The 72089-nt window shown below is 43.2% G+C and overlaps 1 protein-coding gene across 1 annotated transcript; it reads right to left on the bottom strand.

Annotated features, from left to right (window-relative positions):
• Window positions 1–17532: 17532 nt before the first annotated feature.
• Window positions 17533–59651, bottom strand: LOC311045833 (BMP/retinoic acid-inducible neural-specific protein 3-like; the record flags this gene model as incomplete). The annotated part of the gene is made up of 9 exons (XM_084057887.1): window positions 59518–59651; window positions 58820–59165; window positions 45929–46131; window positions 41158–41378; window positions 33885–33990; window positions 30384–30620; window positions 22237–22459; window positions 18550–19045; window positions 17533–18198 (listed from the first exon to the last, which is right to left on the bottom strand). The coding sequence occupies exons 2-9, from the start codon at window positions 59113–59115 to the stop codon at window positions 17533–17535; spliced, it is 2448 nt and encodes an 815-aa protein (XP_083914013.1). The 5' UTR covers window positions 59116–59165; window positions 59518–59651.
• Between the last annotated feature and the right edge of the window lie 12438 nt (window positions 59652–72089).

The raw sequence follows: 72089 nt of genomic DNA on the forward strand, positions 1-72089 counted from the left end.
AGAGGTTTTCTCCAGCTCTCGCATACAAACGGGAGGGGCGAGGAACTTCTGGGCCAGAGCCCTGGTATTTGTGGGCGGGATGTAACTTACGCTCAAAATCTGAGCGGACACGCCTCTTAGCGGTCTGAGAGCTGTGCAACTCGTCTAAACAGTCAGACGAGAGGCAAACAGCAGTACACAACAATGGCGGCCGCAATTTCTCAAGGAGAAAATTGCTTCCCGTCTCTCCAATTTAAATGCAACACCCACCAGGGACGTGCACAGACTCTAGGTGGTGCTAGAGCTCCTGCCCTTTGCCCTCTTGACCAGAAGTGCCCTTTTTTCAGTTTACAGCAGGGGTCTTCAACAGGGGGTCCGGGACCCCTAGGGGGTCCTCAGAGTTACTACAGGGGGTCCGCCAAATCTTTATGTGATATGATTTTTCTTCTTACCATAACCACTCGAAACCTAGCGTCCCTTTTCTGAGGAGAACTTTGGCCAAAAATAGCAGATCTACAAGCTCACAACGCCTCGCGATGCGAGGCGTTGTGGGCTTGTAGATCGGCTATTTTTGGCAAAGAGGTATAGGTGTAGAGGGAAAAAAAGAGCAGACCAAGTAAACAAAAAAAAGTATAATTTACTTGAGCACCTGCCCCTCAAAATGTCTGTGCACGCCACTGACACCCACTGCATGTGGATTCCGCCCCCTTTTCTTCATTGGCTGTTGATTTGAATCAGAACGCAGTGGCCGCGCCCCCCGCTGTACAGGTTTCGAGGCAAAGCCTCCCAGACTACCGATCGACAAGCTTTGCTTGCAGGATAAAGCAGGACACAGTGATGATGATGCATGGGGTATGGCTGTGACTAGATGTTCTCTTCTGTGATATATTATGGTGAATATATTACATTAATATGACCCCATGTTGTTTATTGATTACGTGTATGTACCGTCCGCATGAACATGATGATATTTGGTTGTTGTGCTGTCTTTGTGCATAAGAATGAGAGGAAATACAAACTTTAATCATAAAATCTATAATGGTGAACAGTGGTGGAAAAAGTGCTCAAATGATTTACTTAAAAGTATCAATACTACAATATAGAAATACTCTGTTAAAAGTAAAAGTCCAGAATTCAAAATTTACTTGGGTACAAGTACAAAAGTATTGGCATCAAAATGTACGTAAAGTACCAGAGGTATAAGTACTAAACTGTTTGAAAATAGCTGATCTACAAGCTCACAACGCGTCGCATCGCGACGCGTTGTGAGCTTGTAGATCGGCTATTTTCAAATAGCCTAGGTATAAAATAGGGCTGAAGTGGTTAATATTATGTTTCATAATGTCATCATTCATATCTGAAAAGTAATTAGTAAGTCAAGTTTTCAAATAATTGTAGTGGAGTAAAAGTACAACATTTGCCTCTTGGAAATTGGAAATACTCAAGTAAAGAAAAAATACCTCAAAAGTACAGTACTTAGTTACTTTCCACCACTGATGGTGAATAATAACAGTCACACCCACGCACGGGGAACAGAATCAGGGTGTGCAGCCTGGTGGTCATTGTGTATTCCAAAAAACCCCTGCATTCTTCACAGCGGCAGCCAGCGGCCCTGTGAATCTGTGACGGTACAAATGAAGAGTGAGCGCCCGGTATAAGTGATTTATGATGTCTTGCTGTGGAGCAAGGGCGTCAGGGGGTTGGGGATGCGCTCGGCGCGGCGGGGGTAACGGTAAACGCTCGCAACAGCACGACGTTTGACAGTCTTGCATGACGGGAAGCACATTTCATTGGCCTCACATCTGTTGGTCTTGACACAGGAGGGCGAACCGTGATCCGGGTGTCAGAGCCAGAAGTGACACGTGTGTGTGCGCGACTGCGCGTATCCGTCTGTCCGTCCGTCCGTAACCAAATTTCCCCACAAGTATAGTAGAATTTGGTCAATATAATTGTGAGGACTATTTTCCTTGTACTCACAAGAGAAATGATTCTATGGTTAAAAAGGACTTTTAGAGTTAGGCTTAAGAGGTAGGCCTAGATACAGTACAGTAAGTGATTTATACTTAGTTAATGCCACACACCGGACAAGCAAGCTTACTGCAAAAGGTAGTTGCTCTGAATGTTTGTCTATTTTCGCTGAAAGTTTTGCCTATTTTTAACTTAAGGAACATGTTCACTAGCCCATTAAGACCTGGAACACATCTGTGTAAATCACCGGAGCTGATTTACAAGCCAGCCTGGTCGCCGGAAAAAACGTTGTCACAGTACGTTTTGCAGAAACGTATACAGTGATAACATTTTGTATCCCAAAAACGTTGCATGTGAACATGGTCGACAGATGAGAACCATGTAGAGTCAATGGTCAATTTGACGTTGCATACTAACAGAACCTAACCTTAAGCCTAACCCTAACCTCACAAAAAACAATGCCTAAACCTAGCCTTAACCTAAGCCTAACCTCACAAAAAACAACGCCTAAACCTAACCTTAACCTAAGCCTAACCTCACAAAAAACAATGCCTAAACCTAACCGTAACCCTAACCTTAACCCCTAAACCTAACCATAAACCAAAACATTGAAATGCAACGTACCTAAAACGTTACATCTTTGTGGTCCAGAAACGTTGTCATTGAACGTTTCTGGAGAAATGTACAGTGATAATGTTTCCTCATGGCGATCATATAAATCGCCATTCATGCACAGTATACATACATTGCTGCTATGCTCAGGCACCTTAGTTTGTCTCTTATCTCAGGTACTTTGTAAATATGTAGATACAGTGTAACTTGTTTTTGGCCTTCTATTGTTCTCTTGTTGATCTCCTTCCCACTTGCCCCCTACCCCTCTTCTTTCTTCTCTCTCCCCACTCTTCTTTCTACGGAATTTAACGTTGCGATGGGAGTGATGTACAAAAACGAATTTCACCCACTTTTTTACCTTGTAAACCTGTGATGTGACAATAAACCTGATTCTGATTCTGATTCTGATTGGGTTGCACAAGCTCACAATGCACCATAGCGGGACAGGTTGTGAGCTTGTAGATCAAAAAAAACATTCATAAACAACAATTCACAAGTACTGTATAGTACAAACGTGTGTGTGTGTGTGTGTGTGTGTGTGTGTGTGTGTGTGTGTGTGTGTGTGTGTGTGTGTGTGTGTGTGTGTGTGTGTGTGTGTGTGTGTGTGTGTGTGTGTGTGTGTGTGTGTGTGTGTGTGTGTGTGTGTGTGTGTGTGTGTGTGTGTGTGCGCACGTGTCATTCTGTACTGCTATAGACTGCTTCACTGAAGACCAGTGGCCTCGCTCAGTCGACAAAGCAAAAAAATATATGACTGGATTAGTAGTGACCCATTTAAAAAGCTGCTTTAACAATACTTTGTACAAACCTGCTTAGCGCTTTGCTAAATACCTACTTCATTGAGGAGACAGCTTGGTGAAAAGAAGAGAAGGGAGGTTGTTTTCAACCATTAACCAGCTGTTAAATCCTGCCCCTTATCCACTGACTTTCTCACACAATGTGAGGAGTTTGCTAAACTATTCGAGGATAAAATCACATCCTTTAGGGGGAGGCGGGAATGAAACTGGCGATCCTTAAAATAAAATGCGTAATAAGCAGGTGAAAATGGGTGAATTCACGAGCACTTCTGCAGCACTTTACGAGAGAGAAACTCGCCCCACCTCGCTCGCGTCTCGACCCCCGTCCCCCACGATTCCTTTGACATTTCTGATGTGTTTTTGATAGGGACGAAAGGAGAGAGAGACGGCGAAGGTGTGAGACATAGAGCAGTGGTTTTCCGCCTTTTTCATGCCTAAGGACCCCCAAATTGATATACATTTGGCCGCGGACCCCCATCTGAAAATGTTTTGTGCCAGGGACCCCCCCGAGAAGCAAAGATCTGAGATTTAAAAAAATGCTCGCTTTAAAATATATATATATATGCAAAGATATTCCCACGTTTTCAAGATTGTTAAAAAAATAGCAGATCTACAAGCTCATATAGCGCGGCACTCGGTGCCGCGTTATATGAGCTTGTAGATCTGCTATTTTTGAATAGCCAAAGCTAAGTGGTTAAAATCGTGGTGAACACATTTTGCTGGGGACCCCCTGGTACCCCCCCCCCCTCCCCCCCAAGGACCACTGGTGGTCCCCTGACCGCTGGTTGAGAACCACTGACATGTAGGGCAAAGAGGCTCGAGTTTTTTGCTGATGTTTTACTTAGTTTTTGTTCATTTTCAATCTGTTCCTTTCTTTTGTACCGTCTTCTGCAGCACTTTGAGCACCTTGGCTTTCTTATATAAGGAAAAATGCTATACAAATAGGCCAGCATTTGGGACAGCCAATTGTCACCTGCAGGTGAATATAGTCTTCTTTTTCACCCACCGGACCACCATTGTGCCAACGTAAATTGAGCTTTAGATTGGAATTAGAACAGGTAATCATTACTCGAACCAGTGGACAACCTAATCTAATTTACTGTGAATTGCAACGTGGTGTACTTGTGCATGCAGAGGTGGCGGCGGGGTCTTTAGCGAGACAAATGGCTTGTGATTTCGAGGACATAATTGCTGTACATCCAAGTGAGGGTTCAGAGCTGTCCAGAGATGAGCCTATTTCCTCTCAATAATTGGGGGCTCCCAGAATCTCAAGGCTGTGAGATTACTTGCTTCCACAGTTATGGCAGCTTTTTCCAATCCAACAGTCTCTAAAGACCAAAAAGAGCTGATTCCAAGTACTTTTTTTCCCCACCTCTTTTTTTTTGCAGAAGAACTTATTCTCTCTAATTCACAAAACGGTCTCTAGATGCCCAGTTTTCTGTGCGAGTCAGCCGCGGTTTGATTAATGTGATGGCGGAGGCAAAACTCCCTGAGGCTATATTGCCCGGGCTCCGAGGTGTCACCATAAACGGCTGAATAAATGAATCGAACTAATTGTTTGTTTATGATCTTAAATATTAATAAGGCAAAAATGTATGAAGGCTTCAGCCGGAGTCACCTTTGGGGGGGGGGGGGTGGCTATACACGCCATGGAAGATGTGGTTTCCATTAACAACGACAATAATTTGCTGTCTCGGTGTTAATAACAACAAGGCTTTGCTGCCTTTGCTGGCATAGGACACAAAATGCAAGTAGGACACAAAATGCTAATTTCACAAACGCTGTTCCCGGATTAGTCAGATCGTGTTGTCGTGCAATTATCTGGCGCTTTCGCTTCAAATAATTGCAGAGGATAGCAGCCGCCGCGATGGCGGTAGTTGATAATGCCGCGGCGTGCAGTCACTGCTGCTGTGCGTGCGGGGTGGCAGATGACGCAAGACTCCAAAACAACTTGCTACACATTGCATACGCAGCCGCCATATACCTTTGTGTACTGTACGGCAATTTACTTTTGAAACATAACTGTTGTAATAATCGCCATGGAGGCACAGCAGGTAAATGGAAGCAACGATTATGATTATTTGAGTAATGGCACGTCGAGGCACGATTCCATTCATCCCAACAACATCCTCCCGCTTTCAAGTCTATGATTAAAGGGTTACCATACATTGTGTTCAGCTGTGGAACCGCTTAAAGCGTGGGGGGGGGGGGGTGTCCGGGGGGGGAGGGGGGCGTTCCACAGGCTATGGAGTAATGAGGATGAGAGACTCCTAGCATGAAGGCCCTAGATGTATGAAAAAAAAAAACACGTCGCGTTGTTCAAACATTTGTGGCACATAATATGTGTCTCATCAGGCGTCCTTTCTTCAGCCCTCCATAGGGGGAGGGGGGGGTAAGCTAAACCCAAACTCCCCTGGCGGTGCAAACCCAAGGCAAAAGGGGTCTGTTTATGCCGTGCGTTATCCGTGAATCCTTTTTTTTTTTTTTTTGCAGCTCCCTCCCGCTTTCATCTCTTCCGCAACACACTGCCGTGGTCCTTGTTGCTGCGTCATTTAAGCTCGGTGGCAATAATGAGACACTGGGATAAGGAGCTGAATTGGGTCCCTTTGTTGCTTTCTTGGCGCGGCGGTTGGGAATTGAACGCCGCTCAACACCGCTTTTATGTACAGCCCAGAAGCGCCTGTTTTGTTATGACGTTTTTTTTTCTTTTTTGTGTGTGTGTGAGAGAAGGCAAAGTGATACGCAACATTATCTTGGTTTGCCGAGTGCAGCAATCTATTCAAAATGAATAAGTGGATCAGGTCGATCACAGGAGCCCTGGTTTACCCGGAGGCGGCTTAGCAGTCTGTTCATTTTTTTTTTTTTGCTCCTTTGTAAATGAATGCCTCACATTTTAACCCATTAAGACCTGGAACGCATCTGTGTCATTTTTGGATTTGAGCTAAAAAAAAGCATGATTTTACACTTTTGGCTATTGAAAAATAGCAGATATACAAGCTCATAGCGCGGCACCGAGTGCCGCGCTATGAGCTTGTAGATCTGCTATTTTTGAAAAATCGTGAAAATATTGTGCAAATCTTTGAATATATATATTTTTAAAGCGAACATTTGTAACTCAAATCTTTGCTTCTGGGGAATTCTATAAAATGTCTTCTGAATCCCGACAGTTTAAAAAAAAAAAAAAACTATGTTGCTATATCAGTGGTTCGCACACCTTTTCATCTCAAGGACCCCCGAAATGTATTTTCCCGCGGACCCCCATCTCAAAATATTTTGTTCCAGGGACCCCCAGAAAAAAATAGCCCAAAGAAATCTTAAAAAATGACGCGCAGGTGCGTTCCCGGTCTTTAATGGATTAATGTAAGCCAGTGGAATAAAAGTAGGCTCAGGGCTAGAACACTGGTTAGAGGCCCCCCTGTTGCCATGCGGTGCCTTGAGTGATCGTGTAATTATTTTTTCCATTAGTTGTGATCATGGCTGCCTGCGTTATACTCGCTTTGTTCTCGAATGTCTTGAGACTTCACAAACAACATTCCTGCCAGTCCAGTGGTTCTCAACGTCGGGTGCATATAGGGACCCTCAAGGTTCCTTGAGCGGGTTCAAAGTGGACTGTCACCCTGATAATGTACACATGGAACCAAATGGACCCTTATTTGGTTCCATCTTGTACACTATGGGGCACTGGGGAAGTACCTGTACTGGTACCCAAGTACTGTACTTATGTACAATTTTGAGGTATTGTTTTACTTTACTGGAGTATTTCCAATTGTCAGTACTTTTACTACTCCCCTACATCTCAGAGGCAAATATTGTACTTTTACTCCACTGCAATTATTTGAAAACACTAGTTACTTTGCAATTATTAATTATTATATTATAAGACATACATTAACCACTTTAGCCCTATTTTATACAGGCTATTTGAAAATAGCCGGTCTACAGTACAAGCTCGCGACGCGTTGTGAGCTTGTAGATCTGCTATTTTCAAACATTTTGGTACTTTTACTTTTGGTACATTACTGTAAGTACATTTTGATACCAATACTTTTTTTACTTATACTCAAGTAAATGTAGAATTCCGGACTTTCCCTTGTAACAGTATTCTATATTGAAGTATCGATACTTTTATTTAAGTCAAATATCGGAGTACTTTTTCCACCACCGCTATGGGGTGCCTTGAAATTAAAAACGCTTGAGAACCGCTGTGCTTTGGGATTGGATCTCATTGGGAATGCAAGTGGAGCGATCCCTGGAGTGGCATTTAATTACGTGGTATCCTTATCATCATCCCAATCTACTGTGTTCCTCGTGTTATGGAGGGCAGAACAGATCTCCACTCTTAATTGTCTAAATCATCGCGCTAATCAAATGGGGGTTTTAATAGCTCTCTGCAGACTACATTTGGACGGAAAGGCAAAGGAAGAAGAACTACCCTCATTCCCGTTTCTAGCCCTAACGTCTCCTAGACCCAAGTATGGCCACTTACATGTTAAACTAGAAAAAGTGCTCCTCGGAGCACAGGTCTCCGCCAGGTCAGGTAGGTTATTGTGGGCCAGCAATGTTCGGAATTCGCCAATCAAGGAACCATCTTGATCACTTGACTATAGATATAATGCGTACCGATTTGCATTATGTTTGGACAACATTTGTAGGAGTAATATAAAAAAGAAAAGTCGGCCTCCTGGTGGCGCTATATTAGGGAAATGTGAAAAGGGTGGCATTTTCCTCAACGTGGTGCGAATGTGTGTGCAAAGTTTCACCACAATCGGACGCTGCGTTCATGATTTGCGGCATTTTGTTCAAAACTGGACACTCCTGAAAACTTTTGTTGTCAGTCTTAGCCAATCAAGATGGAATATGACAAATCTAACAGATCCGTGTTGATCACATGACTATAGAGATACTGTGTACTGATTTGCGTGATGTTTGGATAAAATCTGTAGGAGTAATATACAAAAATGGGTTTTGCACAAATCGGCCTCCTGGTGGCGCTATAACAGGCCCATGTAAACAATTTGGCATCCAGGGAGTGTGTGTGCACAGTTTCGCAGCGACCGGGCCAACGGTGCCGGAGAATAGCACACGGACAGACAGGGTGAAAAACATACTCTCTCGCCATGCCTTTCGGCCTGGCGGAGACAATGACACCTATATGGCCATCCAGTTATGTCAAACAAAATGACACCTTTGTTGCTGAAAATCAGAACTTGGCTATTTAAAACCCTAATACGACACATGATCATCAATGGCACTAGCCTCTCTCATTGCCCTTGTCCAACGAGCCTCCTGTTTGTCGTAAAACAGTGAACCCGCGCGCCACAATTACTACACAAACGCTAACGAGCGTGTGCGCGGGACGGCTTCCCTCTCTTGGCTTTTAAAGCAAGCTGTCCGGGGTCGTTCTGACGGACTGTCAGCCATTACTCGTGATGCTTCCCACGGGAAAGCTTCTCTCCATAAACTCCCCCCCCCCCCCCCCCCCCCTTCGCTGAGCCCCAGCTTCCCCCCACCCGCCAGCATGCTTGTAAAACAGACACACACATTAGTCTAACTCGTGTTTCCTTCGAGGCCCACTAGCCTGCCAACCCAAAGCCCCTGCTAATCATTCAGCCTTTGCCTTTCCGTGTGTGTGTGTGTGTGTGTGTGTGTGTGTGTGTGTGTGTGTGTGTGTGTGTGTGTGTGTGTGTGTGTGTGTGTGTGTGTGTGTGTGTGTGTGTGTGTGTGTGTGTGTGTGTGTGTGTGTGTGTGTGTGTGTGTGTGTGTGTGTGTGTGCGCGCGCGCGCGTGCGCATGCCTGCTTGTACACAGTTTGTCCTTCTGCGCTGCCTCTGTGCAAAACGCTCGAATGATGTGTATTTTTTGTGGGGGGGTCGCTTATTCGCTTGGTACGTTTGTGTTTCGCAGTGTGCAAAATGATATATGACCCAGAATCGACTAGATGACGAATACCCCTCCTCTCATTTGAATAATGATAGAACAAAAGCATCCCGCTGGAAATCACACATCTTGTCACGTCACGTTCCTTCCTCGGTAAAAGTATTTGATATTAACAGGAGACGGGCAGGACTCACATTTCCACACGGACGACACATACAGTGACACAGGCCTGATCGCTGACAATGACACGCCGGCCTGCGGGAGAGAGAGGTCAAGGACCCGACGCAGTGGTGTCGAGAGAACGACCTCACTCTCAAGGAGCTGATCGTGGTCTACAGCTTTAGACTTTCAGGTTCTGAAACATTGTCATGTCATGGACCAAATTAATATACTTATGTATACAAAAATATACAAATGTTTTCAATTTTTTTTCTAGATTCTTTTGAAAATAGCAAATCTACAAGCTCACACAACGCATTGTAAGCTTGTAGATTTTTTTGAAAAACAGTGAAAGTGAAAATGGCGGGTTTATTGAACCAACCAATAACCACACTGATCCATCCATAGTGTGCGGTTTATATTGTATTGTATTTATCAGTATTACTATTGTTACTAATTTTTTTTCTTCTATTTTGTCATGTTGCTGCAATGGCAAGGAGCCCCAATAATAGTGCTCTCCTATAGCTGTGTATAGACGTACTCTTGAATTTCCAACAATGTCAATATCTCTCAATTTCAGTGTTGCTAGGAGGCATTCCAGCTATAAAGCTTTGGCCACCAGGACTTTAAAGGGATTTAACGGGATTTAAAGGACATTTGCTTTGAATTCAAGTGTTGTAAAATATTTTCCAGAGGTGGCTCAAAAATAAAAACAAGTCACCGTGTTAGAGTGTGAAATCCAACAGACAATAAAAAGCCTGAATGGGAGGGTGCTTTAGATTGAAACATCAATGCATCCAATTAAATCTACAATCCGGCAAACAAGGATATTGAACATGAGACTTGACTGAGCACACACAGCATCCTGTTGCCTCCGCTGAAAAAAAAAAAAAAAACGTAAATGAAAATTAAGCCAAAACAAGCACGTAGCCTCCCAGGAAATGCAAGTACTACAGGGTATCCCACTGCTATTAGCGTTCAAATAAACACATCTCTGAACTCAGCCCGTAATTGAAGTTGAAAGCAAACTAGGCTGCCAACTAAACCTAATCCCGTTCTCGGTGTAGCCATGGTTCCTTCCACGCGGCCGTTCATTGACTTGTTCTGCGTCACTGACCGTTCCCCGCAATCATAGCCACAGCTTGGAACATCAAAGGGTTCCATTACTAACTGTTGCCGCTATCTGCTTTTGGCTAGCCACTGCTGCCTTTAACCGGTTAAGACCGGTAACGCATCTGTGTAATTTTAAGATTCATTTGGGCTATTAAAAAATAGCAGATATACAAGCTCATAGCGCGGCACCGAGTGCCGCGCTATGAGCTTGTAGATCTGCTATTTTTTTTAAATCGTGAACATTTTTGCAAATCTTTCAATATATATATTTTAAAGCAAACATGTTTTAACTCAAATCTTTGCTTCTGGGGGATTCTATACAAATGTCTTCTAAATCCTAACAGCTTTTTGAAAAAAACGTATGTTGCTATATCAGTGGTCCTCAAACGTTTTTCATGTCAAGGACCACCCAAAATGATTATGTATTAGGCCGCGGACCATCATCTCAAAATATGTTGTTCCAGGAACCCCCCCGAAGTAGCAAAGATTTGAGTTACAAATGTTCACTTTAAAAATATATAGTCAAAGATTTGCACACATTTTCACGATTTCTCAAAAATAGCAGATCTACAAGCTCGTAGCGCGGCACTCGGTGCCGCGCTATGAGCTTGTATATCTGCTATTTTTGAATAGCCCAAAGTGTAAAATAATGCTTTTTTAGGTCAAATCTAAAAATGACACAGATGCTTCTCCCGGTCTTAAAGGGTTAAAAAGCATTTTGTCTGTGTCGACATTTTTTGTCATTAATATTTTCTATTCCATTGCAGCTGTCAAAAGGGATTTGTGAAATAGCTCCCAAGGGGAAAAAAAGTACATTAGATACACCAACTTATCAAAGCATTATTTTTCTTTTCTTTTTTTAACATGGTGGGAGATGCTGTCCTTTGAAAGAAAAAAGAAAAAAAAAACATTGAATACTAAAACCTCATGAATTAATTAAGCCTTCTGATCACAAAAAAAAAAACATAGTTTCTCATCTATGCTTACAAGAAGCCATCTGGAACTGTGTGCAACGCGAATTGATCCGAGTCAAAACCTCTATTTTATAATTATCACAAATTGCTGTCGTTATTAGTAATAATCCCAAACACCTGCCATATTGTCACTGTCGGGTGGAATCCGTGTATATCCATATTTAAACTTTTATGTTGTTTTCCCCCGTAAATTAAAGCCCTACTTTGTCGTACAAGTGTCAGGTAAAAGTTTCAGCACCTAGAGTAGAGTAGAGTTGCCAATGAACGGTTGTTACACATGGGTGACAGTGCAAATTTTGTTTACACAGTCTTGTTTTAGTTTTAATTGTTTTCTATTGAAATGCAGAGAGCGACACCTTTTCCAGTCAATCAAAGCGAACCCACCACTCTGATAGTGCCCGGTCAATTAACTTGCCCAGGCGAATTCAATTTAGGTCTACGCCTACTGAATAAAACATGCAACGAACCGCAAAATAAAACACTTTCTCAAAATGATCTCGAGGAGATGGGCCGCACGCCCAATTTAAAACAACTTCCAAACTGCAAATTGGCCGTGCACAACAAACCAACTTTGTGTTTCTCGCGTGCTCCAGTGATCCAATCAAGGCCCCAGATGATGATTATGTAAATGATTAAAAATGCTTTTTATGAACTTAATACACCTCTGTCATTCTTTGGCTATTTAAAAATAGCAGACATACAAGCTCATAGCGCGGCACCGACTGCCGCGCTATGAGCTATGAGATCTGCTATTTTTTTTTTAATCGTGAAAAGTTGTGAAAATCTTTGAGTATATAGGCTATATATATTTTTCAAAGGGAACATTAAAACAAATCTTTGCTTCTGGGCGTTCCTGGAACAAAATATTTCACAAATGTTCGCTTTGAATAATGTATATGAAAGATTTGCACACATTTTCACGTTTAAAAAAAAATTGCAGATCTTCAAGCTCATAGCGCGGCACTCGCTATGAGCTTGTATATCTGTTAGTTTTGAATAGCCAAAGAAATCTAAAATGACAGACATGCGTTCCCGGATTCAATGGGTTAACCCATGAGATGAAACCTTTTCTATGACCCGTTCCATTATAGTCCTCACTCACTAGCATTTCATAACCGTCAGGGTTAGATTTTGACCCATGCCTCTGCATGTATGTGTGATGATATCACAATTTTACAATTTAATAAACAATGTATGCCAACCACATTCACCCCACGTCCTTATTTTGGGCAGTTTTGTCAGAAAGTGTCAAGATTAAATCTTGTCAAAAAAACAAAAACAAAAAAAAGTGAAATATTTTGGCAAATTATGCCAAAATCTCTCAAAAATGTTGTATTTTTTTTTAAATAAATAGCAAAAATAGCTTATCTGTAGGCTCACAGGGCATGATGAGACAATTTGTGGGTAAGAAAATGCCTCCTCAGTTTTTAGCGGCGCTAGCGGATCCTGCTCTATACCTGACTTTGTCCGTGTTCACCGTCAACGTTCTGATTGGTCAGACCCGTCAACAAAGTGATTGGTCAAGCTTCACGTGACACATGGCTATCAACACATTATAAACACATATCGATGACAAAATGTATCAAAGGCGCCGCTACCTTCACACAGGGTGTGATTTTTTCTTTACAAATGGAACCCTGCGTACTACAGTCTATAGAACTCTACTTGACAGGGCAGGTTGGTGAGTAAGCATTTTAGTTACAGACCCGTAAGTGTCCATTTGGACCATTAGTAGTCCTCGGACCAGATGTTGAGAAACACCGGTAGGTTCATAGTCACTACCACATGGGACTCTTAGTCCCGCTCACAACCTGTCTAAAGACGTCCACATTCTCTCCAACCCTCTTTAGCCTCAGTTAGACTTATAGTTGCGTGCCCGGTGTCACACGCTGAAAATAGCCAGTCTATAAGCTGACAATGCGCTGTGTCCACATCGGCTATTTTTGCTGCAAGGCGCGACGGATTATAAACACAGGCTTTTCTCAACTCTGTCAGTAGGCCTATAGAAGAAATGCCTTAAATCTAATAAATAGTGTGGGCACCGGTGGTCTGGTGGTTGTGGCGCGTATACCACACAATATAGGCTCTAATGCGAGTCACAGGTTTGATTCCTGAGCCCGACGGCCTTTGCTGCGTGCCTCTCCCTGTCTCTCTCTCCTGTTTCCTGTCTATCCCAACTGTACTATCCAAATAAAGACAGAAAAGCCCCCCCCCCCAAAAAAAAAAACAACAACAACTAATAAATAAAAAATACACAGTAGGCTACAATGTGGTGGTTCTGCTGCTGCTTCTACTGACATTATCACTGTTCAAATGCAGTGAAAAACAGATTAATTTTGCATGCCATTTTGCTTAATTTCTTCAGCTTTGTATCTAGACTCGCTCCAGCCTGTTTCAGCCGGTTTCTAAGCTGGCAAAACTTGGTGGGGGTGGTGGCGGTCGTCTAGCCTCGCTGTTTAAAACGTGTCAACAAGTCCCATCTTTTAGCATTCATTTTGAGCCGCGGCATATGCAAGGAGGAGGAGTGAGTGCAAAAGCACTTCTCACTTAAAACCTCAGGAGAGAAAATGTCTGGTGAATCTTGATGAGGCTTCAGACTGCGCAATAACAAGCTCCATTAGACGCTAGGTCAAATCAAATCAAGTGGACGAGGGGGCTCTCTGGAGGACTTTACGCCTCTCGCCTTCCTCCGGACGGACGGAGAGACGCGATGCCGAAGCCTCTTTACACTGAGCCTCCAGCGCCGCCGCGCCTGAGGTGTGGGGGGCAGTGGAGGAAAGTAACTAAATACATTTACTCGAGTACTGTGCTGTAAAGTGCAACGTTGAGGTATACGCTTCGTTGCGTATTTTAACTTTTCGTGTCGTAAATTAGCGCCCTACTTGATCATACTGATACAGCGTGACACGAAAGCATCAAAAGCACTAGATCTACAAGCTCGAAGCGCGTTTTGAGCTTGTAGATCTGCTGCTGTGGCTATTTTTTGAATTTGAATCCCGAAAAGCAGCAGTTTTGGACATAATGAGGTTTCCACCCGACAGAGACGATTTACTTTACTCGAGTATTTCCATTTTCTGATACTTAATATTTCTACTCCACTACATGTCATATTTTGCACTTGTCAGATTTAGTCACAAAGTCACTTTGTGGATTTTGATCATTATTACAAAACATATACCACTTATAAGCTCCATTTTATAATTCGGCTCGTCGACAATGGCCGATCAACAAGCTCACATTCTAGCTGTGAGCTTGCAGATCAGCTATTTTCGAAAAGGTTTTGTCAGAGCGTTACCATGGTACCGCCAGTATATTTTGATGCCAATGCATTTGTACTTTTACTCAAAGTCAAATTCTGAATACCCCGGACTTTTAAAAGGGTATTTTTTATACAGTGGTAATGCTGTGTTAGTGGAAAAACCTGATTACTTCTCCCAGCACTGTGGTGTCGGGGGAGAGAGAACTCTCTGCTTGTCACCGGTACCTCCAGTCTCCTGCTGTGTGATGCTGGACATGTCTCCACACGCCTCCCGGGCTCATCCATCACAGTAAGACTGAATGGCAGGGCCAGGGCAGTCACACGGGAGAGAGCAACAGAGGAAGCAGCAGTGGTGGAAAGTAACTAAGTACATGTACTTAAGTACAATGTTGAGGTATTTGTACTTTACTGGAGTATTTCTACATCTCAGAGGCATATATTGTGCTTCTACTCCACTACAATTATTTGAAAACTTCCGTTACTAGTTACTTTGGAGATATAAATGATTACATTATAAAACATACATTAACCACTTCAGCCATATTTTATACCTAGTTCTATTTGAAAATAGCCGATCTCCAAGCTCACAACGCGTCGCGATGCGTTGTGAGCTTGGAGATCGGCTATTTTCAAATATTTTAGTACTTTTACTTTTGGTACTTTAAGCACATTTGTATGCCAATACTTTTGTACTTTTACTCGAGTAACATTGTGAACACAGGCCTTTTACTTAGTAACTGAGTATTTTAATATTGTAGTATTACTACTTTTACTTAAGTAAAATATCCGAGTACTTCTTCCACCACTGACAACAGAGGAAGGCTGCCCCCCCCCCTCTCTCTCTCAGGACCGACTTGGCAATCACCGCCAATGCCTTCTCCTCCTCTCAGCGGAGAATGGAGACCTTGTTGTTCAGCACCCTCCAGATGCTGGGCAAACACAACGCAACTCTTATCTTCCCGGGGGGGCGTAGTAAATTATTTACCGAAGAACGTTGACCCGCACGAGCCCTACAGCGTCTCTATTCCTGGGTGGGGGGGGGGGGGGGGCATCCATCTACAAGCTCATAGAAGCTTTTGGTGTAGAGGGAAAAAAGGATTGCAACAAGCCCTTGTTCTGTTATCCTTTTAGCTTAGCTTGTTAAATTGTAACTGTTTGCAGCGTGTTAGGAAAGTATTCAATCAATCAAAAGCCTAGCATCGACCCCACGGGGGACTCCAGTCAACTAAGTGTACCGTAGCTGTATAGCAACAACTGCAACAAAGACGGTGTGATATATCTTATCCAAGATAGTGATTTTGGAGCAATGACTCCACAATTATGTGATATTGTAATATTTGCAGGCCTGTCCCCGACTAAGGATTTATGATTAGACTGAGATTGGCAGTGGAATCAGTCAAATCATGCAAAAAAAAAAAAAAAATGTTATGCAACAGAGGAACATTCCATTTGGGCTGTAGGGGTGCTTATTGTCTGATTTAACATAATACTTGCTTGGTTTCTCCCAATAAATCAAGATTTATATCCTATTTTTTGCAAACTATTAGTTAAAGGTAGGGTAAGTGATATTTTTGGGTTAAAACAGAAAGTATTTTGTTAAAAGGTTAAAGCACTATATTCTGATAGTAATCATTGCTATAGAGTGTTTGTTCAGTAACAGGAGTCTCCCCGTCTCTCCAGCTCTTTAATAAACAGAAAATCCATTTTTTGGTAGGTGTCAAAATCTCAGCCAATCAGGAGAAAGTACTCATTTTTAAGCTTCATTTGTATAGTGTTCCAGTTCCAATTTTGCCTGCTCATTCCAATTTCACTTGTTTAATCTATATCCTGATTGAATTCTCTATCCTGATTGGATAAAATTGGAAATGAAACGAAAATGCATTTTCTGTTTTATAAAGAGCTGGAGAGACAAGGAGACTCCTTTTACTGAACAAACACTCCTTAGCATTGAGTACTATCAGAATATAGACCCATTTTGCAATTATTTGAATAATTGCAAATCACTGACCCTACCTTTAATTAATATAACAAACTAGGCCAATCCCTCAGTCGAATAATTACAAATAATAATAATTCGACTAAGAGATTGGCAGTCGACTCAGACACCCCTCGACTGATTAGTCGACTATTCGAATAATCGAGGGCAGGCCTAAATATTTGCAATGGCAAAAAATAACATACCACAAAAAGCAGTATGAATCTGCGAATCTGAGAGATAAAAACATCAAATTTAATTGCATGTTATGTACAACAAAGCGGGAACGATACACAAATCGACACAAATAGTTCCAGCCGGCAAAAGATATAGGCTATATGAGGCAGACATGGTCAAAGTAGCAAGGTAAACGGTACAAAACATGAAACAAAGGGGGCGGGGGGGGCACGCCACGCCCGCCCCATTAACCCATTAAGACCTGGAACTGTGTCATTTTTAGATTTGAGCTAAAAAGCTTTATTTTACACTTTGGCTATTCAAAAATAGCAGATATACAAGCTCATAGCGCGGCACCGAGTGCCGCGCTATGAGCTTGTAGATCTGCTATTTTTGAAAAATCTTGAAAATGTGTGCAAATCTTTGAATATATATATTTTTAAAGCGAATATTTTTAACTCAAATCTTTGCTTCCGGGGGGTCCCTGGAACAAAATATTTTGATGGGGGTCCGCGGCCAAATACATATCATTTTGGGGGTCCTTGACATAAAAAAAGTTTGAGCACCACTGATATAGAAACACACGTTTTTCAGCAAACCGTTGGGATTCAGGAGACATGTAGAATCGGCTTCAGGTCTCAATGGGTTAACTACAGAGTTTGGTCGCCTCGTATTCCACAGAGTTGGGCTGAGTTCTGGCGCCGAACGCCTGGAGGGCGGCGAGTATCCGCGCCACGTCGGCGCCGGACAGCTTGAGCCGGTGCCGGAGCAGACAGGCGAACAGGTCCACGGGCGGGGCGCCCGGCGGCGAGAGGCGGTTGACCCGGTAGCGCAGCTCCACCAGCTGCAGCAGGGCCGAGTCCTGCGATCCCTGAGTGTACGGGTAGTCCAGCTGCAGGATCAGGTCCTGGATGGCCTCGGGGTCGAAGTGCATGCTGTACCCAAACAACTGCATGCTGTTGACCTTCATGTAGCCCATGTTGGGCTCTGCCGCTGCCTCCGGGGCCTCCGCGGTGCCGTTTCCAGGTACCCGGGCGACGTTTGGCCCCGTCGTCGCCGCCGCCGCCGCCCCGGGGTCCCTCGTGCGGCCCCTCAGGTAGAAGTGAACCGTCTCGAAAAAGCTCTTCCACCTGTTGCCCAGGGTCAGCGTCCAGTTGTAGCAGTGCAGCGGGACGTCCAGCTTGGTCCTCTCCCAGTCGGGGTAGCCGTGCTGCCCGATGGGCATCACCCAGCTCTCCGAGTGGCTCCCGCCGAACGGGTTGACGAACACCGACAGCGCCGGCTCCAGCGTGCTGTTCTTGGTGAGGCACACCTGTAAGTAAATAAAAAAAACGCACCTGGGGTGACAGGGCATTTTCAGTTGCGGCCCCCACCCTTTGGAATCCACTCCCACCCGACATCAAAGCTGCCCCCACTCTTGCCGTATTCAAAGCCTCCCTCAAAACCCACCTCTTTAGACTCGCTTTCCCTGCCCAGACCTAACCAAACCTCACTTTCGTCCTCTAAGACAAGTCTTAGCCTTTTGTTTTACCTTTTAATGTTTTCTTTTTCTTTGTTTTCTTTTCTCCTAATAAAATAGTCTTTAAGCTGTTTTGTAAAGCGACATTGGGTACTAGAAAAGCGATATATAAGTCTGATGTATTATTATTATTATTATTATTACCTGCAGCGCCACGCCCAGGAGCATGTGCAGGCGCTGGTTGCCGGACTTGACCCGGTTGCTCTTGAGCGCCAGGAGCATCCGCTTGCGCCACGCCGGGTCGAACCAGGCGCCGAGGCGCACGTCGTTGCTGACGAACACGGCGTGCAGGGCGAGGCGGGGGTCGCGCCGCGCCAGCAGGAAGCGCAGCTCGAGGTCCTGGAGGTCGCGGTCGCTCTCCAGGCCCAGGTAGGGGTCGGTGGGGTCGGGCACGGCCGGGCGGCAGGCGCCCTGCGCCAGCGCGAACCCGGGGTTGCAGGCCGAGCAGCGCGTGCGGTTCTCGGCCGAGCAGGAGGCGCAGCGGGGGCCGTCGCCGACGCCGCAGGGGACGACGCCCTGGCACGGCGGGTAGTGGTACGGGCAGGAGCAGCTCCGTGTCTCCGCGCTGTACGCGCCGATCTGGTTGTTTTCGCTGCAGTACAGGATGGACAGGATGTAGTTCAGCCAGAAGCGCAGGCGCCTGTGTGTGTGTGTGTGTGGGGGGGCAAACAAAAAAAAGACAAGTCTGTTACTTTCCTTTCACCTCGGGGGGTTTTGACTTCCTGCCATATTGGGAGAGAAGAGACGCGCAATTTACTGCTGGGTTTAACCCGTTAAGACCTGAGGTTCCTATTCCTACAACATGTCATCTAAATCCTAATGCAGTTTTCTGACAAAAACCTACGTCGCTATAATATCAGTGGTTCTCAAACTTTTTCATGTCAAGGACCCCCCCCCAAATTATATGTATTTGGCAGCGGACCCTCAATCTCAAAATATGTAGTTCCAGGGACCCCCGCAGACGCAAAGATTTGAGTTACAAATGTTCACTTTAAAAATGTATATATTCAAAGATTTGCACACATGTTCACGTTTTACCCAAAATAGCAGATCTACAAGCTCGTAGCGCGGCACTCGGTGCCGCGCTACGAGCTTGTGGATCTGATATTTTTGAATAGCCCAAAGAAATCTAAAACGACACAGAAGCGTCCCCCGGTCTCAATGGGTTAATTTTTTGCTCCCTCATTATGTTTTCATGAATGTACAGTGGGAATGAATTAATGCTTTTGCCAAATCAGCTCGCTGCTGCGTGTATACTCCAGAATGAACGCAGTCCTTTCAAGCAGAGAGACTAAATTGCTCCTGCATTGTTTGCCAACCTGAGCTCAGAGAGGCTCAGCTGTCGTTAGCGGCGCCAAATCAGATGAAAATAAACTTTTTTAATCTCACCAAATCCCGTCGAGTGGGCAGATGGGTTACAATGGGTGAATGAGAGCCGCGCACGCACACACACACACACACACACACACACACACACACACACACACACACACACACACACACACACACACACACACACACACACACACACACAATATTTATCTCTCCCTATACCCCATCTTTTCCATGTCTTGCATCACAATCTTCTCCATTCCTTCTCCTCCATATAATATGGCACAGTAACAACAACCCAATAAAGACGCGATCGCAGCGAGAACACCCCCCCCCCCCCCCCCCCCTCCACTCCCACAAAAAAAATAAACATTTGAACTTCTCAATATTGTTCCAAGGGAACACGGGAGAGGGGTAAAGGTTGGTCTTATCTAATAATTCTAAAGCGCCATCAAGTTGCCTTTTTATGAGCGGGTAGAGGTGTGATAAAGAAATGTAATTGGATTGCGGACGGGGGGGGCATGCAGGGCCTGCCTTTGACTGCGGGGCTGATGGATCGCGTCATTTACTTAACCCTTTTAGACCGGGAACGCATCTGTGTAACCACTTTAACCATTATTTTGGCTATTCAAAAATAGCAGATCTACAAGCTCATAGTGCTGCACCGAGTGCCGCGCTACGAGCGGGCAGATCTGCTGTTTTTGAAGAATCGTGGAAGTTTGAGCAAATATTTATGAATATATATTTTCTAAAGCTAACATTTTTGACTCTCTTACAACTTCTGGGGGTCCCTGGAACAACATATTTTGAGATGGGGGTCCGCGGCCAAATACATATAATTTTGGGGGTCCTTGACATGAAAAACGTTTGAGAACCACTGATATTATAGCAACATAAGTTTTTTCAACTGAAGACTTTTGTAGAATCCCCCAGAAGCAACAATTTGAGTTAAAAATGTTCCCTTTAAAAATATATATATTCAAAAACGTGCACACATTTTAACGATTTTTCAAAAGAAATAGCAGATCTACAAGCTCATAGCTCATAGCTCATCTATGAGCTTGTATATCTGCTATTTTTGAATAGCCCAAAGAAATCTTAAAATGACACACAGATGCGTTCCCGCCGGTCTTAATGGGTTAATTTCCTCCTAGAAATAAGCTATCAAAATGGAGTTGTTCCGGGGAGAGGGATGAATCAGAAGGAAGTTATGATCAAACTGACCTCTGATAGGCTATAGGAAACCGAGAATCCAGGTATAGGTATAGTGGCGCTGAAACAGCTGCCGTAAACAGTAAGGAAAGAACTGCTGTTTATTCATGTATTCAGCAGAGCAGCGATTGCATTCGTACACTCTCTGAGTTACAGGCCTGCAAGGGTCCGTTTGGTTCCATTTGTACACTCGAGTTACAGACCCTTCGGGCCCCATTTGGTTCCTAACTATCAATTATTTAGCTGGGGACCCTCTGGAAACCCCCTCAAGGACTAATGGCGCTGGGTCCCCGGAGGTCCCACGTTGAGAAACCAGCACATTAGAGAATCGTGTAGCGCCGCAGGTCACAAACCTGGATGTGGATTCATGCGGGAAATAAAACTATACCTGCGAAACTGTGAAAGTTGACTTGTTAACCCTTTAAGACCGGGAGAGCATCGTTTGTCATCTACAAGCTCATAGCGGCGGAGCTTGTAGATCTGTTATTTTTTGAAAAATCGTGAAAATGTCTGCAAATCTTTGAATATAATTTTTTTAAGCAATTTGTTTTTACCCAAATCTTTGCTTCTGGGGGGTCCCTGGAACAAAATATTTTGTGGCGGCCAAATACATTCCATTTTGGGGGTCCTTGATATGAAAAAAGTTTGAGAACCACTGATATAGCAACATAAGTTTTTTTCAAAAAAACTATTAGGATTTAGAAGATATTTGTAGAATCCCCAGAAGTAAAGATTTGAGTTTAAAATGTTTGCTTTAAAAAGATATACTATATTCAAAGGTTTGCAGATCTGCAGTGCCACGCTATGAGTCTTGTAGATCTGCAATTTGTTTAATTAGCCAAAGAAATCTATAAAATAACACAGACACGTTCCTGGTCTCAATGGGTTAAGACAAGCTATTTTAGACGCGACATTAACTGTAATGCGTTTGGCACCCGCGGGTGCTGCCGTATCAGTGAAAATGCCGGCGTGTCGCGTTGGGGTCCGACAACGTTTGTCTTTCCCCCTGTGGAATGCAAAAAAAACAAAAAAAAAACACCTCCCTCCTGTCAGCACTTCTCACCTCACACCCCCCTCCCTCCCCCCCAAAAAACGAGCTCTTCTCCAATTTTCGCAAAAAAGTGCCTTCCTTCCCGCTCCGCTGCCTTTCTTGCAAGTGCCTGCCGCATAAATCATCTTCACAATTATAAAGTTTTTCGGGGGGAGCACCTTGGGTTAACTGCTACCTCTGCCCTCCATAAACACTCCCCCCCCCCCCTTTTCCCCCTCCCTCCCTCGCTTTCTCACCTCTCCCTCTGCAGGACTATTTTGGGCTGCGTGCGGCATCTCCTGCTCAGGCTGAAGAGCTTGTTAGCCGAGCGGCGTGCCTTGGCGAATAGCTGGCTGCTGGCGGTCTCCAGCTGTCTGTAGCGCTGGAGCAGGTAGCTGTCCGTTCGCCACAAGTGCTCGACGACGGATGTGTTTACGGCGTAATGGGTTGGCAGCCTCCCCACGAAGCTTTGGAACTCAACTAGGTGTGAGAAAGAAAGCACATGGATATAAAGTCAAACTTGGCTGTTGGCTAGGGGAGCTGTGTGGTACCCCACACACACACACGCGCACGTGCATGCGCACACGCACACGCACACGCACACACACACATCCCCAAATATGCGACTATATTTCAAGGTTGTTTTCTTTTCTTTTCCCTGAGAAAAGCAAACGGAGACGAACTAACAGCCACAACATGTCGAGAAAGTGGGTAAGCGTTTCAAAAAAAGGTGTTATTGTTTATGTTTCCTTATCACGACATTTCCTATCGGTGCATTATTTCTTATCGGCATCTTCTAGGACAAACATTTTGTCAGCTCTAACAAGCGATGATTTGTTGCCGTCTGGCAGAAACCTGCTATCTCCATGTTTCATCTTCAAAGACTTTTTCTTTTTCATCAACCAAGGCCTTATTTTATACTTTGTCGCTTGACAGTGTCGAAAACAGCCGATCTCATAAGCCCCACAACACATGGCGATGAGACGCATTGTGAGCTTGTGTGGATCTGCTATTTTTTAACTTAAATTTTCGCCATGTGGCTTGTAACTAAATAATAACTATTGTTGCTTCTATGTCCAAAACCATTCCTTTTTTATTATTATTTAAAAAACATTTTAAAATAGTGAAAATAGCTGATCTACAAGCTCACAACGCGTTGCAATGTGAAGCGTTGTGAGCTTCTCTTTTTTTTGTGCGACACTCTTGTATGATTAAGTAGGGCATTCATTTACACAAAAACATAAAAAAATATATAATATAAATATATAATATGGAGATAAAAGGTTTCCACCCGACAGCAACGCTGTATTAGATCCACTGGCGCACAGGTTAATTATTCCCATTTCCTGAAAAGTAACATATCTGGACATACAAGGTTTCAGATCGACAGAGATTTTCTCATCAGCATCTCATACTGTAGAACAAACATTTTCTCAGCTCCATCAAAAGAGATGATTTTCTTTCCCCAGACACATAATGTACCACCAAATGTGTTATACTGTAATTTATACAGATGAAAACCTCTGATTGAGAGCAAACAGTGGCGCGGGAAGGGGGGGGCTACGGGGGCTGCAGTCCCCCTGGTTATTGGAAGGGATTTAAAAAAATGTTTTTTTATTACATTTAAATTTAATTAAAATAATGAAATAACGTAACCCTAACCCTAAAACCGAAATAAAGTAAAGGAAATAAAGTGCCAAAACCCACCCAAAACCGCAAATTTTTCGACCCGAACCCGCAAAAAAATCGCGCGCGGACGGGACACATGCACGCGCGCTGCGCACGCGTGCATGTGTCAAGCGGATTCCCCCGACGCTCAGCCCCCCTGGCTATTAAGTACTTCCCGCGCGCCTGAGAGCAAGAAAGGAAATGATGTGACGTTCCTATGTTGTTATTATCATTGTGAAAGTAAGTTGGGTTGCCATAGTAGCCAAGAAACACTCAAGAGTCAAGAAGGAAGAACTGCAGACTCACTCCCAATTTTCCACCGTAATCTGAAGACTCACCTCTTCAGACTCCACTTCAGCCCTTAGAACTTGACCTAGATACCACGGCCACGCAGACATATCTTGGTTCTCATGTTTTTGCTACTTAGGCTTGTTATTTCTTCGCTACAATATTAGAAATGTAATTTAGATAGCGCGCTATTGAGGTTCTTGGTTTACCTGTGACCCTTGCTTACTGAGGCACTGACTAAACTGTCTCTCTGCATTTAATGTATGTGTTTATTTTGCTTATTGTACAGTCACTCTGGATAACAGAACCTGCTAAATGCCTAAAATGTAAGGTTTATTAGTCACTACTCATACAGGTACAAGCAGCAGAAATGTAATTGTGGTAAGGCCCGGATTGTCATGGTCATTCTCTTATAGTGCCCTCCCGGATTGCCCTGAGTGAACTCACCTGTGGTTGCCAGCTGAGCCTGGTCTGGCTGATGAGCCTAGAGACTATAAAGACTGTGCTCAAATAACATTGCTGGCTAATTTGTGACATAGAACCAGTGTCGTTCTATGTTGTGGCTGTGAGTGTCATGTTCGCATTGTTCTCCTTGCAATAGACCAATTATTTGTTTATAAACATTGAGACTGGAGGTGACTGTTTCATGTAATCAATTCCCAACAGATCCCCAAACCTGCTGTTTTGGGGTGCGCTGGTTTCAGTTCATTCAACCTCCTCTTGTGTGTTGGCTAGTGGGGTGTGCCCTAGCGAGACATATATACTTCATCGCGCAACAGTATTGTGTGCCGAGAACAGCTGACATACAAGCTCACAACCGCGTCGCAGATGCGACTGCTGTGAGCTTGGAGGTCTGCTATTCTCGGCCGTTCTCTGCGCGCGATGGCGGGATGGAGCATAAATTAGGCTTGACCGGCTGCAGCTGTGCGAGTCAAGCAGGTTCTGGTGCCATGATCATAGAGCGCTCCCTCTGTTCTTATGACAGCCACTGGAGGTGGGGTTTAGGGGACAACGGCTTTGAATTGTTATTATTGTTTACACACAACAGAAACCAAGGATTATATATTTCAAGAGCGAGAGATCACAATAAAAATCCTAAGCATTCTTCCTCCATACTGGGAGAAAAACAGCATCTGAAAGTTTGGCGGGATGAATTTTTACGCGTGAGGCTGTGACCACTTTAACATTGCATCTTGCGAGCGGTGGGGTTATTTTGCTGCCAACCTGCGCGCGCATACTGGTTCTTATCAGTGTGACGTTGTCTGTTAAGGCGTCCATGTTTATCTAGTGCTACGTTTTATCAAGTTAAGTCTTTGTCTAGTGTTATTCAAGTCCGAACAAAAAGATAACAATATGTCCAATAAGGAGGACGAGTTAAAATAATCCTTGTCAGAGGTGAAAATGATCAGCCTATATAGATATGCCTCATTTATACAGTATATGTTGCACGCTGGTGTTTCACCGTGAAAATGCAGAAGGCAAAAATGCTTCTTGTGCAGGAGGGAAACATATCCAGCAGATATCAATACTCGCAGGGTATAAAATCACAGATTTGTGTGCGTGGTTAAAGTGGGATGCTTGGAGAAAAACAGAGCAATTTAAAAGCAGCGGGTACTGAGTCACCATCTCTTGTTCATGATATCATCGTAACCAGTGATGATGTCGAACTGTTTGATGGAATCAGTCCAGGCGCCCACAGCTAGTCATTCAAATGGGTCCCAGGGAAAACGACTGCGTAAGGGGAAAAGGTCTTGTTGCTTTTTGTTTTGTTTTGTCTTCGAACTCTAATTATGTTACATTCATCCATGTATTTACCTGTGTAAATGTTTAACCCATTAAGACCGGGAACGCATCTGTGTAACCACTTTAACCATTATCTTACTTTGGCTATTCAAAAATAGCAGATCTACAAGCTCATAGCGCGGCACCGAGTCCCGCGCTATGAGCTTGTATATCTGCTATTTTTGAATAGCCAAAGAAATCTAAAAATGACACAGATGCGCTCCCGGTCTTAATGGGTTAAAATGTGTCAATTTGAAAATAAAATGACATCATACCGTAGCATATGCATTGTATGTATTTCTAATGCAGAAAATACAAGATATGTAGGTATCTTTACAAATGACATAAAATTGGACAAGAATACCTAAAAATTCACATGTTGTATAAATTATACATGTATGGACATGGTTGGGAAGTAATGTACAGTAACCGTAATCAGTTACAATTAGAACAACAAATCTGGAAAGTCAATTACAAAATGTTGGTGATTATAAAAGGGTTTACGCGTTATATTTCAACAGTAAAAAGCACCATAATTGTAAAATCAATAACAATATTTCCATGCCTCAGGCCAGGGGGTGGGCTTCCATGTCTCTGCGTTCGATCAGTCGATCCCGAGGGTCTTTTCGGTCGATTGTGGGCAATTTGGAAACCCAGACAAAAACATCAATTCATATCGACCGCTCCAATCACGCTCAGGTTTACTGGTTTGATCGTGAACCCCAGCTAATCATATCAGGGAGGGCGGGACCGTGTGAATGAACTTAGCAGGTACCCTAGCACCAAGGACCCCCAAATCAATATGTATTTTACCCCGTGGACCCACATATGGCTTTGTCCAGAACCCGGTACACATTATCTCTGGGGTCATGTGATACATTTTTCAGATCTGCCTTCCAAAGTTTGCGGTAGGCAACCCGGCCTGCGGAGCCCTATTCTAGTTCACTTTAAGGCCTGAGGTTCGGATTCTACAAAATGTCTTCTAAATCCTAATAGTTTTTTGAAAAAACTTGCGTTGCTGTGTCAGTGGTTCTCAAACTTTTTCATGTCAAGGACCCCAACATGATATGTATTTGGCCGCAGACCCCCATCTCAAAATGTTTTGTTCCAGGGACCCCGAGAAGCAAATATTTGAGTTACAAATGTTACAAACGCTTAACAAATATATATATTCAAAGATTTGCACACATTTTCTAGATTTTTCAAAAATAGCAGATCTACAAGCTCGTAGCACGGCACTCGGTGCCGCGCTATGAGCTTGTAGATCTGCTATTTTTGAATAGCCAAAGTGTAAAATAATGCTTTTTAGCTAAAGTCTAAAAATGACACATATGCGTTCCAGATCTCAATGGGTTAGATAGCAGATCTACAAGCTCAGATCGGCTATTTTCAACAATGTATACAGGGTGAAAGTGGTTAAACCTGTGGTTAAAATTTGGATGGGGATAGTTCACCCCCAAAATTACTTCATGGAGGTTTCTTTTTTTTTTCCAGCTAACACGACGAGACAGAATTGAGAATGAGTTTTGGGAGGAGACAAAAGAGATAGAACGTCAATGCCCTACAAATGAATGTTTTCTACACTTTGCAGATTCATCAGTGGACCCAACTTTGTCCAGATCGATACGGCTACTTCAAGCAGCTCCTAACTCAAATTCGAGGCTGAAAGATCATGCTGTCTGCACGCTGCCATTATTGGTCCGTGTAAAACATTTTAGGGAGCAAATTAGCAACGGAACTGTCGGAACATAATGGGTACAATTTTGCAACTGCGTCGCAGCCAGAACACAACGTAACCATGTTTCTTTCACGAAGGACACAACAAAAACAAACGTGGGCCAAAGAAACCCGACTATAATTGCAACCTTTCATTGACTGGTCACGCAAACATAATCGACGCAAGGAATTAACAATCACACTTAACACGGACCACTGGGCGACACAAATGTGTTCAGAATTGCACGCGGGATCTGCTGACATCGGAGCTGGGAGGGATCTGCACACAATCGTAAGATTTGTCTCCATACAGCCTGTCACTGTTCTTGTTGCACAGTAATGATGTAATGACAGCCCACAGTGGTTCTCAACTTTTTCAGGCCGTGACCCCCCGAAATAATATTTCAACTGGGGACGCCCCACCCTGACGAGAACTTGGAATTGTAGGAGCAGAGGCATTATGTTTAGTTTGACTCGGTTCCACAGATAAATATTGTGAAAATAGCCGATCTACAAGCCCACAACGCCTCGCAACGCAATTGTTTCCTCCTTCTTATATTATTTGAGAATTTGGCCAATGTTTGACCAGTTTTTATGGTATAGTTTGTTGATTACTTTTGATGCAGTAATGGTCTTTTTTTTCTCTTTTCATTCTTTCATTTTGTTGGTATTAACACTCTACCCGCCGGGCCCGTAGCCTACGGGCCGATAAATCCAACTGTAAAGCGCCGATCCCGTAGCCTACGGGCCGTGGTGCTTTTTCCTTTTTTTCAATTTTTTTTTTTTTTCTTCAATTTTCTACACGTACTATTTCATTGTAACACCACCGGAAAGCCCTTATTTGGGATTCCGGTTTTGCCGATGCGGTCAGCCCTTATTCTAATGACGAAACTGAAACTCATTTTTCTCCTTGTTGTTTTCTTCTCCTCGTCGATCACTGTTTAACATAAACCGTTCTAACTACAACATGGAGGCACCGTTTGACATGCGTTCTTCAGTGGTAGAAGCAGGCAGATGTCTGCGATGTTTACAGTGCACGGCTCAATTTTAAGGATTTTAACAAAGTCTATGGCGACGTGAAAAAAACAAAAAACAACAATAAAACGTTGGCACTGGTGAGTACATTATGAGATTAACCTATGGCGGTCAATGTGTTAAACATGGTCTTAAAAGTCCTTCCAGGGTGTCCCCCAGCAAAATTAGTTAATATGGCATCATTGTCAGGATCACAGCCTCTGTACGTGGACAGTGTTCACCTCTTGTGTCCCTGATGTGACTGTTTGCCACTATAAGGCCATGTTCAGACTGGCAGCCCAAAATCCAGGCCAAATCTGATTTGCGGCCTATCCAGATTGGAGTAATGGAGTCGCATTGTTTTTTTTAATGGAGCCTGAACAGCAACCCAAAAAAAAAAACACATTGAATCAGATTTTTGCAAATCAGATTTGAATCCCATTCCGCCTGAATATCAGACTTCCTTAGCCGTGTTCAGATTGCATCAAATCAATCCGCCTCCGATCTGGAATTTCTGGATAGGAAATCAAATTTGAGCTGCCAGCATGCCTGGGCTTTAGTGTGCCTCTGCCTCTGCTCCTATGTCCCCTCAGACTCCTCTCCCTTCTCCCTGGGGCAAAGAGTCTGATTGACCTCATAGTGCCGTCATCTGTGGGGACCAGCTGAGCCTGGTTGGGTGACGAAGCTCCAGAGACTATATAAAGACACTGTTTTTCGGTTTAGTGCTGGTCCATAAATTGTTCCTTGTTGCTGGTGTCAAGTGTTATGTTTGAGTTCAGTTGTTGTTAATCTGCATTGTCCATAGCAGTCAAGTTAATGTGATCCTCATCTCCTGCATCGGTTTTGAGTTCCTGCACTTGGATTCTAACGCCTGCTCCTGACAATCAAAAATAAACTACTTCAACCATAAATCAGCTGTCTGAAAAAAGCCAATCTACAAGCTAACTGAGCTTGTAGATCTGAAAAAACAAAGATTTAAATGTTAACACAAATCTTGTCCCATATATGACACATTTCAGATGGGGTTCTGCAGCCAAATACATTTGGAGGTCTTTGACATAATAAAGGTTCGAGAACCCTATGTCCTATTGTACTATATCTATAGTACTATAATTTTAAAGCGCCTCGACACAGTGTACCATTCTGCCCTAAGATGGGTCACTGGTGACACCTATGGTACCCATCACTGTACACTATGGGAACGCAGGCTTATGCTCTCTATCTGAGAGGCGTGATAAGCACAGGAATGCTCCCCCCGTATGTTTGTTCTATGTTGGATCAGAACCCTATTACATACCACACCCGCTCGAGTGATCTCCTGTCGCTCAAGGTTCCTTTTGCACACACTGAGTTAGGCAAGACAGCATTTTCTGTCAGTGCTCCATCTGCCTGGAATGAGCTCCAGAGGGCCTTGAGAATCAAATCGCTTCCATCCTTTAGGTAATTTCAGGGAAATGATTCCCGGCAAACACAGAGTATGGAGCGCACACCTGTGTTGATGAGGTGCTGGCCACGGCAGGTAATAATGTTGATAAGGATGAGGCCGCACAACTCTTAGCCACGATGCAGAAAGTTTAATGAAATGAAACCAACGTTTCGACAAATATAGTCTGGGAAATGATTCCCAACATTTTTGTTCAGGATTGTAACTGCTTTATTTAATTATTTAATGTTGGTAGATCTGTTCTAGTTCTTTGAGTATTTTAGTTTTTTGAGTTCTTTCTGTATTCTGATTCATGTATTTTTTATGTTGCTGTATGTGAATGTCTATTCCTGTTAGATTACTGTGTTCTGTATCTCGGCTACATTGAAAATGAGGGCCTGCCCCTCAACTGTACTCCGAGCTGAAATAAAGGTTATGATGATGATGATGATCTCTCCACCCAAGGCTGTTGGTCTGTGTGTGTGTGTGTGTGCGTGGTTCAGAACCACTCACCAGATTCCTGAAACTCCCGGTTGGTCTGTGTCAAGGCCTCGCGGACGCGCAGCAGGCCGCTCTCCAGGGCGTGCAGGTCCGTGCGAGGACAGTTGCACTGGGGGAAGCCGGCGCCGCACTGGCACCAGCAGTCGCCCGCCCGGCACACAAACTGGCCCTCCGAGTTACAGCCGATGTAGTTGAGGGCAGCCTGGACGAAGCGGCTCCGCAGGTAGCCGGGCAGGATGACCTGCAGGCCTGTGGGGACAACGACAGACACCGGTGTTGATTGTGAGTAAAAACTATGACGAAAATTGTTTGTCGACTACCTTTTTTCACTGACAAACTAAATTAAAAAACAAAATAAGGATGGCGGGGGGAGTGTAGTGCCCAGGATCACTTAGATAATTGGCTCCAGGTGAAAAAGGGTTACAACAATCGTGGGATAAAAAAAATATTTTAAAAAATGAAAAAAAAAACTAAGCTATGATGAATAAAACTACGACTAAATATACTGACAATTTCGTCAACAAATAAAACTAGACTATGTTAGGGAGGGACGAGTGGAGAAGAGATCCAGTAGGACTAAAACAAGTCATCATGGGTGCGCGCGGGTGTCACAGACCGAAAATAGCTGATCTACAAGCTCACAACGCGTCGCAGGGCGACACGTTGTGAGCTTGTAGATCGGCTATTTTCGGTCTGTGACATGACGCACACGCAGACTTGAGTCACATCGCTATGAATAATATTTAAATCTATAGTATTTAAACACACACACACACACACACACACACACACACACACACACAGGCAGCTGACCCTTTGTATGTCGTTGCTGTCGGGTGAAAACCTCAAATGTCCAAAACTGTTACTTTTCAAGGACTCAAATTAAAAAAATAAAAAGTAGCATATCTACAAGCTCAAAACGTGTCGCACCATGACGCGTTTTGCGCTGTTAGATCTGCTCTGACAAAGTAGGACTATGACAAAGTAGTTAATTTACCAAAAAAACATAAAAAGTTGAAATACGGAGATATGAGGTTTCTGCCCGACAGCAACAATATTAAGACCACACACACAGACATATGTGCACACAAAAATGTACTGCTTATACACACACGCACGTATGTGCACGCACGCACATGCACGCGAAAGTAGACACATACTGTGCATATGAATATAATATTAGAAGCAGGAACCATGCACACCGCACATTCACGCACCTCAAACTGTACTATAACTGTAAATACTTTGCTATTCTTCTTTTTCGAAACCAAAGAATTTTACCCTTTTGCACTCGCGTCGTATTATATAAGATGGAACGATACAAAAAAACATCTCTTGAAAACCTAGAACTATATGGGGTTTGGTGTTTACAGGCATCTACAAGTATGATATGCTTTGCACGATCCTGTATGCACACTAGGGCAATTTCCAACTTTTAGCAGAGCGGGAGAGTTCAACCGCTACACTTAGCGTTTGGCTGCTGCTGCTGCGGCTGCCTTCATCCTAAGAACAAAATCACATCAAATACAATCCCTACAAAGTGGTAGATAATACTTTCTGCCTCGAGGCGTTTCTGCATTCTGCTTGTTCTGCATTCAGGGCTATAACGAAACATGAAGCTTGCTAGAACATTTGGAGCACAAACACAAAAACAGGAGGGGAAAAAAAGAGACAACCCCAGATAAGAAAACAGCCTTATTTGTTCTCATGCCGACTTCTAGATCAGCAAAGCAGAGTGGTTGTAGGTACTTTCTGACAACAGAGCCGTTGTAAGATAATAAGTACACTAGGCTATATGCATCGCAGCGTATCAGAGGAGCTGCCGCAGTCTGCTGTACCGTTGGTCTTCAAAGGGTGGTCCGGGGCCCATAGGGGGCCTTCAGAGATACTCTAGCGGGGTAGCCTAATTGTTGTGTGATAGGAACTTTACCCACTTGAACCCTATAGCATAGGCCTGTCAAAAAAAATCGATTCATGAATAAATCGCGATTCTTAATGCCACGATTTTAAAAATCGAATCAAAATATTAAAATCGATTTAAAAAAAAAAAAAAAATTATAAGTTAGTACCTTTTTCACTGGCACTTTGTCTGAAATCAATGTCAGAAAGACTGACTGACATGATCTGGCTGCATTGAAGTGTATGATTCAACTTTTCATGGTTTATATTATATGAAAATGTTCTAGTATAATTAAAGCAAAGTGATTTGGGGTAGAAAATCGCAATAAATCGCAGAATCGAATATCAATTAATCGCAGAATCGCAATTTTAATCGAATCGGCACCCTAGAAAATCGCAATAAATCGCAGAATCGAATCGAATATCAATTAATCGCAGAATCGCAATTTTAATCGAATCGGCACCCTAGGAATCGATTTTGAATCGAATCGTGAGGTAAGTGAATCGTGACACCCCTACTATAGCATTCCAATTCTAGTGGGAACATTTGCCGGAAATAGCAGATCTGCAAGCTCTGCTATTTTCGGCGAAGATATTTGGTGCAGAGGAAGGGGGGGAAAAAAGAGCAGACCAAGAACAGAGGTCAAGTTGACCAAGTAGCTTAACTGGTTAAAAGTATGAAAATGAATGAACATGAATCCAACATAGAAAAGGTATACTGTGTAAACAAGTATACTTACAACACATCTATGAAGCTATCTATGAAATCTATGAAAAGGTTTAATCCAACTTAGTTTTATACAATATGTAGGGAGCACTGCTTCATCTCTCTCTCAGCTAAGGGGTCCTTGGCCTGAACAATCTCGAAGACCCCTGTGCTACAGTGTTGATTTTGACAGCACATTTTGATTTAGTTTTAGTCTTTCCTTTTGAGTAAAATTCCATTTAATTTTAGTCATATTTTAATCATCGGAAAAGTTTTAGTTTTAGTCTAGTTTTAGTTGACTAAATATCATAAGATTTTAGTCGACTAAATCTGCAGTTGATTTAGTCGACTAAAATGTATTTTGGCGGTGCCTTGATGGCGTCGTAATGGCTGATTTTACACTTGGTTGCATGCTGAAAATAGCCGATCTACAAGCCCACAACGCGTCGCGCTGTGGCGCGTTGTGAGCTTGTAGATCGGCTATTTTTGGAGCGCAACACCCGAGCGCAAACAAGCATAAAATGACTTAGTCTTAGTCTAGTTTTTATTTGTTGACGAAATTGTCAATATATTTAGTCTCAGTTTTAGTCGTCATAGCTTGGTTTTTATTTCGTTTTTATGTAGTTTTCGTCAGTGAAAAAAGGTAGTCGACAAACATTTTTCGTCATAGTTTTAGTCGACGAAATCAACACTGCTGTGCTAGACATGTGCAGGTGAAAAAGAAGAAAAAGACGACGAAGGACACTTCCAAACCCCCCGAAATTCTGGCAGGTGTTGTCTTCGGCTGCTGTTTCGTCTCATGAAGAGTGTCACAGCACTTAGTGGGTGCAATAAAGAATTATCTGAAATGGAGCCCAACAGTGTGCGAGCGCTTTAACAAGCGCAAAGTGCTTCACTTTCTTTAGTACCTTGCAGGTGAACCTTGTTCTCTGGGCTGTGCACCAGCACGGAGCTCACCGAGTCCAGGTTGTCGTAGTTGCTGCATCCGAGAGGCCCGGTTCTGGTTTCGGTCACCTGAGAACAAATATATCAAAGATTATGTTAATATCCAAAGTTTCAAGGATTTCCTTTTTTCCCCCCTGTATTCTCTTTTTGTAAGATGTATTCCACTGACATCAATATGTATAAATAACTTAAGTGTGACAGGGGATCGCTATATTCGCGTACATATTCATAATATATTAAGTGTGACAGGGGATCGCTATATTCGCGTACGTAACTATTCATAATATATTAATCGTAATATTTTCTTTCATCCACAAAGAAGTCATGGGTCAATCTTTGCGTTCTTGCGTGCCCATGCACTGAGCCATGAGTCAATGTGATAAGGCATTCGGTGTATATTTGCACATATTGATTCTATCCATGTCAATCATCATATGTACAGTACACAGTTTTCTTGTTTGAAAGAATGTTGAATTAATGAGACACACTATAAGTAATATTGAAATATTTCACAACTGGACGGGCTCTCATCATTTTTTAATACCTTATATCTATTTGATATGCATGACATTAAACATAACGTCTAATACATACAATCAATACTTGTGTGGGGTTGGTTGAGACTATGTAGAATCTACATTGTAGACTCTACATAGTCTCAACCAATGAAAGTAATGAGCAACTAATGCAAGACTAATGAGCAACTAATGCAAGAGAAATTGGATAACAATTTGCCCGCGACCCAAAAGTGGTTCACGGCCAATCATTTGGGAACCACTGATGTGGAGGGCTGTACCATATTGACCCTGTGGCAGTGTTGATTTCGCCGACTAAAACTATGACGAAAAATGTTGGTCGACTACCTTTTTTCACTGAAAACTAAATAAAAAACGAAATAAAAACTAAGCTATGATGACTAAAACTAAGACTAAATATATTGACAATTTCGTCAACAAACAAAAACTAGACTAAAATGTTAGTGAGGGACTAGTGGAGAAGAGATCCAGTAGAACTAAAAGACAAGTCATTTTATGCTTGGTTGTGCTCAGGTGTTGCGCTCTGAAAATAGCCGATCTACAAGCTCACAACGCGTCGCGCTGCGACGCGTTGTGAGCTTGTAGATCGGCTATTTTCAGCATGCAACCAAGTGTAAAATCAGCCATTACGACGCCATCAAGGCACCGCCAAAATACATTTTAGTCGACTAAATCAATTGTAGATTTAGAAGACTATAATCTCGTGATATTTAGTCGACTAAAACTAGACAAAAACTAAATCACTAAATCAAAATGTGCTGTCAAAAACAACACTGCCCTGTGGTCTCTGCAGAAACGTTCAGTTTCTCAGTGTACGAAACCAGTTGTCAAGAGAGTGAATAACAACTTTGATGATGTCCAGATCTGTGTCTCAGCCAAGAGAGTTGGCAGGAGAGTTATCTGTCTTTTCTCATGGGAGGAGTATAGCCTGATGCTTAAAGGATAGCCTAAATGGATAACATTTTTATGAAAAAGATTAACGACAATAACATCATACACCCACAGGGGCTTTTGCTTTTGTTGGGTAAGGAACTTTTCCCCCCTAAATAAATCCTTGGAGGGAGCCATTGTGTTGCCTATGTGGGAACCCGTTCGGTAAAAAGAAAAGGAAAAACTAAATGTCTTCCCTCTTTTTTTCTGCTGTTGGCAGTGGTGTAAAGTAATGAAGTACATGTACTTAAGTACAATTTGGAGGTATTTTTTACTTTACTGGAGTATTTCCAATTTTCAGTACTTTTACTTCTACTCCACTACATCTCAGAGGCAAATATTGTACTTTTACTCCACTACAATTATTTGAAAACTTTAGTTACTAGTTACTTTGCAGATATAAATGATTACATTATAAAACATACATTAACCACTTTAGCCCTATTTTATACCTAGGCTATTTGAAAATAGCCGAGCTTGTAGATCTGCTATTTTCAAACATTTTAGTGCTTTTACTTTTGGTACTTTAAGTACATGTTGATGCCAATACTTTTGTACTTTTACTCAAGTAACATTTTGAACACCGGCCTTTTACTTGTATTTTTATATTGTAGTGTTGCTACTTTTACTTAAGTAAAATATCTGAGTACTTCTTCCACCACTGGCTGTTAGCAGAATCTGCCTTGAGAGATTACGATGTCACAAACTACACGATTGCTGTCTTATAGACGCACATCAGGGATAATAAAGAACCTTATGCAACAGAAGTTTTGAGACAGAATGTTCATCCATTGCATGTTTACTTGATACTTGTCCTGTGTTGTCACGCCTTGAAAATAGTAGATCTACAAGCCCACAACGACGCAAAGGGTGCTATTTTCTGCACCCAACGCCATAGTGCAAAGACACATAAATCAGGTTTAAAGATTATAGGCTATAACGGAGTACCATCTATACACATCTATGATTGATCCCAGCTCGTAACACATGCATTTGAAAGGAATGTGGTGTTCGTCTTATTAACCCTTTAAGACCGGGAACGCATCTGTGTGTCATTTTACGATTACTTTGGCTATTCAGAAATAGCAGATCTACAAGCTCATAGCGCGGCACCGAGTGCCGCGCTATGAGCTTGTAGTTCTGCTATTTCTTTTTTTATCGTGAAAATGTGTGCAAAACTTTGAATATATATATTATTTTTTTTAAGTGAACATTTGTAACTCAAATCGTATTGCTTCTGGAGGATTCTACAAATGTCTCTTAAATCTTAACAGTTTTTAAAAATGCTCATGTCAAGGACCACCCAAAATAATGTGTATTTGGCCACGGACCCCTATCTTAAAATATTGTGTTCCAGGGACCCCCCAGAAGCAAAGATTTGAGTAAAAAAAAATCGCTTTAAAAAATATATGTATTCAAAGATTTGCACACATTGTCACGATAAAAAAAAAAACATAGTAGATCTACAAGCTCGTAGCGTGGCACCAAATAAATCTTAAAATGACACACAGCTACGTTCCCGGTCCTAACCGGTTAATTCCACGGCTTGCAGAGCATCATCATAGAAACATATCAACATCTCCCATAGACTGAATAATTCAGTGGTGATTCTGGGAGTAGAAATCAACAACCCCACACACAGCTGATTAATCTCCAACTCACAGCACACACACACACACACACACACACACACACACACACACACACACACACACACACACACACGCACACGCACACATCCAACAGCCATAAAAAACCTTGTGGAGTTCGCAAACCGTAATGTGCTTGGCAGCGACTCATACCTTAGGCCAGCATAAATTTATGCTGAACAACTTGTCTTCCATTTCTCATTGAAACCCCATTGCCATATGTCTTTTAATGAATGGACATACTGTATATAACAGCTGGTGATCAACAGCCCTCACAATTTATTACCCCCCCACCCCACCCCCCCCGTTTCTCTTTTTTCTGTTTCTCACTGTCATCTCTCTCTCTCTCTCTCTCTCCCCCTAACTCAACACTAACACTGCAAAATGGCTTCCAAATGACAGTCAGCTTGCGTGCAAACGAATGGATAAGGACATCCACGATCCGTCAGGCTCAGAGCCATCAGAACACACATTCTCAGTTAGCTGCAGCACTCGTCTTCATCAATGGCTACTCACGGCGGCAGAGAGCTATAGTGTGTCTTCTGAATTGATTAATTTGCGCAATATAGTTACATCCATCAACAGCCATCAAATGACAACATCAGTACGCTGATGTTTTACACAGGTGGACGACTCGACGACGTCTTACTGTATGTTCAATTCTTTCACTCTCCATCTTGCAAATGTGTACTATTTGCTTACGGCACACAGAAAAACGTCTGCACGTTCGGAACAACTTCGGTTTGCTTCTAATACTCTTGAAGGATGAGCAAATAAGAGGCATCGCTCACTTTGAGGTATACGGTACAGCAGGGGTAGGCAATTGAGATAAACCTAGGGCCAATATCACTCCCAGACATTCCGCGAACATGCACGCGCGCGCACAACACGCGCCCGTCTAATTCGGGTCTAACTCGGTCTAATTCGGGTCTAATTTGGGTCTAATTCGGTTCTGTTTGACCAATATAAATCAACATTTTTTCCGGTTTAAATATCAGCACAGGCAATTTTTCTGGTGATTTTTTTTTTCTTCTCCATTTTCCTCTAATCTAGCTATAAAATGTTATAAATCCTTTAAAATGCATCGTGTTTATGAGTGCATGATTTCAAAAGTGGGTTCAGGTTCTATGAAATAAGTATTTATAATTATTTTAACATTCATTTTTAATACTTTTTTTATAACACTTTTCAGTAAATCATTCATACTGTATCTTTACTAATATGTGACTGATGGCACCAACAATGTGAACATTAACATAATTAAACCGAATTAAAATCAGACCAAGATAAAAGATGAATCCATTTGATCATGGAGTGCTTGATTTCAGAGTCTCTTGAAACGAGCGCTACATTAGTTATAATTACAATGCGCCATTTACTAACTAAATAAAAAATACATAGGGGGGCGCTCGCTGTTATTTGTTCAGTCTGTCGCTTGATTGCAGAAAACATTTCAGCTGCTGCTAGTGAGCGAGATACAAACAACAACAATGGCGCTATCGAAAAGTTTGAAGAGGAAAGTTGACAGTTTTTATTTCATACCATACTACTGCTTGTTTGCTATTTCAGCACCAAGTGCTTTCCAGTGTCCACTGACTTTTTTTCATGTCATTGAGCGAGCGCCGCCCACGTTATACCCCGCTGTCATTCTCTGGGTGCATCCACATATCTCCGTCAAGTTACTGTACGGACGCCGGAAGTCCCATCCACTCCCATGTTAAGTTTAAAACCGGAAGTACCGTTCCGGTTTTTTTTTAACATGGGAGTGGACGGGGCTACCGTCGCGTAGCCAGCGTACCGTTGCACGCTAGCTTACGGACATGTGTGGATGTACCCACTCTCAACATGGAGTAATAGTCATTATTTAGGTGGGGATAGTTTCTGTATTTGGATATAATAGATATAATAGCGGCCTATATGTGAGACTATCGGTCTGATACTGTATAAAAATAAAATCCCTCCCCCCAAAAAAAAAATCAAAAAATATTTTTCTAAAAAAAAAAAAAAAAAAAAATTCAAAAAAATTAAATTCTCAAAATTATCTCACGGGCCAGATATTATTTCTGGGGGGCCAATTTCGGCCCGCGGGCCGCCTATTGCCGACCCCTGCGGTACAGTGTACTGTATAGAACTGGGGTCTTCAACGTTTTCAGGCCAAGGACCCCCTAGCTGAGAGAGAGATGAAGCAGGGACCCCCTCTGTATTGTATAAAATTGTGTTTCGGATCAACTTTTGCTGCTCTTTTTTCCCCCTCTACACCTAGAACTCTTTGCCAAAAATAGCCGATCTACAAGCTCACAACGCCTCTCAGCGCGAGGCGTTGTGAGCTTGCAGATCTGCTACTTTTGGCGAAAGTTCTCCTCAGAAAAGGGATGCTAGGGTTCAAGGGGTTAAAACAAAAACAAAAAAACAAATAAAAAAGTAATAAAAAATCATATCACACAAAGATTTGGCGGACCCCCTAGTAACTCTGAGGACCCCCTAGGGGTCCCGGACCCCCTGTTGAAGACCCCTGGTATAGAACATTTGAATAAGGCCTGATTAAAGGCTGAATACGTCCCCTCCCGCATCCTCCCTGCTCAGGAGGTGAAACTACCCCTTGCTTGTAAATACAAATCATTTGTGTTATATGGTAAGCCGTTAACCTGGGGAAAGAAAAGCCAAATTAAAAAACTCCATCAAACACGATTCGCTGTTTTAGTGAAACTGGGGATAAAGATGGCAAAACACAAACAACTAAACAAAACAAACAACAGCTATTCTTCCATACGTTTCCCCCTCCCGAACCAAACGCATTGCGCAGAGGCGCGATATAATAGTCCCTCAACAAAGGCAGCTAAACTGAAAGCGGTGGCCCTTCTTCAAATAAAGTGTTCGTCGGAGGAGGAGGAGGCAGACGAAGCAGCTAGTGAGAGGAACAAGCACATTATACATGAGCACCATTAGCTGCGTTCCCCCCTCCCGACAGATAGTGCAGCATTATGCCTAATTTCCACACAGCTGTGCGAGATGGCCGATATTCCCTCCACTTTATACGGAAGGAAAATGCATTCATTTAACGGATTAATCCTAACGATTATTTTTAATGAATGCAAAGTGCAAACGAGTACCTGAGAGGCGCTCTATGAATAAAGTGTGTTATTAGTATCACAGTCAAGCGGCTGAATTGAATCAAATAGTGTCTTCTGCTTATTTCCTGGTACACAGGGATGCAGTCTCTTTGAAAAAGTTTTTAAAAATGTCAACGTACTCAAGGCAAATTCCGTGCGGCAAAACAAAAACGGAAGGAGATAATCGGAGATATAACGGAGGTTCCCATATAGATATTAATGGAATAAACGGAATAAACGGAAACGGAACACACGGTTCTGTGGAAATGAAGCATTAGGCACCGTGTTGTGTGCTGAACATGGCTGATACTACAGCTAAATCAGCTATGTTCGACGAGAGACACTGTCTTGCGACGAAGCATAACCAATTAACCCATTAAGACGTGAAGCCGATTCTAAAATGTTTTCTAAATCCTAATAGTTTTTTTTTAAACATAAAAAAATAGAAATATAGAAAATATAAAAAATATAAAATATATAAAAACATATAAAAACATATAAAAATATCTCTAAATATGTTGTTCCAGAGATCCCAAGCAAATTCACTTGAGTAAAAGTACTGGCATCAAAATGTACTTAAAGTACCAAAAGTAGAAAGTACTCATTATGCAGAATGTCCCATTTCACAAGTTTTCAACTGTATGAAGATCTACAAGCTCACAATGCGTTGCATCGCGACGCATTGTGAGCTTGTAGATCGGCTATTTTCATATGGTCGAAATGTATATAGGGCTGAAGTGGTTAATGTATGTTTTGTTATAATTACCCAAATCTACAAAGTAACTAGTAACTAAAGCTCTCAAATAATTGTAGTGGAGTATAAGTACAACATTTGCCTCTGAGATGTAGTGGAGTAGAAGTAAAAGCACAGAAGATTGGAAATACTCCAGTAAAGTAAAAAAAAAACTCAAAAGTGTACTTAAGTACAGTACTTGAGTACATTAGTCACTTTACACCGCTGGATAAAATCGGGCATCAGATGGCTTCCTTTGAACTCACACACACACATACCCGTATGGCGGTGGACGCTATCTGGAGATGGTGGAGCCTCCGCAGCGTGCTCTCTCTGTCTGTGAAGTAAGAGGCAGCCAGCTGGTGGAGGGCCTCCAGGGTCACTGGCCCCGTGCCATTCAAGTAGCTGCTAGCGCCGCCGGGGTCGGGCCCTGAGAAGGAGGGCTCCTGGCCGCGGATCAGCTTCCGCTTGTCCACAAATATGGTGAGAGACTCCTCCCCTGGGGGGACAGAGGAAAGCAAGGGCTATGGGTAATGAACGGGGAATGTATGGACACCCACATTCAGAACCTCGAAATCACCTCGAAATCAGGGGTGATGCAACTTTGATGGTGGAGAGGGCCACTATATTTCCACACTGACTCCAGAGGGCCACATTGCATATGCTTTCGGGCAGACACCTCTTATCTCCGTATTTGAACTTTTTTCGTAAATGAATTCTATGTCACACAAAAGTAGCAAAAATAGCCGATCTACAAGCTCAAAACGCGTCGCAGACAATAGAATTTTAATACTAGTCATTAAGCTACTAATATAGACTGAAGTAATTAAAGCGGGTCATGTTTGCATGTTTGGAATTGGAACAGCTGAAATCAATAGTATATCAGTATTCTGTTATTAACCTGTGGGTCGCATTAAGTGAAGGTGGGGCCGCATGTGGCCCCCGGGCCGCCAGTTGCCAATGTGTGCTCTAAATGATGTTTCACTCCTTGAACTACAGTACAAATGTGAAAGCCTGCATGAATAAGAGTTTCACCTCACTTTTACCAGTAATTGTGTGACGATAAAGTTGATTGATTGATTGATTCAATTATACTCCACTAAACCATACCCGTCGGGGGATATGATCACCCAAAGTGCGTCACGGATGGTCCGCTTGTTTCACGGAGGTGGCAACACCGGCGCTTGTTTCGCGCACATGATTTGGCAACCCGGGAGCCAGCGAAGCCAACAAAAAACGCTAATGAATAGTTGACATTTGGAGAAAGCGAAAAACGGGCTTTGGTGTTCCGTGCACATGGTAATGGTCAATGGCTGTGTGCTAATGCAAATCCATTGCTCCAGCCACTGAGGAGAACCGGGCAGAAGAGATTTTGGGGACGAACGCAGAGACACACAGATGATTACTGTACATACATGATTGCACAATGGTGGCTTGTGCGAAAATAGCCAGATCTGCAAGCTGTAGATTTTTTTTATAATCATATGATCGTAAATGATACAAAAGTTTGAAATAATCATTACATTTAAGTCATATAGCCCTAAGGGGAAGTGAACAAGCTTCATTATCTGTGACTAATCACGGTACATTAGGATCTTCCTCAGACAGGTTGGAAGAACGCAGGAGTGATTAAGTACTGTCCACCCTGTAGGGGCGGAGGGTTGTTCATTCAGTGTTTGATTAGGCAAAACGGCTGTGTATATATCAGGCTTTTCATTTAAACTCATTGATCAGACCGCCTTGTTTTTATCATAATGAATTCATAATAGGGACTGAACGATTTGGGAAGAACCTCTAATTGCGATTTTTTTTTTACTCCAGACCAATATTGCGGATATTTGGATTAGTTTTTGATGTATTGCTCGGCCCTAATGAATAACCTGAGTAGAAAACAGCGCAGATTTTCAAACATAAATACATTACATTTCGTGCGTTGCTTTTCCAACGGGCTGCAAACAATTACCACAATCACAGCATGCAAGTAATCAGCAGCAGCCGAGCAATCACATTGTGTGATGATTTTTTAAATTGGATGTTTAGAAATAATAGCTTGTAGATCGGCTGTTTTCGCACACAGCACTATGGTACAATGAAGTATAATGCAACGCTCAAGTGGTAGATAAGACTAATCGATTTTGTCGATTATAAAAAGAAATAAAAAGATTTTCATGTAAGAAATAAACAAGTTATATAAAAAATCTGCTTCTCAAAATAGGGAGTGCAGGTTGATAAGTCTGTCTGTGAGTTTTATAAATATTGAACCGATGAAAAGTATTAGCAAGAGCTTGAGACAAAATAATAACTACAGTACATTCAGTGGTGGAAAAAGTACTCAAATGTTTTACTCAAAGTAAAAGTATCAATACTGCAATGTAGAAGTACTCCGTTACAAGTAAAAGTCCAGAATTCAAAATTGACTTGAGTAAAAGTATTGGTATCAAAATGTAGGCCTACTTTAAGTACCGAAAGTCAAAGTACTAAAATGTTTGAAAATAGCAGATCTACAAGCTCACAATGCGTCGCGATGCGACGCGTTGTGAGCTTGTAGATCTGCTATTTTCAAATGGCCAAGGTATAAAATAGGGCTAAAGTGGTTAATGCATGTTTTAAAATGTAATAATTTAGATCTGCAAAGTAACTAAAGTTTTCAAAAAATTGTAGTCGAGTAAAAGTACACTATTTGCCTACGAGATGTAGTGGAGTAGAAGTAAAAGTATAGAAAATGTGGAAATACTCCAGTAAAGTAAAAGTACCTCAAAATATTACTTAAGCACGGTACTTGAGTAAATGTACTTAGTTACTTTACACCACTGACACGGGTTCTTGTTTGTTTCCATTTCCTGGAAAGTAGCGGTATTTGGACATACAAGGTTTCCGCCCGACGACACGGCGCCATGTCTCCGGGGAGCGTCCCTTTGGGGAATTCTATTGCTTTGATGTAGGTCGAATCACAAATACCAAGGCTTTGTTGCCGCTACAAATAACTCCTCGCGTTCTTCTAAATGTCAGCGATCTGATCTTTTCTTCTCTGTCAAAAGGGAAATTTGAATAAAGTCATCCGAGTAAAGGTTTCACAGGTTCCTCTGATAAAAAATAAACTAAAAATGCAATTAAACTATTAAATCTGTGCTGGGAAATAGAGAGAGAGAGAGGGAAATTAATCCGGCGAGAGAATACCTATGTAAATTAGGCTTCCTTTGAAGGTGTTTTTTCAAATGCTTCCATACACCAAAGCATCTGATGCAGGGATATTTTCTTAACCACTTCTGGCTTATGCGGTTCTTCTTACGACAATGCGACATGTCTTTTATTTTTCATTTTTTTGAAAGATAAATAACAATATCAGTCATATGAATCATATATGTATCACATATCATATATCATGTCAGACAGTGTACCATTTCCCAAAAGGTTTCTATGCCTTTCTGGATGTCATTCATGTTATTTGAAGCGCTAACCCATGATAGTGTTTCACTTGACGCACACTACGCCCCAAAATATGACGTGGCTCACAAATTAACACATGAATTTTCAGTACTTCTCCTATAGGAAAGAAAACATTGCATCCCTCCCAGTAAATCCATTATACCCAGAGGCGTCATTTCAGAAAATAAATTGAGCGTGGCACTCACAACTCCCTATTCTGGAAGAAAAATCACACCCTGTGTGAAGGAAGCGGTGCCTTTGGGGCGGGGCTTAACTCATTTCAGTTCGTCCCTATTGGTGGTCTGAGTCCACTTACCAAATTTGTACTTGGTAGCATGCTGCAAACTGGAATAATGGCTGTTTCAAGCCCAGCCAATGGGCAGACAGAGAGGGCGGGGCTTAAGTAATTACAGTTCGTCCCTATTGGTGGTTTTAGTCCATGTACAAAATTTGTACTCCGTAGCATGCTGCGAACTTGAATTATGGCTGTTTAAAGGCCAGCCAATGGGAAGACAGAGGGGGCGGGGCTTCAGCAATTAATGCTCGTCCCTATTGGTGGTCTAAGTCCACAGACCAAATTTGGACTTGGTGGCATGCTGCAAACTGGAGTTATAGCTGTTTAAAATCCCGTGCTCATCCCGTGCTCATACGGACGGACGGACATAACATACGCTGGGGGTCCCTGGACCCCTCTTTGATAACCAGTGGCACGTGTGGTCAATGAGAGGAGAGATGGCATAGGCAATCTCCAAGTCTGTGTGTGTGTGTGTGTGTGTGTGTGTGTGTGTGTGTGTGTGCGTGTGTTTGTATGTGTTGCTTCTTTGCCGTGCTCATCCCGTGCTCGGACGGACATAACATACGGACGCTGGCTGTTTAAAGGCCAGCCAATGGGAAGACAGAGGGGGCGGGGCTTCAGCAATTAATGCTCGTCCCTATTGGTGGTCTAAGTCCACAGACCAAATTTGGACTTGGTGGCATGCTGCAAACTGGATTTATGTTTAAAATCCCGTGCTCATCCCGTGCTCTTACGGACGGTCGGACATAACATACGCTGGGGGTCCCTCTTTGATAACCAGTGGCACGTGTGGCCAATGAGAGGAGAGATGGCATAGGCAATCTCCAAGTCCGTGTGTGTGTGTGTGTGTGTGTGTGTGTGTGTGTGTGTGTGTGTGTGTGTGTGTGTGTGTGTGTGTGTGTGTGTGTGTGTGTGTGTGTGTGTGTGTGTGTGTGTGTGTGTGTGTGCGTGCGTGTGTTTGTATGTGTTGCTTCTTTGCCGTGCTCATCCCGTGCTCGGACGGACATAACATACGGACGCTCATACGGACAGAGTCAAACGTAGAGCGGTTGGCACCGCTAAAAAAGAAAATGTTCGCCCAAAATAGGGTCGCCGCAGGTTGAAAGTGGGTAATGAATGTATGGTTTCCAGACAAGAATTCTAGTCATGTGTCTCCATGTGTGTCACATGTCTCATGTGGATGGATGGGCACATAGATTGAGATGCCCTCAGCATCAAACAAAAATCAGATACAAATACAAATATTTGGAGGAAATATAAAAGAACTGAATTTGAGTGTTAAATGTGGGACATCACCAAATGACCCCCCCCCCCTGCTGCGTCCGTACCTCCCAGCGTGGCGGCGAGGAGCACGTGGGTTCCGTACTTCTTGATGATGCTGTCCGTGATTGTCTGGAGGCTGGGCCTGCGCCCCAGCAGGCGGATGGTGTGCATGAAGTCCGGGTCCAGGGGCAGAGCCAGACCACCGCTGCCCCCCGCGGCCTCCCGCTTCTCCACCGCCAGGCTGCTCACCTTCCATCGGCCAAACTCCCTGGAAAAGATAATGGCAAAAACAAACCTCAAGATAGACTCTTCATGTACAGTCTATCACAGCAGCCATATTGGAAGGAAATTGGGCCTCTTCCTTACTTCCTTCACAGGTGTTACCAATGATACTAATGAAGGCTCTGTTCCATGTTCGTGTAGCACAGTGGTTCTCACGCTTTTACATTTCAACGACCCCCATAACTCTGAGAGTGTACAAATGGAACCAAATGGACTCTTACGGGTCCATTTGGTTGCATTTGTGCACTCTCAGAGTTACACACCCGTAAGGGGCCATTTGGAAACCCCCTCAAGGAACCCCGAGGGTCCCTGGACCACAATTTGAGACCCACTGGTGTTACAGTTTCCAGTGAGTCAACATGCACAACATCAGCACCCTGACTCTGTTTGACCAGAATGGAACAGAGCCTTCATTAGTATCATTGGCAACACCTGGGAATGTCTTCACACTACTGCTGCTGTGCATAGAGCCTATTCCAAGATTTGTGAACATAGCTAGATCTGCTATAGCTCGTACAGTAGATGAGCTATTTTCAAATAGAGTACCAAAGTTCTGACGTCACTCCCGCTACCCCCCGGGTCACGGAAGTATTTTTTTTTTCCTTTGAAAATCCCATAGGGAAATCTTAGATTGCGTCATGGAACTGTACACAAGCAGTTCCATGCTTGTGTACAGTGTACGTACACAATGTACGTACACAAGCACACGCACGCACGCAGATGCACTCACACGCACACGCACACGCACACGCACATGCACACGCATACGCACACACCCATGCAATTTTTTTGATTATTTGACAAATCTCCAGTTTTTTTTTCCTTTTCTCTCCTGCCATACTCTACCTCTATCCTCTCTCTTCACACGAAAACAAACAAAATGATGGAGTGTGCACGAAAAAAAAGCCACAAGTCAACCTGTGATGTGACAATGAAGCTGATTCTTATTCTGTTTCTGGCACACATGCGCGCGCCCGCACTCACACACACATACAAGTGTCGACATGGACGTGCATGCACGCACACACAGATAAATGCATGTAAGCACATGAACACAAACACGCTCACGCACACACATGCACGGTGTAGACATGCATGTGCACGCATGCATTACACGCACGCACGCACGCACGCACGCACGCACACACACACACACACACACACACACACACACACACACACACACACACACACACACACACAGACACATACGTAAGCACACTTATACTAAATCCTATACAGTAAAGCTGGCAAACAGCTGACATGGTGGAAAACACCGTCTTAAGGGTAACATCCTGCATTGTTGTTCTTTAAGCCGCGTTGACGGTGCTGGATTAGTTGACTGTCATAAACACACAACAATGGTAAAGCCCTCATTGTTACTGTAATTGAACCTTCATTTAACACTGAGGATTTTACTGCATACATTACACACACACACACACACACACACACACACACACACACACACACACACACACACACACACACACACACACACACACACACACACACACACACAGACGCACACACATACGTTTGTAGTACTGCTGTATATACAGTGTTTTCTTTTTTTTACTTGAGTAATTTTACTTCTACTCCTCTACATCTCTGAGGCCATTTGAAAATAGCCGATCTACAAGTTCACAATGCGTCGCATTGCGACGTACTGAGCTTGTATCTGCTATTTTCAAATTTTCAGATTTGAAAACTTGTGAAATGGGACATTCTGCCTAATGAGTACTTTTGGTACTTTAAGTTCATGTTGATACCAATACTTTTGTTCTTTTACTCAAGTCAATTTAGAATTCCGGACTTTTACTACATTGAGTATTGACACTTTTACTTAAGTAATACAATTTAGTACTTTTTCCACCACTGCTTGTGGTCAACATTTTAGGACGACATCGAAAATAGTCGACAGATAGTCGAAGATCTACAACCTCACAAACCGTTAACTTGATCTGCTATTTCCCTGTGAGTAACACCGGCGTGCAACTAAGCATATATCTCCAAGGGCAACCCCTAAAACTAACCTCTAAATGTCTAATCCTAACCCCCCAACCTGAATCTTTTCCCTATAGTCAACCCAACACCCCAAATCACTTTAACCATAAAACAAGGATTTCTCTTTGTGAGGACTAGGGAAATAGTCCTTACAATGACTATTTTCAAAATATCTACTGCAGCTGTGGGGACATTTGGCTCTCACAAGTTTAGTAATACAAGCACGCACGCACGCACGCACGCACGCACGCACGCACGCACACACGCACTCACACACACACGCACCATTAACACAACCAGGCACCAGTTGAATCCCCACGAGGACACTGGAGGGAGATGTGCCGCGCATTATGCGTCAGATCGCTTCTTCAAACAGCCCCATCGAAAATAGCCGATCTGCAAGCTCACAACGCGTCGCTACGCGACGCGTTGTGAGCTTGCAGATCGGCTATTTTCGACGCGCAGCACCCGGCAACAAACTCGACCAAGCATAAATCTGCCCTGAGGGTTATTTGAAATGATTGTTATCCACTCCGGCATTGCCTCACTGACTTCCAAAAAAAAAACAATAGCACAACAACCAGGCCGACACATGAAGCGTTATGCTTCATGTGTTATTATTATGCCCCCGTGTTCCAGAGGCGCTCCCAGAATGTCTCTCTAGCTGTGTAGAGATTCATATAATCCAGTGGCTTTTGGCGTCCCCTTCTTATCAAGTGACACGCAAATCCCCAGCAGAAAAACCCCTCGGAGCAGTGAGGCTCGACCTTTTTAATTTCAAGGACCCACAGTTTTTAGACGCTGCAGAGCACGGACCCCAATTTTGATATGATTGTGATCTCGGCTGCACTTAATCTACACCGCTAAAGATTAATTTAACTCTGAGGGGGTGTACAAAATGGACCCGGAAAAGGGGTTCTTTTTGGTTCTATTTGCAGCACACGCTGAGTTATGGATCCATTTTGGTTTCTGCACATCAAACATTTAGCTGGGGACCCCCTGGAACCCCCTCAAGGACGCCTGGGGGACCCCGGCCCCCACGTTGAGAACCAATACCTATAGAGCAGTGGTTCTCAAAGTGTGGTCCGGGGAACCCCAAAGGGGTCATTGAAGGGGTTCCAGGGGGTCCCCAGCAAAATGCATGAAGATCGCTTCAACCACGTCAACCCTATAAACATTGAAAATAGCCGATCTACAAGCTCACAACGTTTCACATCGTGACACGTCGTGAGCTTGTAGATCTGCTATTTTCTTGGGCACCCGTGGCACAAAATGTGTTCAGATGGGGGGGGGTCCGCGCCCCAAATGCATATTAATTTGGGGGGTCCTTGAAAATGTGTGAGAAACGCACTGCCTTAGAGGAAAGAAGTAAAGGACTATGGGTGGTCCTGCACTCCGTGGGTGGGGGGGTAAATGAGTAATCGGGAGCGTGTGCTTTACATAAACAACTAAATCCTACCGGGGCTGTTTACTTTCGCTGCTAAAGCCACCGCAGAAAGCACGTTTTAGTGTTATTTGTTCTAGAGAGGTACCCGCGGGGTAAGGTTCTTCATGTATAATGGATGCTGTTGTTGAAAGGTTCCACACCATTAGCTATGGTTAAAGGCCACGCTGTGTGTATAAGAGAGGTCTCCTAACTGAAAAGACCCCGGCTTGATACCACTTGATATGCCTAAAACACAACCCGTAGCCACTAGCCAGGGCATGAAGCAATGGAATGGAAACTGCATGAGAAAGCCACTCCATGGGAAGATTTAAGACAGTAGGGTCATATGTGGGCAAAATCTAATATCACAGTATTTTTGGACCAAATACCTGTAATATTGATATTGCGACCATAATACCATATTGTGAACGTTTTTGTTTTTTTTTTCGTTTTTTTAATGCATTGCGATGCGTGTTGTGAGGGTGTCTATGCCCTTTATTGCACAGTTCTCAAACTTTTTCATGTCAAGGACCCCCAAAATGAGTTTTTGTTTGGCTGCGGACCCCCTGTCTCAAAAAATATTTTTGTGCCAGGATTTTTTTTTTAAATAGCAGATCACGGCACTCGGTGCCACGCTATGAGCTTGTATATCTGCTATTTTTGAATAGCCAAAGTATACAATATGGTTAAAATGATAGTGACACCATATTAACTAGTTTTGCTGGTACCCCCCCAAGGACCCCTGGGGGTCCCATGACCCCACTTTGAGAACCAATGCAATATAGACCCCTGAGATGGATTGCTAAGGTGGAGCGCAACACCTACAATACCGTCAGCCAGTACTTATCCACTTAGTGTAGTCTTAGTTACCCAAGCTGTGTCTAATCATGATATGATTAGACACAGCTTGGGTAACTAAGACTTACTAAGACGCATATTATGCCGAGTTGCCAGTGTCCGGGACAAGAGCCAAAGACAAGAGCTCTACCGCCTGAGCTAACTGGAAAATTATTTATTTACAGTCTATAGGGCTTAAGAGAAAAAACATCAAAAAGGCAACACATATCATGAAATCCCAGACAATATCTATAGTCTTGTATCACAATATCAATATAACATAATGCTGCTGTAGGGTGGAAAGCGCATGTGTCCAAAACTGTTACTTTTCAGAATTCTAATTCAAAAATAGCAGATCTACAAGCTCAAGTTTTTCGCTATATTCCGCTACTTTTGGGTGACACTGTATGGCGAAGTATAAGGCATTCATTTACAGAAAAAAAAAAAAAAAACACGAAAACTTAGAATATGGAGATAAGAGGTTTCTGGCCGTCACAACGATGCATACATTGCCCTATTTTTGAATAGCCCAAAGAAATCTAAACATGACACACAGATGCGTTCCCGGTCTTAAAGGGTTAAACTACTCCCCCCTGGCCCAGGCAGGAGCTACTGTATACAGTATAGCACTAGAATAAGAATAATACTGGAACCAAAAAGATGTGTTAGTGTCTGTCTCTCACTGTGACTCCTCATCTCTCTTTTTCCCTATATTTCTCTCATTTCTCTACCCTCCGCGCTGCGGGTCGCCTCGCCGCTCCACCCGCCCCAACCCCCCCCCAACCCCCCCTTTTCTCCAACCTCTCTCTTGGGAGGCAATCAAATCACTGCCACGAGAAAACGATCGGCACGGGGGAAATAATTGGGGCATCAGGACAGTGCAGAATGTGTCATTACGTCCAATCATCATAACGAGCGAGCTCTGGCCCGCTCGCTCTCCTTCACTCTTCCTCTCTCGGTCCTCGCTCGCCCCGGCGCCGGCGCCGCGGGGCTTGATGGGCGCGATGGGGGGGGGGGGCGCCGCCCGCCGCGATTTTTAGCCTGCAGCCATTTCAAAACCGGCATGAACACATGTGTGGCGGGTGAGGGTGAGGGGGGTGAGAGAAAACGGGGAGCCCTGTTCTCGCGCCATGCGTGGTTGATGATAACACTTCTGCCATGCATAGTTATTTAACCTGAAGGCACGTGTAAATCAACATGAAGATGAAAATGCCTCCTTCGGGAAACAAGTGTGCGGTGTGGGAGCGCAGGCGAGGAGCACGCTGACAGTTTAACCCTTCGAGGCCGGGGAACGCATCTGCGTGTCATTTTTTTTAGATGTCTTTGGCTGTTCTAGAAGAAATAGCAGATCTACAAGCTCATGAGCGTGTAGATCTGCATTTTTTTTTTAAAGTCGTGAACATTTGTGTAAATCTTTGAATACATATATTTTTTTGAAGCGAACATTTGTAACTCAAATCTTTGCTTCTGGGGAAAAACCTATGTTGCTATAATATCAGTGGTTCTCAAGCCTTTTCATGTCAAGGACCTCCCAAAATATATGCATTTGGCCGCGGACCCCCATCTAAAAATATTTTGTTCCAGGGACCGCGAGCAGAAGCAAAGATTTGAGTTACAAATGTTCGCTTTAAAAATATATATATTCAAAGATCTGCACACATTATCCAAGATTTTTCAAAAAAACAGCAGATCTACAAGCACATATATCGCTCGCTACTGTATATGAGCTTGTTTTTGAACAGCCAAAGCATAAAATAATGCTTTAAGCGGTCACACAGACGCGTTCCCCGGTTTAAATGGGTTAATTACTTGCTGCTGTAGCACTGTAGGCCACAGGGATGCTCGAGACTGGAGCTGAACGCGCCTCTGTGGACGTCTTAGATGTACTCTGTGATAATGTACTGTAAGCCCCCCTCGCCCATAGTAAGGATGGATGTGAAAACACGCGCTCGATGCCGCACTGAAGGGGCCGCGTGAAACGCAGCCGTAGCATTATATTCCTGAAAAGAAAACACGTCTTTGCCTCTTACAAAGCATGAATTAAAATATATACTCTTCACGTTTCTACTTGAACCAGCCACAAGAGGGGGATCAAATGTAGACGAATCAAGTGAAAATGACAGATGCCTGTTGCTTGTATTACTGTATACAGTACATCCTTTGGGGGAGAATCCCTTATATAGTAGGCCCACTTGGGTGTCTTATATCCTTCCTCTCAAACGTTTTGTATTTTATGTATTATTATCTGTATTCTTTGATTATTTATTTGTGTGCAGTTTAAATCAAATCGATATCAAACAATTAAAACCATCAATAGCACTTTAGCTTTAGCTTTCATGGCAACGATGACTTACAGCATGAACAGGGATCTTTTTCTTCAAATGGTAGCTATCACATTTTATTAGATATTAGATAATAGTCTTGAGATGAACGACTTACTGTACTTAAACCCTATATTGTTGACCGGGGTCCCCAGGGTCTCTACATGGTCCCCTCCTTTTTCCCCTCTACTCCAAATCTCTTTGCTAAAAAATAGCAGTTCTACGAGCTCACTATGCTTTGCTTTGGTGAAGCATTGTGAGCTTGTAGATCTGCTATTTTCTCAGAATGCCGTTTGCCTATTATGACATGCCCAGAATAGGGAGGCTAGGGTTAATGTTAATGTTTGTGGGTTAGCTTTGGCCTGACAGTTCACAGTGCACCACACAAACAAAGATGGCCTGGTTCTTTCAACTGTGTACACCGTTGGTCTTCAACAGGGGGTCCGGGACCCCTAGGGGGGCCTCAGAGTTACTACAGAGAGACCAGCATTCTTTTTTTTTTTTCGTTACAGTAACCACTTGAACCCTATAGCATCCCTATTCTGGGGTAACATTCACGGAACATAACACATCTACAAGCTCACAGCGCATCACAATGCGGCGCGTTGTGAGATGGTAGATCTGCTATTTTCAGCGAAGAGGTTTGGGGTAGAGGGAAAAAGAGCGGACCAAGTACAGAGCCGAAGGTCAAGTTTACTAAGTATTGAGGTTTTAGCCCATTAAGACCGGGAACACGTCTGTGTCATTTTAAGATTTCCTTGGCTATTCAAAAAATAGTAGATCTACAAGCTCATAACACGGCACCGAGTACCATGCTATGAGCTTGTAGATCTGTTTTTTTTTTTTTTATCGTGAACATTTGTGCAAATCTTTGAATATATCTTTTAAAGTGAACATTTTTAACTCCGATTTGTGCTACTGGGGGTCCCTAGTACAACATATTTTGAGATGGGTGGTCCGCAGCCAAATACATATCATTTTAGGGTTCCTTGACGTGGAAAAGTTGGAGCGCCACTGATATGGCAACTTACGTTTTTTTTTTTTAAACTGTTGACATATTAATCGAAAAACAAAGAAACAAACAAAAACACAAAGTTTAATCTGCAATCTAATTTTGGTGGCTCTGGGGTCCTTTGCCTGAACAACATTGAAGACCCCCCTGGTGTGCAACATGACTGTGCAACCACTTCCTGTGTGTAACAACTGTTGAGAGCAGACCCTTTGCATTTAGATTGTTTTTTTTCCCCCATGTGCAGTATGAAAAAAAAAACAATGATGTCAACTCATGGAGCTGACGTGTTCATTGCAGCAGCTGTGCAGAAAAATGCTGCCTTCACTTATCCCATTAAGACTGGGAACGCATTTGTGTGTCATTCAAGATTTCTTTGGGCTATTCAAAAATAGCAGATCTACAAGTTCATAGCGCGGCACTACTATGAACTTGCTATTTTTTGAAAAATCAAGAAAATGTGTGCAAATCTTTGAATATATATATTTTTCAAAGCGAACATTTTTAACTCTGTTGCAACTTCTGGGGGTCCCTGGAACAAAATATTTGAGATAGGGGTCCACGGCCAAATACATATCATTTTTGAGAACCACTGATATTACAGCAACATAAAGTCTTTCAGAAAAACTGTTAGGATTTAGAAGACATGTAGAATCCCCCAGACGCAAAGATTTGAGTTAAAAATGTTCGCTTCAAAAATATATATATATATTCAAAGACCCATGATTTCCCCACGATTTTTCCCAAAAATAGCAGATCTACAAGCTCATAGGGCGGCACTCGGTGCCGCACTATGAGCTTGTATATCTGCTATTTTTGAATAGCCCAAAGACATCTAAAAAAATGACAGAGAAGTGTTCCCGGTTTGAATAACCCAAACTGGTCCTTCAGTGAGATGCCATAGGCATAGAATAACCATTTTTGGTTCCAGAAAGAACCTTTTCAGACCAAGGTTCTTTGTAGAACTATTTATTTTCATAGTTCCACAAAGAACCCTCAACCACACCCTATATACTGTATAGGCAACTTCATCGACCGGTTTCTCCCAGGGGTCTATATTAGGTCCACTCCTTTTTTCCCCTCTACACTCTCTTTGCCGGAAATAGCACATCTACAAGCTCGCCGAAAATCTCAGATCTACAGGTACAAGCTCTACAAGCATGTAGAGCTGTTATTTTGAAAGAGATTGCACATTTTCCACTTAAAACAATCAACTTAACCCATTTAGACCACCATCATTTAGACCCATCATAGCGCGGCACCGTGCTACGAGCTTGTAGATCTGCTATTTTGGAAAATTCCTGAAAATGTGCCCAAATCTTTGAATACGTAAATATTTTGAAAGCAAACATTTGTAACTCAAATCTTTGCTTCTGGGGATTCTACAAATGTCTTCTAAATCCTAACAGTTTTCTGAAAAAAACGTATGTTGCTTGATCAGTGGTGCTCAAACGGTTTCATGTCAAGGACCCCCAAGATCATTGTATTTGGTCACGGACCCCCATTTCAAAATGTCATTCCAGGGACCCCCCAGAAGCAAAGATTTGAGTTACAAATGTTCGCTTTAAAAAATATAATCATAGATTTGTACAAATTTTCATGATTGAAAAAATAAAATAACAGATATACAAGCTCATAGCGCGGCACTATGAGCTTGTAGATCTGCTATTTTTGAATAGCCCAAAGAAATCCAAAATGACACAGATGCGTTCCCGGTCTTAATGGGTTAACCTATTAAACATTAAAGTCATGGTGTCCACTCACAAGGACGTGTGCTGCGAACGTGTATTGAAAGATGTCTCCGGCCTCCACTGCCACACCTGAACACTGTGAAGGTGGACTCAAATGATGTGAGCGCTCGTGGGGAAAGGCTCCAGGACAGACTTTCTAGAAGGCTCTGAGAGGTTTTTCAAAAAGGTTCTGCCAGCGTCAAAAACACGTCCAAGGCATCCTGGCGTTCTGTTGCTGGAACAAGACGTGAGAACTTAAGTAAGCCAAGTTCGACTCATTGAGGCTGCCTCTGAAGCCCTTGGAACACCATCTGAGGTGTACTGTATATACATATATATATAGGCTACTGTGCAGTTGAGCAGCGGTTCCCAACCTTTTCTGGATCAGGGCCCACTTGAAATCACGGCCCACCCAAAGGGTGGTTCAGATGGGTGGGCGCGGGTGCATTTCGCCTTTCCGACATGCCGCCTTTCCGACGTTAGGGTGAGCTGTGGATTTTTGAACTAAGGGTACTGTATTTTATGACGTCACGCGCGCGCACGTGCGCGCACATAGCCACTCAGCTCAGTGCTAGTTGAAATACTGCATTCAACATGTGATTATTAATGTAATCATATGTATTATTATTTTGTTGTATTGTTGCATTGTTAATTTGTTGTTTTTATTTTTGTTTCAAATTAATTATTGTATTTTCCTTTTCATTTTATATAAAAGCCCTTTACATAGACTCACCCACACATAAGTAGGCCTACTTAAAATAATCAGACAACTTGTCTTTGTCTTGTCTCAGAGAACTGGGTCCTCTGCTAAGCGACCCCCTTCACACCTTGCAGTGCAGAGATGTTGTCTGTCATTGTGAGAGGAATGTACACATTCAATTCAAGTCCGTGTCTTTTCTCGAGTAGCCTAATGTTATGCAAAGCAGCCAGGTAGACGCTATTGAGAACGGCTCGCCACTGACGGCGCAAACCTTGAGAGGCTATTGTTTTTAAACTTTAAGGCGTTAAAGACCGCCGCTGACGGTGCGTGCACGCGCGCCCCCAGCTCCCACAGTGTCAGAACTAAGGGTACGCCGTACCCCCCCGTACCCCCTACAGCTCAACCCTGCCTATACCTAACCCTAACCCTAACCCTAACCGCACGCGGAAGCCACTAGTCGGAGTGGCGAGATGTCGGAATGGAAGGAGCACCCCGGTGGGCGCATGTGCATTTTCAGAGCATGTTTACTTTAACTCTTCGCCTGCCACCACCACTGACGAGGCTGACGAGTTTCAGTGGTTTTCCACTAGAGCGCTGTTCGCGACCCTATGAATGATGCTCCGGGTCTGTTGCCATCACTGCCAGATGGCAACAGACCCGGAATTGACGTCATTTAAAAAGTAAAAATAAATTGGTTACTGCCTGTCTATTTGTTGTGGGAAAAGTACTAAAAGGTTTGAAAATAGCAGATCTACAAGCTCCCAACGCGTCACATCGCGACGCGTTGGGAGCTTGTAGATAGGCCTAGGTATAAAATAGGGCTAAAGTGGTTCATTTTATAATTTTATTATGTAATCATTTATATCTGCAAAGTAACTAGTAACTAAAGTTTTCATATGATCGTAGTGGAGTAAAAGTACAACACTTGCCTCTGAGATGTAGTGGTGTAGAAGTAAAAACACTGAAAATTGAAAAATGCTCCAGTAAAGTAAAATTGTACTTACAGTAAGTGCAGTACTTGAGTAAATGTACTTAGTTACTTTACACCACTGCCCACGTTGCAGCGCGTGTGTGTCAGACTCTGTGAGGTGTCAGCCAGCAATCCCAGTCCCACGAAGAATGGACATCGATCCAACTGAGGTGCAAGACTGAGGTAATTACAGCATCAGAGGCATATGTCACGTCATGAATCATGTCATGTCAGGACGTGTGTCATGTCATGTCATGTCAGGACTTCCGTCATGTCCCAAGAAGTAATGCCTAATTTATCCTCTGAAAATAGGCGATCTATACAAGCTCACTGGTTGCATAGTCCGCGACACTTTGTCAGCTTGTAGATCGCCTATCTTTCAGCTATTAATCAGGCTTAACCAGTCGAACCCCAGCAAGCCACATTCTGGGAGGAACGTTGGCCGAAAGTAGCCGATCTACAAGCTCAAACCGCGCCACGCGTTGTGAGCTACAGTAGATGGTAGATTTGGCGTAGACGGGGAAAAGGCGGTCCGGCGCTCGGGTGGCGCAGTGGTAAAGTCCCTGCCCGCCACCACGGAGGTTGCGGGTTCGAATCCACCGTGGTACATCCGGCTTTGTCGGGCGTCTACGCGATCACAATTGGCCCGTATTCAGGGGAGGGAAGCCGGGCGGGGAGAAGGGTGATATTGGTCATTGCACGTACTCCTACGGGCTGGGGGCGGCACCTGTCAGCGGGGAGTGTTGGGCGGGAGGAGTAGGACGAAGGCTCTACGTCCTCCCGGTGGGGGCTCCTCACTGGCAGGTGAGTCAGTAGGATACGACAGCGGTGACATTTAATTGGCATAAAGACTAAACTGGGGAGAAAAAGGTGGTAAAAATAATTGGCTACTCTGAATTCCCCCCCCCCCCCCCACCCCCCCAAAAAAAAACAGTGGTGAAAAAAGGGAAAAGCGGTTCAGTAGAGGGTTTAAGTGGTTCAAAGTGCTTGGTATCCACATCTCCAAATCCACTTGTACTGTTGAGTCTTCCCGTGGCATTAAATCAGGACCATTGGATAGTAACAGCCCCTATCCATCCTTTTTCTTCTTTTTTTTTAGGATAGAGTTTTAACAGTGACAGCAGAAACAAGCCGAACTCTGAAACAGGCTTTTTAATTCCTGATCCTGTACATGGTAGTATAGCCTAGCTTTAAACACAGATTGGAAACATTTATTTTGTTGCTGAGCTTTGGCTCTGCCAAAATAGAGCTGATGAATCATCCAGCCCTTTAGACACACACACGCGCACGGACACACACGCATGAACACGCACACGCACACGCACACGCACGCACGCACACACACGCACACACACTTAATAAAGTAGCCTATTTCTATTCTATTCTTTTAAACACGCACATACACACACGCGTGCGCGCGCACGCGCACACACACACACACACACACACACACACACACACACACACACACACACACACACACACTCTCTCTCTCTCTCTCTCTCTCTCTCTCTCTCTCTCTCTCTCTCTCTCTCTCTCTCTCTCTCTCTCTCTCTCTCTCTCTCTCTCTCTCTCTCTCTCTCTCTCTCTCTCTCACAGACAGACAGACAGACAGACAGACAGACAGACAGACAGACAGACACACACACTCTGCAGGGTTCGTGTGTAACTCACCTGTAGATCTTGTATCTGGTGCTGAAGCCCTGCTGGTACCTCTCCACGGACTCGGTGAACTCCAGGGACTGGTGGAAGGGGCCCTTATCGGACAGCAGCCAGCTCAGGGAGCCCGGCGGGGGGCTGCCGCCCCCCCCACCACCACCACCCCTGGGTGGGTCTGATGATCCGACCACACCACCACCACCACCACCACCTCCTCCTCTGCCTCCAGCCCCAGTCCACAGGCTGAGGATCACCCCCTCCCATAGCAGCGCCAGACACAGCCTTCTAAGACCGATTCCCTGACAGCTCATCCTTCACCCAGCGACACCTCATCCTCCTCCCAAAACTTGACCCGTACGTCCTACAGAGGACAATAATGACAGCATGGTGGAGGATCATCATGTGAGACATTGTTATCCTTCAGTGCTGCGGGATCAACTGTCCTTATAATTAGGATCAAATATGGATCAAATCTGGATAAATGAAATCGTAATAAAATATTTTTATTTTATTTATTTTTATTAAAAAATAATAATATAATATTTAATTGAATAAAATATTTAATTGTATAAAATAAAATAAATCAGGATACAATATCCTAAATATCCTAACTTAAGTTATTTCATCCTGATTTTATTCTGATTAATGCATTTCACAACCGAGAGATCTGACTTTAAATGTCACATAGGAGATGTTTCCCTCAGGACACTTACCTAATGTTTTCAACAGCAGGCTCCAAAACAGTGTATTTCAAAAAGAAGTTAACTCCCCTGGTCGTGCGATCAGTGGCTCAACGACAAAACCTGGGCTCTTCTTCTTCATCATCATGGCTCCGGGGGTGGGGGGGGGACACAAACCAGTGCCTTATTTGACTCCAGACTCACTCGAAAAGAATGCCCTTACTCTCCCATTATAAGTTGATCTGTCACCGATGCGATGAGGGCATCTATTCTACACGCTGCATCCTCAGCGTCTGTGTGTGTGAGGCGACGACCGGCAGGTGCGACAGGCTGGCAGCGACAATAAGTTGAAGGCACGGGAGGAAAATAGATAATTATATGTCCGCGTGTCAGAAAGAAACTGTGGATTTCACACAGACACACAAAAAAAGCTCAGCTAGAAAAACGCAACGAAAAACATCCAACCTATATTCTAGTCGGCATCAGAGTAATGTGTTGTCTGTCCTGTGTATAGAGAGCGTGACTACAGCTATACATTGTAACGGGTTCTGCCGTTGCGGGCTGTAATTCCTCTGCTTCTGCGATCGAGAGTCTGCGTGAACGAATGGCTGGAGGAGAGTGAGTGAGGGTGTGTGTGTGTGTGTGTGTGTGTGTGTGTGTGTGTGTGTGTGTGTGTGTGTGTGTGTGTGTGTGTGTGCGCGTGCGCGTGCGCGCGTGTGTGTGTGTGTGTGTGTGTGTGTGTGTGTGTGTGTGTGTGTGTGTGTGTGTGTGTGTGCGTGCCGTGCGTGCGTGCGTGAGAGAGAGAGAGAGAGAGAGCGTGTGTGCGTATGTGCGTGCGCGCATAAGCGAGACGATAGAGTGCAGAGAGTGTGTGAGATAGAGAGAGAGCAAGTAATCAAGACTCAAGAGCATGTTACAGATTCATTCAAATTCTGAGGATATGGCATTACTTTTATGATGATGATGATGATGATGATGATAATCACAGTGAAGGAGATGGCGATAAAGAGGAAGAAGATGATGATACACCAATCCATCCACAAAATCAGTCTGTCCTCATTATTTGCCATCGGCCAGATGGTCCCATGCCGCTCTAAGCAGATATCACATTACATGTGTTAAGCAGACTAATAATAGTCTAATTATATGCCAACAGTCCCCCTTTCACTGCTAAATACCAAAAGCTTCATATTCTCGTCCTTTTCAAAGCCTGTATCAGCCTTGCCTGTCATGAATTCTGACTGGATTCATCAAATGCCAAACGTAAGAATGTTCCTTTGAAACGTATTCACCTTCATTACTTTTCACTGTGCTCTAGATTCAATTGATACATGATTCATGACTAAAACTTTCCCAAACTCAAAGCCAAATTTATGCAAAACAAGAAGAAAAAAATATGCAACACTTCCTAAAATGTAAATTAGCCCACCATTGTATAATTTGTAGCTTAACTGATTCACCTTAAATACTTCACTGTACAATTCAACTCTAGTCACATTCACACACGACTTCGGAAATAGTCCAAACCCAGCATAGCTTGAAGTTACATCAGTGATGTGATCCATGACATGTCTTTCTTAAACCTGATTTATAGGCTACTTCGCCGTATATCAAGGCACGACACAGTCCTACGGCAAAGAATAAATTGTGATTTTTAACAGTGAAGATGCGTGAGACAGGGCCATGAACAAAAGTGTATTCTTATAATCATGCCTCCATTGGTGACAGCTGTGTCCAGAGACACTTATGTCTCTGGGTGTCATGGTCACGGCCTCAGCCCGACCACATTGCACCGTAGAGAACAAAAGACAAAAACATCGGCTCATCATTACCATCCTGCCAAGATGGTGATGCCATCCTGCTACCGCCTCCTGCATGCGTCCATCGTTAATGGCACGAATGGAAGTAGGTATAAATGAGAGTTTGCTCCAAGGGGCCAGCTTCCGAGTCGCAAATTGAGGCTATATAGGAAGAAACAGTATGAATGGCTTGTAGTCTCGCTGCTTCACCCCGGCTGGTGTCAGAGGTAATTAAGCTCCATTCAAGCGGATGGGTTTTTGCCGAACATTACACTTGATTTTATTACCTTAATAAACATTGTTATGAATACTATATGCTTCCAGTCGCTAGTTTAAAGTCTTCTTTCAATCACCATGATATGCATTTTGGTCAATTATGGTCCCATTTATTTAAAAAATCGATGATAAAGTAGGGTATGCTGTAGGAGAGGCGTGGCTACCTTGTGAGGATTTGATTGACAAGCTACACAACCAATAGCATTCATTCCCATGCACCCCCGCTCTGGTCCCAACCAATAGCATTCATTTCCGAGTGCATATTAGGATATAGAGAGATGGCGGATTTGAAATCGTTGAAAAATAGGCTTCGTTTACGGTCTACAGAGTCTATGGGCGTAACGTTGTCCATACTTGTTTACTGTCTATGGTTTGTACCTGTTGTTTCTAGCTGCCGGGGCCTTTAACCATTGGCCGGAAGGCTCAAGAGCCTGTATTCAGGATTTGTTTGAGTTTGAGTTCCTCCTCTTGGGTCCTAAGAGCAGTTCCTGACACTGGGTTCTCCGTCTGTCCGCCCGTACGTCCGGACAGTGCGTGCGTCCGTCTGTCTGTACGTCCATGGGTACAGTACGCGAACATAATGTAGATACCTGCGTAGTCCCATTCTCGTGAACGTACAGTATTATATCAGGTATGCCTGGAGGGAATTTAATTAAGCTTTGGCACAAACATCCACTTGGACTCAAGGGGGAACTCATTCAAATTTGATGGTCACTGTGACCTCACAAAACACGTTCACTTAACCTTCAGTCTTCAACCACATACTATAAAACATCGAACACAAAGTCCTGCATGCAATCTGTGTTTGATAGCTCATGTCTCTGTGTTGTAGCAATGCTTCTTGGCAATAACGTTTACCGCTGGAAAGCCTGTTTATTTTCCCTTTTAAATGGTGCCCTATTTGTAAGGAACATGCTTTAGTGGGATGAGCGGCGCAGCTGAGTAAATGGGTTGCGGCCATGAAAAATGAGCCAAATCTTCTCTGCCGATGCCAAACAGCTTATATTCTGCTGTTGCTAGTGACTCTCTTTTTTTGGTGCTTGGTGGATTGGACGATTGAGGTCTATCAGTGACAAGTGGGGCGCCATTTAAAAGGGAAATAAACAGGCTTTCCATTGGTATAAAAACGCACATTGCCGAACTTTTTGTTGGATGCAAATTTTGGACAGGCATGGAGGTAAACAAACTGCAGCAGGTTGGAGGATCGAGGCATATTTCTGGTGAGTTTGCCCCTGTCTTCCAATGCAGGAGTGTTTGTACCCAGCGGACGTGCAGGCTGACAACCTTACGTGCACACCGAGCGCCAGAAGAAAGCACAGTGTTCATGACCCTGTGGATTACAGCGTTGAGGTCAGGTCAGGCCTGGTGACAGGTACAACACAACAGAATCTATGAATAGACTCGTGTGTGTCCCCTGAAGACGGAGAAAGTGAAACGCTATACTACGCCGTCTGTGTGTGTGTGTGTGTGTGCGTGCGTGCGTGCGTGCGTGCGTGCGTGCGTGCGTGCGTGCGTGCGTGTGTGTTTATTTATTTTTACCAGGGACAACGCACATCAATCAAAATTTCAGTTTTCACATCAATGTAAATGTGCCAGAGCTAGCTAAGAGCTATCTTTCATTTGGAGTCCCTGGGCAGGTTGTTTGAATCGGCCTATTTGTCTATTAAAGTATCAATATAAAACAATGCAAGACTTAAGTTCAAAACAAAAACAAGTTACAGTATAGGCCAGCGGTTCTCAACCAGTGGTCCGGGGACCACCGGTGGTCCTTGAGAGGGTTCTAGGGGATCCCCAGACAAAATAATAGAACCAAATTGACCCCTGTGTGTCTGTAACTCTGAGAGTGTACTCTCAAAGTTAAATGAACACTGATGATCATACTGCAGTGTAGATGGGACCCCAAGAAATCAAAATGGTTGAGTCCCTGGCATATATTTTAAAATGGGGGCTAATTGTCAATTTGGGGGTCCTTGACGCGAAAACGGTTGAAAACCAATGGTATAGGCTATAAGTATGAAAATGGTTGTCTCATAAAAGTTAAATGATTGGTGCTCTCTCTTAACTCAGTAGGAACACTGTTCCAGTATAGTGGGAGGCTCTAACAGAGAAGAGTGTTTGCCCAAACATGCTGTCTGTGTTGTACAATACAGTACGCTTTGGTAGTTGCCCTTGATGCCCTGCCAGTAGGCCTACTGTCTTAGTTTCCGCCCTATAAACAATAAATAAGACTCAGTGGAGGCGGTGCAAGCCCATTTAAAACCTTAAACACGAGGCAAGCATAGATAGACTATAACGATCAAAATGAAATGAAATAAACTGTGCTTTTGAACTATATATGGCTGTAATGATAACTATTGGGCTATATGTTGTGAGAGAGGAAGCTGTGTTTATCTCTTTCAAGTAATCTTGTCATTAGGTTGTCATTTAAATTGCAGGGAGAGGCTATTCTCCAACTCAGAATCGATAACCTACGCACAATCGTACATTGATTGATTGTCCTTTTGCTTTCATGTTGTTTGGCAAGTGTTCTGTGAGACTTAAACAAAGGAAATCCTCACTGAAACTCAAATCGGGACAGTCGATTCAATAACCAGGAGGTAGGTCACTTCTTTAAGGCTTTTAATTGCTGCAGTCATCACCGCTTTCAGATGTCTGAGCTCCGGACACACCCGATCAGATTGAGAAGAAAAAAAAATGGCTCCCTTTGAACTCTCAAACGCAGGACGCTATATTTTCTTTGGTCTAATCTTGCAGGCTGGGGAGGAGGAGGATTTGCAACCCCTCGGCAGCCCGCAATGTTGTGATGATCGCTAATGATATGGAAGTCTGCAATTTGTACGAGGAAAGAATAGCCCGAAAATGAAGGAGGCTAAATAAGCCTTCTCCCTTTGGGCTGTTGCAGTCTCTTGAAATCTAGGTCTTTGTTGTGTGTGCGCGTGTGTGCGCGCGCGTGTGTGGGCGTGTGTGTGTGGGCCACATGGTAATTTAAAAGTTCCAAGTTCCCTCTTTTCCCTGCTATAGGCTACCTTCCCTCGGTCTCCTCCCTCTCGCTCATTTTGGCTCAAACTCGCCAGTATTCTTCCCCCTCTTCTTCCAGCCCGCCCGCTGAGCGTTAGCACTGATCTGACTTTGTTTATTTGTACACTAATCATCCCATGGATTTCCTTACTTCGGGCCGGCAGTGGAGAAAATAGAAACTCGGGGGCCAGTTGGTGTAAAGTAACTAAGTACATTTACTCAAGTACTGCACTTAAGTACAATTTTGAGGTACTTTTACTTCACTGGAGTATTTTCGATTGTCTATATTTTTATTTCTACTCCACTACGTCTCGGAGACAAATATTGTGCTTTTACTCGACTACAATTATTTGAAAACTTTAGTTAGGCCTACTAGTTACTTTGCAGATATAAATTATTACATTATAAAAGATACATTAACCACTTTAGCCTCATTTTATACCTAGACTATTTGAAAATAGCCGATCTACAAGCTCACAGTGAGCTTGTAGATCTGCTAATTTCAAACATTTTCGTACTTTTACTTTTGGTACTGTGGAGTATCGCCACAACACCGCCTGTCAGGTAAGCACCACACCATGGAGAGGCCATGGTGTGGTGCTCACCCTCATGAATCAGCCCCAACTGAGCGCAGCTGTGATGACAGACTAGGTGTGGCACCAAACTACAAAAGTGGCTACTCTGTCTCAGTCTGGCACTGGCTCTCCTGGTGAATGGACGGGTGCTACAGGCGGTAAGGCAAAACTCCACTATTCCCTCACATTACTAAATGCTCATGAATTGTAGTATTAAAGGACGCTCTCTTTTACCTCCTCGGCAACCTGTGGAGAGTGATACATTTACCTGAAGCACAATGCATGGATATGAGCGATGACGCTGTGACGCACGGATCCAATATAATGACATTGTGACGCATGAGAAGTACCCCGACCCCGGGATGATTTTGAGTTGAACATTTATTATTTGAAGTTACAGAAAAGTAATAACAAGGGCCCACGGGTCAGATCTGGTGTCAATAAATACCCTTAAGTGGGCTTGTACCCTGCCTTTTGTGTCTTGGCGTTGATCAGTTCCCCACAGTACTTTAAGTACATACCAATATTTTGTACTTTTACTCAAGTGCTTTTTTAATCACAGACTTTTACCTAACAGAGTACTTCTACAATGCAGTAAGCCTATTGATATTGATGATCTGAGCACTTTTTCCACCACTGTCTCGGGGCGCCATTCTCGATGGTGACGTGAGAGGCCTCGACATGTTGGTGTCGCGCGAACGCAAACTGCAACTGAACCCCCCCCCCCCCCCCCCCCTGGCCCGCCAGGCTGCTGCGACACAGTAATCACAAGCAAAGAATGACATGGCCTTATTCATGTGATGTGAAGATTCTGGCACAGATTACTAAAGCTGTGGTGTTTGAGTCTTAACAACTGAATGACATTGCTAATTTCTAGAACCTTATGTCATATTACGCTACGTAAATACTATGTATGTAAAACTTTCCCTCTAAGATCTTGCGGACAACTTGAGAGAATATCCGTTTCGACTAGGACAGAACGTTTTTACTTGGCGTTTAACCACTTGAACCCCAGCATCCCTATTCTGGGGGGGAGCATTATCCAAAAATAGCCGATCCACAAGCTCACAACGCGTCACGTTGTGACGCGTTGTGAGCTTGTAGATCTGCTATTTTTGGCGAAGAGACTTGGTGTACTGTAGAATGAAAAAAAAAGCACCACGAACAGTGCAACTCACGTCCGTTTTACTGAGTCTAGACGGTCTAAGTGGTGAAACTGAAGTGATATTGATCAATTCCAAATATTATCAAAGTATTCCGCGGCACCCCTGGACTTGCTTCACGGCACCCTTGAGAAACCCCGATTTAGAGGCAAAAATCTTCCAAAAATAAGTTATTTTCAAGTATTTTCAAAAAACAAAAAAAAAAAGATGTAAATGAATGAATTAATTAAAATCAAAATGTCAAAACAGCAGCTCTTCAGGCTCACGACAAGCCACAATGTGACGTGTTGTGAGCTTGTAATTTGGCTAGTTCTGCTATTCGTCCATCCGACAAAGTATATTAAGGCTCAAGTGGTTTAGATGCTGTATGAAACATGTAAGCTCCACAGTGCTCATAGCTCCCTCCCAGAAGTTGTGCAACTGCTCCTCTGTTTCAACTGATAACATTTTGTGTCTCTACCGTGAATGCGAAAGTGTTCAACTTGGTAATTACTAATTCACTTTGCTCATTGTTGCAGAGTGAATTGCGGTTGATGAGTCGAGAGCACGAAAAGAGATCATTGCCAACGCTCGTGTTCACACGGGCTATTGTTCTACGGAAGTGTCTGCGATTGGAAAAGCAGCACAAACTTGGCAGGTGGAGAATGCGAAAATGGACGTGGAAATGGAAAGCAACCATTGGGTCTTGGCTGTGTGGTAATTCCATTTAACCCTGGAGCGCAGACAAAGATTGTGCCAAAAACGTCTCCAGTGTGAATAATTGGCTACGCTTTGCAGAAAAAAAGTATGTTTGGAAATAAAACAGAATGCCCTTCGTGTTTGAATCTGAGTGGGAGGATGTTGTACAACATTACCAATCACGCCAAGGCTATAAACATCGTTATGTTAATAATTTAATACCCATATCAATCCATGCCTTTGTTTCGTCCCACCTTCACTATGGTGATACCTTTCATGCCTGTCTCATTCAGGCATCGATCGCACAGATCCCGTTTTTAGGACACAATTCAGCTGCAAGACTTTTTAACAAAGCTAAAAGGTCTCTTTCCTTGATCACTTTCCCCCCCTGCTTTTGTCCTCGTTTCACGCGGCGTCCTAAGCATTTATAAGGTATGATGGCCTGGCACCACAATACAGGGTTGAATTGTTGACCCCCTTTCACGAAACCATAAATTGTCAAGTCTTCAGATCAAGGACTTCTCGGTCGTGCTCCGTGGTTCTATAAATGAAAATGGAGAGTTGATGGTGTTTTTACTGTTGTGGCTCCAAGGCTGGGCAGCAATATTAGAACTCCCGTTGCGTTGGCAGGCAGGTCAGCCAACTCTGTGGAATATCAATGTTCTTTACATCAATGTTATTGATAGTGCATTCTGCATTGTGCTCTAATGTATCAGTTTGTCTGTCTGTCTGTCTGTCTGTCTGTCTGTCTGTCTCTTTTAAGCACTTTACAAGTCTGGATTTTGAATGGTGCCAAAGTAAGTTTTAGGCTACAGTAGTACTTACTTTAGCGATTTGATGAAAACAGCTATTAGGAACTTCATTAGTTTCCCTCTTGATGATAAAGTAGGTGTCTCTTTTGTTGCCCCACAAGTGGCGAGCCTCCAAGGAAAGGAAAAGGAAGAACTCAGAAAACTACTGGCTATAAATTACTATGAAACTTACTGAGCGAGATCATGCTCTTATAGGTCAGTGATGACCAACCTGTGGACCGGGGCCCCACTGGAGGGCCGTGAGGGTATTGATGATCGACCCCCAAATAATTGACAAACAGAGTTTATTGATGATATAACATTAATGTTTAAAAAAATCTCTTTTTTTCTTTGAAGCCTTTAACGCATTGTCTTCTAAATCCCAACAGTTTTCTGAAAAACCTGTTTCTATATCAGTGGTGCTCAAACTTTTTCACGTCAAGGACCCCCAAAATGATATGTATTTGGCCACGGACCCCCATCTCAAAATATGTTGTTCCAGGGACCCCCGGAGGCAAAGATTTGAGTAAAAATGTTCGCTTTAAAAGAAGAATACATATATTAATTTGCACACATTTTCTCGATTAATCAAAAATAGCAGATCTACAAGCTTGTAGCGCGGCACTTGGTGCTGCGCTACGAGCTTGTAGATCTGCTTTTTTTGATAGCCAAAGTGTAAAATAATGCTTTTTTAGCTCAAGTGAAAAAGTCTAAATGAGTTAAAATGTGTTTTCATGGGGATACAGATAATTAGCAGCTCGATTGTTCACCTGCAAATTCGAGTTTAATACACAAGCTTTTTTCTTCCGTGCATTTGGGTCCAACTAGAAAAAACACTGTGACAGTCTTTTTGTCTTGTTCAGCTTTATTTATTCGTACACTAGTAGAGAGACAGAGAGAACATTGATAGAGGGTAGATGCGGGATGATGTTTGAAACAAGTATTAAGCCATCTGAAGCCAGTTGTGATGCTTTGATTATGTAGATGATGATGCATCAACAGCTCACCGAGGAGGAACGCCTGCAATTATCCGTTTCATTTTTTATTTTGTGTTCAGGATACACACAAAAGATGTCAACTGAAATATTCCTGTGTTCTTAAGAATATAAGCTAACATATTGCATTGGTAATGAAAAGAGAGTAAAAGAAAGAAAGGCAATTGCATTTATTCACAGTGTACAGTAAAGTCCTGATAAAATAGTGGACTGATAATGAAAAAGTATAAGTGGGAAAAAAAAGTGACATTTATTCACAGTGTACAGTAAAATCCCCAGTGCTAACTTAACTGAGGATTGTAAATTAAATTTTAGTTTTATCGTGCGGCTGACTTGTGCAAAATCTGCTCTCGGTTATTCAGGTCAGGGCGTGTATACAATCCAAAAGGCTTTGTCATAGCTCAGGTTTGCTGCGCCCCCATCTGCTATTTTCTGCTACATCCCTGTGCATGGCCTTTCATTCTTGAGCCACGGCGGAGTGTTGACCTAGAATGCTGAGAGTCTGTCACATAGCTGGACATGAAAACAAGTCTGGGGCCCAACAAATAACCTCTCGTCTATATACCTGCTGTTTCTTCTCCTCCTCTTTGAGGGGGTGCCACAGGAGCTTCTCTTGTTTATATGCCATTTTTGCCGCAGTGTCGGTCATTTATTTGCTTCTGGGTATAGCGACAGCCACTGAAAATCGGACTTATCAGTTCAGATAAATGATGCCGAGTTAAATAAAGCTGCAATACGAAATACACAATGTAATTAGAAAATGTGCTCCTCGGAGCACAAGTCTCCGCCAGCAAATATTGGAATTTATTCCAATATTTGCTCAAGATTGGAACTTTGATGATAGTGTGTACGTCAGATGGCACATTGACTGCATTACTGCATTAGTTGCACTGTGTCATCAACTGTGATCTCAGTTTGTACTGGAATGTACTGTTCTTGATTAATCCTGTCTAAGCTATTTATATTACATATTGTGATGACACCAGTGTGTCTACATAATGTATTGCTCCGCCATTTCTCAGTCATTTCGTGATTATTCCTGTCTTACCTCACTTTGAAAGAGACACAGACTCTTTCAAAGTGACACATCTATTTATAGGCCGCTATACGTCATGCGTCTCACTAGCCAATCAGAGCACACTCTTTCAACGTATTGTCACGTGTCACGTGAGGCTTGACCAATGTTAGCTTGGCCGAGGAGGGGGGGAAGTGAAAACATATAGACAATTAATACGACGATGTTATTTGAACTAATCCATTTGGTAGAGAAGTGGTTCTCAAACCTTTTAATGTCATGGACCCCCAGTTTGGTGTGCATTAGCACCACACAAACCCCCATAACTCTGAGAGTGTACAAATGAAACCAAATGGACCTGCAAGGATTCATTTTGGTTCCTATATCAATCATTTAGCTGTGGGACCGCCTGGAACCCCCTCAAGGACCCCTATACCTCTGCAGTGATTGGAGGTGGTCTCCCTATACTTCCGTTGAGAAATGTAGACCCTGGTGTTGGGTGCGGGACACAGAATGGGTGACAAGTACCACTGCCTGAAGCTCATGAACACCATCTCGACTGAGTGGCAGATGTCTAGTCTCCCATGCGGGAGAATGTTAGAGATTCTAGCTTTAAAATGACTAATCGGGGAGGCCTTGAGTTTGGTGGTAGAGAGGCCGTCCAGTAGTCATAGAAGGTCACCGGTTCGACCCCCAACTACCGGTATACAGTGTCCCTGAGCAAGGTACTAACGTAGCCCCTCGCAGCTCTCCCCGCCCAGCGCTCATCATGACAACCTGAGCAGTCATCAGCTGGGTGAAGCTGAAAATGAATCTCCCCCACGGGGTTAATAAAGGTCTACCTATTAAATTGAAAGGTAAAAAAACTAAACTTAACCCATTCAAACCCGGGAACACATTATGTGTGACCACTTTATCCATATGTTATACTTTGGCTATTCAATATTAGCAGATATATACAAGATACGAGCTTGTAGATCCGCTATTATTGAAGAATCGTGAAAATTCGTGCAAATCTTTGAATGTATATATTTTTAAAGCGAACATTTGTTATTCAAATATTTCCTTCTGGAGGTCCCTGGAACAAAATATTGAACAAACACTTTGAAAAACATACATTCATTCAAGGATTTGCACACATTTTCGTGATTTTTCAAAAATATCAGATCTACAAGCTCGTAGAGCTTGTAGATCTGATATTTTTGAATAGCCATAGTAGTATAAAATAATGGCTATGGCTAAAATCGAAAATGACACAAGATGCGTTCCAGGGATTGAATGGGATATTTACTCTGAACTCTTAACTTAACTGCTTATCGTGTGAATACGTTTCGGGAAAGTGAAAGTTATGCTCCTCACGTACTGCAGTTCCAGTCCGTAGTTCCATAACAAGAGTGTTTTGACTGTTACACATAAGCAATGTGTTTGACCCCTCTGACTTTATGGTATTGTACAAAGACAAAAGAGGTAGAGAGGATACATTTATATTCTTTGACGAGTCATTACACTTGAATACAAAAGCTCAACTTATTGTTTATGAGGACCAATTATGAAAAGGCTGCATTTTTTTACTGTATTTTCTGTGGAAGCTCAATTAAGGTAGCTTTTCCCCAAAACTTCTCGCAAGCCTATACAAGCAATTGCCCTACGGTTTGACTCCCCACAATTGCATAAATAAATCATATTCCCAAACCGGTTATGCGGCTAATAATTGAAGCATGAATAATTTGGTGTTTATAATCATTAGTATTTGTAGTGGCATGAATTATGAATAGGATGGAATATATCCGTAAATTTGACCTTAACTGTACTGTTATTTCCCATTCATTTCGTTCACAGAGACCCTGCAAGCATGCCATAATAAAAAAGGTGTCTTTCTCCACGAGATGAGAGAGAATCAAGCGTATAGTCTCTCTGCAACCACATTAGAACTAAATCACATTGCAAAGATGAAGGGTGGGCCTACCTCCAAAGTGTAAAGGTTTGATCCTTGTAACTGCTGAGTTAATTTAAAGAAGGATTTGTAGTGCTCCCCGAGGGGAAATTACTTCTCTGCATCGATCCAGCAGTGTCTTTCTGCTCAGAGCGAGCACATAACTGTAGGGGAGCGGTGGAGTTTCTTGTTTCTTGTTCAGAGGGAGCACATAATATACTGCAGGGCACTGAGGTTCCCAGACTATTTCATGTCAATGACCCCGACATTAATGTGCATTAAAGGGATAGTTCACCCAAAAAAATCTTTTTTTTTCCTATCGATTAGTCACCCCATGGAGACTTGAATTCATGGATATTTTT

Source organism: Gymnoscopelus microlampas (assembly GCF_963454915.1).
Source record: "Gymnoscopelus microlampas genome assembly, chromosome: 5".
Taxonomy (NCBI): domain Eukaryota; kingdom Metazoa; phylum Chordata; class Actinopteri; order Myctophiformes; family Myctophidae; genus Gymnoscopelus; species Gymnoscopelus microlampas.